The sequence below is a fragment of the Cervus canadensis genome, chromosome 1 (assembly GCF_019320065.1).
Source record: "Cervus canadensis isolate Bull #8, Minnesota chromosome 1, ASM1932006v1, whole genome shotgun sequence".
Classification (NCBI taxonomy): domain Eukaryota; kingdom Metazoa; phylum Chordata; class Mammalia; order Artiodactyla; family Cervidae; genus Cervus; species Cervus canadensis.
Genome location: NC_057386.1, coordinates 9,599,238 through 9,654,673, shown reverse-complemented (window position 1 = coordinate 9,654,673; position 55,436 = coordinate 9,599,238). Strand labels below are relative to the sequence as shown.

At 53.9% G+C, this 55,436-nt stretch overlaps 2 protein-coding genes across 10 annotated transcripts; one reads left to right on the top strand and one right to left on the bottom strand.

Moving 5' to 3' along the window:
- Positions 1–2,405: 2,405 nt before the first annotated feature.
- C1QTNF1 (C1q and TNF related 1) lies at positions 2,406–26,150 on the bottom strand. Of its 6 annotated transcripts, none has more exons than XM_043462392.1 (5): positions 25,742–26,150; positions 9,966–10,077; positions 8,859–9,024; positions 5,203–5,342; positions 2,406–4,621 (listed from the first exon to the last, which is right to left on the bottom strand). In XM_043462392.1, the coding sequence occupies exons 3-5, from the start codon at positions 9,005–9,007 to the stop codon at positions 4,071–4,073; spliced, it is 840 nt and encodes a 279-aa protein (XP_043318327.1). In that variant the 5' UTR covers positions 9,008–9,024; positions 9,966–10,077; positions 25,742–26,150; the 3' UTR covers positions 2,406–4,070. The 6 variants fall into 6 exon arrangements, with proteins under 6 accessions (XP_043318327.1, XP_043318334.1, XP_043318316.1 ...); XM_043462399.1 differs by having other exon boundaries at positions 8,859–9,021; XM_043462381.1 differs by lacking the exon at positions 9,966–10,077.
- Positions 26,151–33,738: 7,588 nt separating this feature from the next.
- Positions 33,739–50,215, top strand: CANT1 (calcium activated nucleotidase 1). Of its 4 annotated transcripts, XR_006268407.1 has the most exons (5): positions 35,104–35,321; positions 44,559–45,211; positions 46,965–47,168; positions 47,914–48,398; positions 48,429–50,215. XR_006268407.1 is itself a non-coding variant. In XM_043462357.1 (4 exons), the coding sequence occupies exons 2-4, from the start codon at positions 44,581–44,583 to the stop codon at positions 48,282–48,284; spliced, it is 1,206 nt and encodes a 401-aa protein (XP_043318292.1). In that variant the 5' UTR covers positions 33,739–33,856; positions 44,559–44,580; the 3' UTR covers positions 48,285–50,215. The 4 variants fall into 4 exon arrangements, 3 of the variants coding, with proteins under 3 accessions (XP_043318292.1, XP_043318296.1, XP_043318290.1); XM_043462357.1 differs by lacking the exon at positions 35,104–35,321 and adding an exon at positions 33,739–33,856 and having other exon boundaries at positions 47,914–50,215; XM_043462355.1 differs by having other exon boundaries at positions 47,914–50,215.
- Positions 50,216–55,436: the final 5,221 nt, after the last annotated feature.

Below are 55,436 nucleotides of genomic sequence, written 5' to 3'. Positions count from 1 at the left end.
TTTTATTTTGTTTCATTTTGTATTATTTTATTTGACAGCACGGCATGTAAGATCCTAGTTCATTAACCAGGGGTTGAACCCACGCCCCCTGATGTGGAAGCACAGAGTCTTAACCACTGGACCACCAGGGAAGTCCCTAATTCATAGAATTTTAAATTTTGATGATATCTAATTTATCTATTTTTCTTTGTGTTACTTGTGTTTTTGGTGTCACAGGAAATTATTGCCTAATACAGGTCATGATGATTAACACCTAGGTTTGTTTTTTTTCCCTAAGAATCTCATACTTTTAGTTCTTATATTTAGGTCACTGATCCATTTTGAGTTAATCTTTGTATATTGTATGAGGTTGACAGACAACTCTACTGTTTTGCATATGGAGGTATCTTGTTTTATTATTTTCTGTAACCTGCTGCTTTTTTCATGATTTGGGCAAGAAAAAATCATATTATCCCAGTCTTATTACTATGGCCAACTAACTTTCCATCATACCATTGTCTTCCCATAGTGAACTCCACTGAAAATTATCCTTGAGTGTGCACACGCACACACACGCACACTCTCTCTCTCTCTAAATCCCCATAGGATTGGGTGTGCCCTCCTCACTTCCCCCATCCCTGGCTACAAAGACTCCTGAAAGCCCTAACACAAGCAGTTCTTTCCTCTGGCTGAGTCATCAGCTATTTCTAAGTCCTTTTGGGAAAACACTAATATTTGCATTGCAACTGAGTTTATCAGACCTTTTCCAGGGAAGGTTAGCCAGTTTCTCAGTAGCCAGAGTCAAGACGTGGGGAAAGGAGCCCCTGCAAGGTAGACTGCACGGGATGGGAGTCAGGCGAGGTCGGTAACTAGGTGCCACGCATGCTGCTCTTCTGAGAAGGTGGCATCCATGTCACACTGCAGTTAAAGTCCTAGAAGAGTCCTCTAGAAGCAAGTACCGTGTCTTGTTTGTCACCACGCCCCAGCACTTGGCACCTGAGCTAGCACAGAGCAGGAGCAGGAGATATATCTGGAGAGAGAACAAGCAGAGTGGGAATGCCAGCAGGAATGGGCTGGAAGATAGGGTGTGGAAGAGCTTAAAGAGTGAGGGACAGTGAAAGGGGATCGGGTGGGCTCCAGAGCAAAGCCTGCCTCCTCTCCCATATTGGCGTGGCCGGCCGTGGAACAGGCATTACATGCTCCACGCAACTGTCCCTAGAGAGAGGGCGGGCAGTGGGCACCTGCCTCAAGCTGACTTGTTCTTTCCACTTGCACCCCTGGGAAATGCGCTCAGCCCCTGCTCCCAGCTGCATCCTCTGTCCAGTGGCCTCAGCTGTGTGGAGGTGGGGCCCGCTCTTTGTCCTGCAGGGAGCAAGATTGCAGTGTCTGCCTGCTCCGGTCTGGCCCCAGCCCAAGGCTGAGTACGGCCACACAGGCCAGCTCCAAAACCAGGCAGAGGGAGGACAGCAGCTGTTTGCCAGCCTGCTGGCACCAGCGGGACCAAGGCAGCTTCAGCACTGCCTGCTGGCAGTCTGATAAGGGCACTGGCCGCTAACCCAGTTGGCAAGCAGTGGAGAGAGAAGAAGAAACGTCTGCTCTTCACTGCTCAGGCATAAAAGGTGCTGTCAGTGGGTGTATTCAAGCCTGCAAGCAGCTGCAGTAGGTTGCATTGCGTCCTTCCAAAAGATGGATCCAGGTCCTGACCCCCAATACCTGTGAGCGTGACCTTATTGGAAATAGGATCTTTGCAGATGTAATCAAGGCAAGGATCTCAAGAAGAAGGAGATGGTCCTGGATTTAGGCTGGGCCCTAATTCCAACAACTGGGAGAGAAGGGAGGGGGAGATTGAAGAGATCCGGGAAAGAAGGCCATGTGAAGACAGAGGTAGGCAGGAACTGGAGCAAGGTGGCCACAAACCAAGGAACACCTGGGGCCACTGGAAGCAGGAAAAAGCAAGGAAAGCAGCTTCCCTACCGGCTGTCCAATGGGGCCTCGTCCAGCTGTGAAATGCGTTCATATGAGAAATGAGGCAGTTCATGGCCCAGCCTATGGCCACTGGCTACTCATGTTCCCACGTTCCAAGCTAAAGGCTCCCAGGCCACCAATGGACAGTAGGCGGGGTTCCAGCGGGGGAAGAGAGAGGATAGAAAAGAGGAGGACTTGGGACTTCCTTCATGGTCCAATGGTTAAGAATCTGCCTTGTAATTCAGGGGATGTCAGTTCCATCCCTGGTCAGGGAACTGGGACCCCACATCTTGCAGAGCAACTAGGCCAGTGCTACAACTAGAGAGTCTGTACGCTGCAACACAGGATCCCATGTGTCCAACTAAGAGCTGATGCAGCCAAATAACTAATTTTTTGTTTCAAAAAGAAAGAAAGAAAGAAAGGAGCAGGATTTGGCTCAAGGACCAAAAACTACGCGGGTGTGATGCTGAAACACACAATTCCGAGTTTAATGTTTTCTGGAAGAGCACCAAGGCAGCACAAAGCAGCAGGTGGGCACCCTGCTCACCAGCAGGAACAGAAACACAGTTTTCAAAGTCTGACCAGCAGAGGGAGGGGTGTGGGGACCCCAGACCCCACAGCCAGGCCCGGCGAGGGCAGAGGGATCGGTCAAGATCGGGCATTACCAGCTCGTGAGCAGGAAGCCTCCTGTCGGGCCTAGGGCCCAAGCAGGCAGGGAGACCCCGGCCCTGGGGGTTGATGTAGGGAAGTGGGGGAGGGCTGCCTGGCCAAAGTCAGCCAAGAACTAGAGCACCGATCCAGGCAGCGCCCCCACACCCCGCTCAGAGCTCTGACACCGGCAGTGGGGATATGCCCTCTTTCAGAAGCTAAGCTGTGCCAGGGCTCCGGAGACAGGCAGGGGGGAGCCTTTCAGTCCCTTCCAGCTCTCCCCTGCTCTGAGGCCCAGGAAAGCCCCCTGTTGCATGGTATTGGGCTGATGGTCAAACAGGTCCCAGGGGAGGGTCCTGGTGGGCTGACTGCTGAACCCTCTGGGGTGCAGGACTCTGAGATGGTGTATGAGCAGGTTTTATTGAAAATATTGTGCAATCATGACAGCTGCTACAAAATCAAAGGCCCCTGAGCCTTCCTTAGCTGACCCGTTGGAGAAGAGGGGCAGAAAGCCCATGCCAGGGTGACAGGCATGAAAGCCCTGCCCAGGATGCCAGGGTGGGGTGTGGTGGGGGGGGTGCCGGTGAACAGAGCCACGCAAGGAGGCATGGCTTGTCTGGGCTGTACTGAGCTTTGCTCCTCAGAGACCCACCTGCTACCAGGAGCCCACGGGTTCCACTGAGCAAACTGTCCCCCCAACCAGAGGCTGAAGCCGAGGACGTGGCTGTCCCTCTGAGGAGCTGACACTTGCTGCCCAGTTCGAACCCCCTCACCGTTGTGGCTCAGAAAGACCAGCTGAGCCCCTGGGCAAGGCCACAGGAATGTCCACGGGACGTGGACCTCAGTCCAGCTGTCCTCCAAGAAGGTTTGTATGTGGCCTAAAAGTACTAAGCCAGTGGTTTCCTCTTTAGTGGATACCCATTGGCATCCACTTTAGATCTTATCTTACCAGGAGCCTTCTGCCGCCTGAAGCGGAGACGGCCCTCCTGGGAGCCAGCGGGGCTGGCCGAAAGACAAAAATAACAACTGCCTCCCTCTCTTTTCATGGCTTACTTTGCTCCTTTCACAACCTTTAGAACTGGCTTAATTATTCCCAGTAACGGGAGCAAGGGTGGCTTGCTCTGGGACACTCTGGTGCATCGTTGTCGTGGGGCACGTCTGGGGGGGGTCTCACTCAAGGACGTGTACACAGAGGGGGACTCCCGCAGGCACACCCACCTGGTGACTGCACGTGCAGACACAGTAAGGCTTGGGATCACCCCGCCGACGTTGCTTCCCGCTCCTGTGAGGGGCGTCATGTCGAATGCCAAAGCAGGGGGGCGTGAGGGGCCTGGGAAACCCGGATGCAGGAGGGGCTGACCAGGAGTGGGTGAGGGAGGTTCCAGATGGGGGGGTGGGGGTGGGGAAGGTCCAGCGGAGCAGGGCGGGGCACGGGGAGAAGGGGAGGTGAGCCTGTGGCGACGGAGGCTGGCAGATGGCTAGGGCTCGTTGGCCGGCTTGACCAGGTAGCCGCTGAAGGTGATGTAGGTGTCAAACTCGTCGCTGAAGATGGCGTTCTCCCGCTCGCCCTTGAAGAGGCGCACCCACACCTCATCCTGGTCCCGCAGCTCCAGCATCAGGCTCTGACTCTGCATGATACTGCGGTCGCTCACCTGGGCATACAGGATCACCACCTCCTCCGCGTTCTTCATGATGTGCAGGTACGTCTCCTTCTGGTTCCAGGTGTGCACGTTGAGGCTGAAGAAATAGATGCCAGGCACGTAGCAGTAGAATTTCCCCGTGAACATGTTGAAGTGGCTGTAGAGGTTCACGAACTCCGTGTCGAAGATCACCGTCTGGTAGTAGTCGTTGCTGTGCAGGGGCTTCTTCCGGCCCACGGAGAAGGCAGCGTAGTGGTTCTTGCAGCGGTCCCCGGGGGCCCCCATGGACCCTTTCTGCCCTTTGGGTCCCGTGTGGCCCCTGGCACCCACAGACCCTGTTTTGCCGTATTTGCCTTGCAGGCCCCGGTCTCCCCGGTCGCCCTTCTCACCTAAACAGGACAGGAAAACACACGGTATCAAGCAATCTCAAGGATTATTCTGTTTTCATCCAGAAGCAATCAAAAAAATTTTTTTTTCTTCCTTCTGGAAAATCCTGGCAAAGTAAAGCGTTTATCCAAAAGCAACGGGAGCAGCAGCCAGGCCCACGGCTCCCTTGGAGCAGATGAATTGCAGACACAGGGCCCCGGGGATGTAGGACCCGGGCCGCTTTGCTTCCCGGTTCCGTTGTGCTGGGCTGTGCAAGCTGATGTGCTGCTCGCAGGACCGTGACCCTGAGGCTCGCGGTACAAATGCAGGTGGGGTGAGACCCAGAGCTGCCCTGAGGCTCCTTCTCCCGTGGTCCTGTCCCCAACCTCTCCTCTTGGAAGGGGGCCAGAGCCTCAGAAACGAAATTCCCTCCTCCCCCCTAGATGACAGCATGCCTCAGCTTGGTGCCCCAAGGGAGCCATCTGCCCCTGCCCCCTCCTCCTCCTCCCTAACTCCATCTTCTGCCCCGCCCTCCGATCAGGACAGGGCAGCGCCCCCTCCGCTCCCCAGGGGAAGGTGCCCTCGGCTGGTCTCTGTGCCTGACCTTTCAGGATGGTGATGTTGATCTGCGGCACCGGGATGGCCTGGTACACGGGAGTACCAGGGTCACAGCAGCGGAGGCACCGAGAAGCAGGGCCTTCCTCGTCCTGCCTGGGGCCGTATTTTTCATGCTCTTCTTCATCCCTAAGGGAGTAAAGACATTACCGTGAAAGCCAGGAGCTCTCAGAGCCAGGAACTCCTCTCGTCTTCAGCTAGAGGGTCTGGGCTACCTGACGCGCCTGCTCTCACTCAGATGTGCTCCTCTCTTGCTGTGCTCTGGGATCAGTCGTGTCTGACTCTTTACAGCCCCATGGACTGTAGCCTGCCAGGATCCTCTGTCCATGAAACTCCCCAGGCAAGAATACTAGAATGGGTTGCCATTTCCTTCTCCAGGGCATCTTCCAGATGCAGGGATTGAACCTGTGTCTCTTCTGTCTCCTGCATTGGCAGGTGGACTCTTCACCACTAGCGCCACCTGGGAAGCCACATCTCTCTCCCAGATGTGCTGCCCTGGCTCTTGGTGAACTCTGAGATCCTCAATGAAGTGTCAGAAAGAGCCCCTGCCCTCCGTTAACTGCAGTGACCGTCATGGAAATAACGATGACAAAAACAGCAATAATTTGAGGGCCTGGCAAGATGGAGGCTGCATGGGAGAAATCTGGCACCTCTAGGAGGGGTCTCTGGATGACAGCCCTTGAATGAACGTCGCCTTCATGTATCTAGGGCTTCCCTGGTAGCTCGGACTGTACAGAATCCACCTGCAATGCGGGAGACCTGGGTTCGATCCCTGAGTTGGGAAGATCCCCTGGAGAAGGGAAAGGCCACCCACTCCAGTATTCTGGCCTGGAGAATTCCATGAACTGTATAGTCCATGGGGTCGCAAAGGGTTGGACACAACTGAGCGACTTTCACTTCATTTCACTTCACTCAATTGGGAACTCTGACCTCCAGGATTCTAGAAGACACTATGTTAAGCTGACTCATTTGCAAATGAGAGGGCTCAGCCAGACGTGTGGGATTCCTAGGAGCTGCAGTAGCTGGAGACTCTGCTGTCCTGTTCACAACCTGACTTGGAAACGGGCTCCTGAGGATCCCGGGGAGAGCGTGGGGAGGGGGGGAGCAACTGCTCCATGCTGCCACCTCCCGGCGTCACGCTGCACTGCACCGTGCTCTCTGCGGCTGTTTGGTTTTGACAGCACCGTCTTGGAGGTGGCACAGTCCTCTCATCAAGCGGTCAGCCCCTTGTTTTACTCTGCTCCTATTTTCAAACCACAGACAATCCAGGAAAAGGATCTCCATGCCCTAAATTCAGCCACCTACAAGCTCTAGGGGCTTCCCTCGTGGCTCAGTGGTAAATAATCCACCCGCCAATGCAGAAGACTCAGGTTCCATCTCTGAGTGAGGAAGCGCCCTGGAGTACGAAATAGCAACCCACTCCTATGGTATTCAATACCGAAAAATGGTATTCTTGCCTGGGAAATCCCATGGACAGAGGAGCCTGGCGGGCTTCAGTCCATGTAGGGGCGCAAAAGAGTCGGACACGACTTAGCAACTAAACAACAAGTCCTAGACTCTCAGAGGAAACCCTGCCCCCCACCTCCCAGCAGAAGTCTCCACAAAATTTCCATGAGTCGCATTCATGAGAAGTGTCCCAAGCTGACGGACCTTCACTGCTGCTCAGCCCTGGAGTCTTCTCTTTCCAAACCCTGTCTCCAGCAGCGGCAGCAGCATGACCACTCATCCAGAATGGGACCCTGAGCCTCATTACAGATGCTTCTCTGGCCTTGCCGCTCCATTCTGAGAATCATGCAGTCCTGAGGGGTCAGCCCAGTCCACCATCAAAGTACCTCCAGGAGCTGGGCCCTTGGCTCTCCCCACTTCTGGGACCACTGGCATTTTGAATGCTCCCCTGGAATTCATCTCTCCCTTGCCAGTTCATCCCCTGCTCTGCCACCCTCCAGAATTCTTTCTAGAACACCATGAAATGCAAATCGCTGCACAACTCCCCTATAGATGAAGCTCCAGAAAGATCCTTCCTCACCAGGCTCATTCCATCCTCCCATCCTCCACCCTCCAACACTGGCTCCCACTACTCAAAGGACCCGCCAGCCTTACACAATCAGACACTGGAACGGCTGCCCTTCACACATGTTGTCCTGGCTGCCAGGCAGCTTCCCCTTCTTCTGTGCCTGGGATGCTCCCCCAGTGACCTTCAAGACCCAGTCACTTCTCCACCTAACTTTCCCCAACCCACCCACCCCCACCCACCACATCCATTTTGTGGACACACTTGTACTGCAGAGCCAACCTCACTGAAGTGGGTCGTCCGTGTCTGTGCCCCCACAGCCTTGGAGTTCCTGCAGCCCAGAGACTGTGTTGTCATTCATGTGTGTGTCCAGTGCCTAGCGGATGGCCACATCAGTAGCAGCACTTGATTTGTTTGTTGATTTGTTTGTTGAATGAAAAGAAGGAGGAAGATGAGAAGAAAAGACAAAGGTCAAGAATGCTGTTGTGTGTGTGAAAGGGTGAGTCACTCAGTCATGTCCAACCCTGCAACCCCATGGACTGTAGTCTGCCTCTGTCCGTGGAATTCTACAGCAAGAATACTGGAGTGGGGGGCCATTCCCTTCTCTAGGGGATCTTCCCAACCCATGGATGGAACCTGGGTCTCCTGCATTGCAGGCAGAGTCTTTATAGTCTGAGCCAGCAGAAAGGCCCAGGAATGATGTTCCTTTGCCCCAAACCTATGCAAGTCCAATATATTCCAAGTCAGCCCAAAGCTGACTAGCGAAAAGTGCTGAATGAAACTCAAAGCCAGCACTGGGCGTCTAGGACCTCTTGTTTGATGAATGACATTTCCATCAGTAATCCTAAGTGTTTTATGTATCACTACAAAATATCCCAAAGATCCTAGAGTCTGTGTATCACTGAAGGCATATGTATATGAAGTGAAGTGAAGTGAAAGTCGCTCAGTCGTGTCCAACTCTTTGCGACCCCATGGACTATACAGTCCACGGAATTCTCCAGGCCAGAATACTGGAGTGGGTAGCCTTTTCCGTCTCCAGGGGATCTTCCCAACCCAGGGATCGAACCCAGGTCTCCTGCATTGCAGGCGGATTCTTTACCAACTGAGCTATCAGGTATATGAAGACAATGCCATGAGGAAGAAATTCATAACTTTTCAAGGAAAGCCACCACTTCCCGTGTCAGTCTTCACGCATTGTCTCCACCTGGCAATGTGATCAGACAGCAGGGTGGTGGAGACCACTCTCGGGCTAGCAGTGTCCCTGCCTTCTACTTCCAGGTGGTGCTTAGAACTCTAATAGATACACTCAAAGGACAGGCAAGAATGCAAAGAAACCAAAGCCTGGGGTGGGGGGTTGGCATGTCCTTTTTTTAAGGATGTGACTGCAGAACCTCAGGCAGACCCACATTCCTCTGGGGTTGGAATGAGGCTGGGTTACTATCCGCAGTTGCAGATAACACGCCCGGGTCACTGAAAGGAGAAATGCTGCCTCCGTCCCCCAGCTCCTCAGCCTCAGCCTCTGCCCCTTCTCCTCTGGCCGTCAACAAGCACTCGGGGGTGGGGGGGCGGCCCGGACTTGGCCCTTATCCCCATCACTGAGCCGGAGCTCTGGGACCCACGCCCCGCGGCCTCACCTCTCAGCATGGTCCATCGGCGGCTCCCTGGTCCCCTCCTGCTCCTGCTGCTCCTGCTGCCCACGGGGCACTCGGCCCAGCACCAGACCGCAGGCGAAGGCCAGCAGCAGGCAGCACGCCAGCGCGAGTCCCAGCCCGCGGGAGCCCATCTTCCCGCCGAGCCCTGCTGGGGAGACACACGGAGGGTGTGCGTTGGAAGAGCCCCACCGGGAAGAACAAGCCCATGGAGCTCGCCCCAGCCACCACGCCGGGAGGTGCTTCGCTGCCGCTCCTCCTGGGAGGGTGATCACACACTCACACACTCAACACATTCACATACCTCGCTACACACTCCCACATGTACACACAAACCCCAGTGCACATTCGTGCACATACACACATACTCACACCCTCTCTCACACAGACAACACACACTCATACACAAATACACTCCACACACACTCAAGACACTCAGCACACTTGAAACACACTCAAATCCATACTCTTGTGTTCACACTTGCACACTCGACACACTCGTGAATACTCCCATGCACTCACATGTGTGCACACTCAGGCACACATGCATGCCCATCCCCAACATGCACACTCTCAGCACACTCACAAACTTAATACGCACAGACTCGCACATTCCACCCTGGAGCACCCGGCTGCCTGTGGCTGTTGAGCCTGGCTCTGCCCAGCGCCCCCATGCCTCCCAGGAAGGAGACCCCTCAACCCTGAGCTCTGCAGATGATTGTGTCTTGGCCATGTTAGGACAATGAGCAAAATCCCGAATGAATTTGGGGGTCCACTGTGCAGCGACCCTGGCCCAGCCGGCATCGTGGGGGCCGGCGTGCAGGAAGGTGTCAAGTTGCCCTCTGGCCACCAGGTGGCCCACCAGTGAGTGTCCTTGAGCATCTGATGTGGGGGTGGGGGGTGAGTCCGCCCAGCCCCAGAGTGCACTTATCATCATCGAAGCCAGCTCCATGTCTCTCCAAAAAGCTCTGGACAGGACCCTCTTCGTCCAGGATTGAGATAGTCCTTCTAGAAAGAGCTGACCACTGGGGAGTTTCCCAGTGATCCCACTAGGGGGCACTGCTTGGGCTTAAAACAGACACAATATCCCACCTGTTTCTCAGTCCGCGTTACCACCCTGGCCACCCCGGGCCAGCCGTGGGGTTTACACGCGTGTGGAGACAGGAGTCACGTGCGCCTCGGCTATTTCTGGCGGCTGGAAAACCTCCCATCATGGAAGGGAAGACAGTGGTCAATCCCAACCCATTTTGTTCACCAAAACATACAATTTAACATGGAAAGGGCTGACGAGGACACTAAATTGGACCCTCTGGACTGCGCAGTGAAAGGGTTGAAGCTGGGAGAATAAGAACGCCCACCCCCCTTCTCAGCCAGGCTGGGGCTGGGAAACAGGCCTCATGAGGAGCAAAGCATCAGAGCAAGGAAACGGAATCAGAAGGGCCTGTCTGATTCTCTGATCCTTCTTTAATTCCTCTTTTCATGTCTAAGGGGAACGAAAATAATGAGAGCAAGTTCTGTTTTTCTTGGTAATCGTCTATCCAGGTGAATGTTCCTTTCACACGTCTTGGGCCTCCGTGGACGTACTTCACCTCCCCTGGTTCAGAGACCTCGCAGCCCGGGAGGGCACGAGCCTCTCGTTGTGCCGACTCTCAGCTTTGTTCTTCTGTGTGTTAGTGGGCTCGCTGCTTTAGTGCTGAGGACAGAATGCTCTGGCCACCCTCCCTGCTGGAGCCCCATGCCAAGTCAGGAAAACGTGGGGGAGGCAGAGGACCAGGACCCAGAGCCAAGGGAGCTGAGGCTCTCCCAACGGGTCCTCAGAAATACGATGAGATTGAGCCAGGAAGGCTGGCTTCCGCAGGAACCCCACCCCAAGCCCCCAACCCACACTTCTACCACCTCTTTAATTCTCTGCACACCCCCTCCACGTTCTCTACCTGCCAAGAGTCAGAGCCCAGAGACCTTCCCAATGACCTAGAGACTGGTTGGAACCAGGCCCCACCACTCAAAATGTTCACTACCTCACCTCCACTTCACAAAGAAAGTTTGTACTTATAAGTGTAATTCGTAAAACACATATTAAAAGGATCTCTCCTGGACTTTCCTGGTTCCCCAGCGGTGAAGAATCCACCTGCCAATGCAGGGGACACAGGTTCAATCCCTGGTCCGGGAAGATTCCCCTCGCGGCAGGGCAACGAAGCCCATGCGCCACAACACTGAGCCCGTACGCTGCAACTACTGAAGCCCACACACCTTAGAGCCCGCACTCCACCGACAGCCGCCCCAGGCCCGGTGCTGGGGATCGCGACAGCATTTCCCTTCATCAGTACAACCCTATAGGTTAGGGTTCCTGCTGAGATTACTTCCTCATTAATAGGTTTTACCCCATCAAAGGCCTCAGATGGACCTGCAGTGAAGCCTTTAAGGAGACAATATTCATTCATTATTATACCAAATTTACCACTGAAGAAGGGCTTCCCTGGTGGCTCAGATGGTAAAGAATTCGCCTGCCATGCGGGAGACCTGGGTTCGAACCCTGAGTTGGGAAGATCCCCTGGAGAAGGGCATGGCAACCCACTCCAGTATTCTAGCCTGGAGAATCCCCATGGACAGAGGAGCCTGGCGGGCTACAGTCCATGGGGTCACCAAGACTCGGACACAACTGAGTGACTAAGCACCAGTGAGGAAAAAATGACATCGAAAAGTCGATCAGCCTAAGGCTGCCCAATTTTTAAGCTGTGGGGGCTGGATTTGAATTCAACAGGCTGCCTTCTGATCACATCAAAATCCTACCCAAGACCCAACCAGGTGCTTCATATTCCTCCTGAAGGTCTCCCAGACCCTGGTGCATGACTGTGTGCTAAGTCACTTCAGTTGTGTCTGACCGTGAGACCCCATGGACTGTAGTCCCCCAGGCTCCTCTGTCCATGGGGATTCTCCAAGCAAGAATATTGAAGCGGGTTGCCATGCCCTCCTCCAGGGGATTTTCCCAACCCAGGAATCGAACCCACGTCTCTTATGTTTCCTGCATTGGTAGGTGGGTTCTTTACCGCTAGTGCCACCAGGAAAGCCCCCCAGACCCTCAGCTGCAACCAACTCCCCCTGCTCTTTGTTGTGTTTCTCATATTGTCTCATCCTGCAAAGAGTTTTTCTTGGCCGGGAAGTTTCTGCACTGCAGACCCGTGACCTCCTCTGGGCCTGGGACATGGTCTTGTTCATCTTGGACCCGCCAAGCATCCTGCAGCACCCTCTACTTGACAAATATTTGTCAGATTGAATTCTCCAAATTTGTTTATTGCCCTATTTCTGTATTTCCTCTGTTTTTCCTTGGCGCCTTTATAATTACTCTTGTTTTCCTCTTCAATGCCAAACTTGCATCACTTGAAAGGAAAAGAGGTTTTCCTTTCTTTAAACATCTTATCCCCCCTGAATTCAAAGTAATATATAATTCATTTGGGAAAAGTTGGAAAATAACAGCAAAAGGAAGGAAAGTGTTATCTTGGATTCCTTTGCCCCCAGGGTCCCTCAGCCTCGGCACCAGGGATGTCTGGGGCTGGACCAGCCTTTGTCGTGGGGCGGAGGGAGGGGGAGGGGCTGTCGTGTGCACTGCAGGATGTTTAGCAGCATCCCTAGACTCCACCCACTCGCTGCCATCAGCGCAGCCCCACCCCCAGTTGTGACAGCCGAAAACCTTCTCCAGACTTTGCCACGTGTCCCCCGGAAGGCAGGAATCCTCCCAGTTGAGAACCAGTCCTCCACCCCCGATGGAAGCACCCTTCTGCACGTTGGTATGTCTCTTTCGAAGTCTAGAAAGGGAATTTTTCTGTACCTGGGTCAGAAGAGATGGAGACCAGGATGCAGCTGGGGAAGGGGTGGTGATATCGGCAGGGGTGGAGCCGCGATGGCCCGGCAGGGTCGGAGGCGCCAGGCGGACTGACAGAGGGCAACAGAGGTTGGAGGTTCTCCTCAAGGACCTCCTCTTTGGAGCCAAGGCAAACCCAGATTGAAACCTTTCTCTCTTTGCAACTATCTTCAGAACAAATTCCCCAAGTCCCACAGCAAAGTCAGCATCATGACTATGATCATTTTACTCACTTTGGGGCAAAAAACAGTGTTGCCCAACTTCCAAAGAAACTTGGCTCTGGCCCACTTTAGTGATTTCCAGTGAAACAAAGTCCCCTGCAATGGAGGGGGCGTGGACCCCAGAAAGGTGACTCAGGAGAACATGCTGTGCTTAGCGAGGCACAGGAAGGACCTGCTATGCAGGTCCAGGAAGCGGCCCCCTGGACACCTCGGCCAAGGGTGTGTAAGCCTTCTGAATCTGGTCCTGCACGGTCCAGTCTCCTGGCTGCCTTGCGGTCAAGGCGTCTGAGGTCGTTTCCAACATGACTCAAGTTCTGGACTTGCCCATCCCAAACCCTGCAAGACACTCAGTTGCCAGATTCCATGGCAATTCCATGAACATCTTTTTCTACCACTCACTCCCTTCAGGACCTGCGGCTCCTCTTCTCCTCTCCCTCAACACTCCCCAATCCCCCTGCAGCTTAACCTCCTCCCATCTTCCAACAGTAGGTGGGAGGGGAAAAGGAGGAATTGGGTCCATGGCAGGGTCTGGAGGAAGGCAGGCAGGGTGAGAACACTTCCTGGTTAATTATTTTTATCTTCCAGAGCCCCGGAATGGATGTGTGGGGAATCCTTTAAGGAGAGAATTTTCATATACAAGTTCAAGTTTCTTTATATCTGTTTAAAAATCTTCCCATCACTTTGGGGGGCCCGCCCACTTCCAGGGTGTCAGCCAATGTTCTGACAGTGAACTCCCAGCCCTCAGGCTCCACATGTTTGCCTCCGTTCCTTGTGGTCACACCCAGCTCAGTGCCCTTTGACAAAAGCATTTTATAACCATGGTTTTCCCTCTTCCCTGATCATCATCAGGTAACCAGCTGCTCTGAGAGGCGAGAGAAGCCCGGGATCTCCCTGGATTAGAAGGAATTTAGAAGACAAGTCCAAACGGCCTGTGTAGCTCAGGAATTGCCTCTCAGCAGAAAACTGGACACAGCCACGGTTTCCTGGACGCCCGTGATGTGCACAGCATCAGGCAAGAGCTTGGGGGGCAGGGATACCACCGCACACTATAAACACCCCATAACCTCAAGGCCATTACCAGCCAGTGAAGAAGACAGATACGTGCCCAATCGCAGCTCAAGGCAGAACAGCAGATGTTGACTCAAAACGAGACATTCTAGAGGCTTCCTGGGTGGCTCAGTGGTAAAGAATCCACCTGCCAATGTAGGAGACACGGGTTCAATCCCTGATCCAGGAAGACCCCACGAGCCGCAGGGCAGCGAAGCCCGTGCACCACAACTATTGAGCCATGTGCCGCAGCTACTGAAGCCCGCGGGCCCTAGAGCCGGCGCTCCACTACAACAGGGGCCGGGCAATGAGAAGACCACGCACCACAACTACAGACTAGCTGCCATTCTCCCCAACTAGAGAAAAGCCTGCTCAGCAACGGAGACCCAGCACAACCAAAATGAAACAAACTAAAAATAAAAAAAGATACTCATCTACAAAAAAAGAGAGAGAGAGACATTCTAGGCCCATGCTGTGTGCACTGCAGTGGCCACTAACCACCTATGGCTATTTCATTTTAAACCAATTAAAATTAAAGAACATTCTAAGGACTTCCCTGGCAGTCCAGTGGTGAAGACTCCACACTTCCATAGCAGGAGGCAGGGATTTGATATCTGCTTGGGGAACTAAGACCCCGCATGCCGCATGGCATGGCCAAAAAGATAAAATAAATGAAAGATCATTCTAAATTCTGTTCCCAGTCACGCTAGCTGCGTTCCAGGGTCTCGGTGGCTACGGGGAGCTGGGAGCTACCATACTGGAGGGCACAGAACAGAACATTTAAATCACCGCGGAAAGCTCCATTGGGCAGCTCAGTCCTATTAACATGAAGTTGGGGGGGGGGGGGGCGGCGGTGGGGAGTAGGAAGAATGAGCAAACAGCAGGCCAGAAATCTGGGAGTCATTTAGATGCCTTCCTCTCACATGTCCGCCACACCGGATCAGTCACCAACCCTCTTTAATATCTCCTGAAGGTCTCTGCTCCTCTGTACCAGCTGACATTTTCCAGGAGCTCTGGCCGGGTCCCAGACCTCAATTCACACCCAAGACAAATATCTTCGTCTGGCTTTCCTAGGGCCTGGATGTCAACCCCCAAATTTCACACACATCTCCTGAGAAAGCTGGGCCTAAGATAGGATGTCTTCCCACACCTAATGTCTTCTAGGTAAGAAGATGACTTGGCTCAGCATCCAATCAGAGCCTGTCTCAACGCAGCATCAACCATCCCTCAGCCCAGCAACCAGCACATCTGCTCCTGCGCCACCCCCACGCCGGCATCTCCTCTCCACCAGAAAGGAAGCCCTGGGGCTGCCCCTCTCTGCTTCGACATCTGGCGGAAATTCTCCACTTGAGATGCTCAGAGCTCTCCAGCTGCTGCAAGAAGTCCTCTGGACTCAGATCCTGAGGTGCCCAGAAAGGAGAAAGCCCCATGTTGGGGTGTCCCCTCTGGCCCCGATGACCATCAGGATTGTCTAACACATGGCGTCTGCTTTCCTTCCCCAGAAGCCATTCATCACACTCAATTTCCATTTACCAGGCTCCTCCAGTGATGGGCAGGAGGGAGGCAGAGTGACTTCCCCTTGATAAATGACGTTTGCTCACCAATCCCAGGAACCCAATTCATGTCTAATTTTCCCTTCTTTAATGGGGCAGCCCCAGCTGGTCTTGGGCCCTCTCTGGCTTCCTCCCAACACGCTAGAGGAAGCAGCAGTGGGGGATAGGCATCCTTTATTAAAGGAACTCCAGTCAGGTAAAGAATTTGCCTGCAAAGCAGGAACTGCAGGAGACGCAGGTTCGATCCCTGGGTTAGGAAGATAACCTGGAGGAGGGCATGGCAACCCACTCAGTATTCTTTTTGTGCGTGTGTGTGTTTTCCTTTTTTAAAAAAGTTATTTATTTATTTAATTGGAGGCTAATTACTTTACCATATTGTGGTGGTTTTTGCCATACGTTGACATGAATCAGCCACATGTGTACACATGTCCCCCGTTCCCGAACCCCCCACCCACCTCCTTCCCCACCCCATCCCTCTGAGTTGTCCCAGAGCACCGGCTTTGACCCACTCAGTATCCTTGCCTGGAGAATCCCATGGACAGAAGAGCCCGGCGGGCTACGGTCCATGAGGCAAAAAAGAGCCAGACGCAACTGAATCAACTGAGCACACATGCACGCACACGCTGGTCAACTGGGGGTGAGCTGAGCCTTTCCCAAAAGATGGAGGCATTCTGGCACTCATCTCCCTCACCGAATCTCCCTCTTTTCCTTTTTCTAAGAAGCTGTTCTCTGGCTTAGAGGAAGAGGGTTTGGGGGTTTATTTGGTTCCCTCCAAAGCCCCAGGCCAGAAATGTCATTGGAGTCTTCCAGGGCTACTTGCTGATGAACAAGCAAGGGCTTCCTTTGCACTGACTTGGGACCAAACAGCCAAGGAAAGAGGGGCCAGGCTTCCTCCCCATCCTGAAACATCTCCATCCTCTCCTGGGGCAACTCACTGTGCCTAGACCAGAAAGAGCTCACCTGGAGCTGAGAGCAGATACTGCCTACATCTCTGCCCAGGCCCTGCAAACCAGGAGACCACGTGGGATGCAGGCGGCGGGCCTTCGGGGGCACCTGGCCAGCCCAGCCTCCCCAGTGCAAACAAAGATTTCCTTGACTAGAGCCCTGTCCTTAGATCACCTCCCAGCTGTGAGGCCTCGGGCGGCAGGCTTGCCCCCGCTTTGAGAACCGTGCGAGAGAGAAGAGCCACTGACAGCTCGTGCCTCGCCGGAGCCCGCGCTGCAGGTGGCCTGGCCCCCGGCCCACTGCCCCGCAGCGGTGACACCCTCGGAGGGCTGACCGCCCCCAAGACGGAGGGTGGAAGTAGCTGGGAATTCCACAACCACCGCACCATCCCTTTTACAAGCAGCACAACCGTTTTCAATTTTCTGGGACCTGAAAATCACTGCCGTGTTTTACAGCCATCTCCAGGGGTGGGGCGGGGCGGGGGGAGCTTGGCAAAAGGTAGAACGTTGTCCCACATCTAGTGGCTTCTAAGTCAAGGGTGTAATTTAGCTCAGCATCCAACAGTCCCGCCGCCTCCTGATCCAGCCCAGACAGCTCTGGCGTGCGCTGGGGAGCGCCTGCCGGCGATGACCACCCGCCTCTCTGCCCCCACTCTGGCCCACCCTGTCTCCCCGTGTTTACCCTGCGTGACCTCCCCTTTAGAGACAGGTGTTTTCCAGACTGTGTCCTCAGCCCTCAGCCCCTCTCACTCCAAACGCTTTCTGCCCGTCTTTTCCTGTACGATGGCTTCAGCAAACGGCTCCTCAATCCTTGTCCCCAGCAGGCGTCCCTGACCACCAAGCTCTGGGCCTGCTCTCTCCAGAACAGTGGCCTCTGGCCCCTGGGGCCAGATACATGAATGACAACTAAACAAAGTGAAAATTTCCATTCTCCGTCACTCAAGCACGTCTTACACGGCTACCCTCTTGGACAGCACAGCTGGGAGGACACATCCATGGTCGCAAAGTCCTATTGGACAGGGCTGGTCTGGACCCAGGTGTCCAGCTGTCTTCAGACCAGGTCTCCTCACTCTGTTGAATGCTCGAGCCCCTGGTTAGTTCACTGTCTTCTCCCTTGGCCCCCACCAGCCCTGCTCCTACTCCTGCACGTACAACTGTTCACACAGGGGCCCCAGGCTGGCACCTGGGAGACCCCTAGACCCCTGCTTCTCCTGCACCATCACCAGGCCTCCTGAAGGTCTTCTCTCCCCATCTAGGTTGCCATCACCGCTTTTCTCTCAGTCCTGCACTTGTATCGCCTCTCCTCTGCCTTCCAAACTGCTTGCCAGAGGCCACTTTCAAACCTGCACATCTGAATGCCACCCTTGGCCCCAAAGGCTTCCCATGAAAATAAAGGAAATGTTTAAACTCTTGAGTTTCACCATCTAGCTCCCGTCTCATCTCTGGCCCCTTCATCCCCATCCCTGCACCTGTATCCTTCACGCCAGCCACCTAGAGCCACCGGGAGTCCCAACACAAGTCACACCACGTCTCATTCTCCATCTCTTTCTCCTGCCACCTTCCCCGTCGCCGTGTCCTTCAGAGCCCAGCCCGATGCCACCTCCTCCAGGAAGTCTCCTCCCCTAGCATCTGGCACAGAGTGGCTTCCTTGTCTGGTCCGCTCACAGGCCAGGAGGTCCTCACACACAGGAGATGCATCTCATTTCACACGCGTCCCAGGTCTGACTGAATTCCACGCTCCATTTCAGGCCTTCTCAAGTAACAGAGCCATCGTCCAAAGAGGACTCAAGCCAGTGTGTTCAGATCTCTAATTCGGAACTTGGGTGGTCTGTGGTGGGGGGGAAGGGAAGTGGGGAGAGTGACCAAGGACACACTAATACGTGTCGTCAGAATGCTGAATCCTGGTGTGACCAGGTAGCCATCTTTGCCTCAAATGCTCCTCTTATCAGCACTCAGAAAGCCTTTTGCTTCAAAAAAAAGAGTTACGGGCTTCCCTGGTGGTCCAGCGGTTAAGAATCTGCCTGCCAATGTAGGAGACACAGGTTCCATCCCTGGTCCGGGAAGACCCCATGTGCCACGGGGCAACTAAGCCCATGTGCCATGACTGAGCCCGCGTGCTGTAGCTACTGAAGCCACATTCCTGGAGCCTGTGCACGATGAGAGGAGCCACCACGAGGAGAAGCCCATGGACCCCAATGAAGAGTAGCCCCTACTCACCACAACTAGGGAGAGCCCAAGAGCAGCTACAAAGATCCAAAAAGAAAAAAAATTAAAAAGAAGAATAAGAGTTGCAACCCACTGCCTCCATCAACCAAAGTTACAAGCCACCTCAAGATCCTGCAAAAGCCGTCTAATCAAATGATGGTACGTCCACACAATGGAAAACTGAAAACAAGGTGGTTGGTCAGGGCGGCAAACTCAAGTGCCTTTAGCCATCGACCGTGGTCTTGGGTATAATGTCATAGGAAGGGGTGGAGATTGCGACAAACCAGGAAACACATGCTCCCTTTAAAGGCATTTAAATAAACAAATAAATGATGCTGGGAGGTGGGCAACTTCAGCCAGCAGCACCAAGGACTGACCTCTGTCAACAGATGAGTATTTACGGGCATGAAAAGATGTTCATAAAATGCTGATGAGTTTAAAATGCAGGTTGAAAACAAACGTATGTAAAAACACATCCACACACGCACACAGTAACTGCAGAGATCCGAAGGCCACCCACCTGGCTGCTAACAGCAATTATCTCCGTGTGATGAAAATATGGATGTTTGCCATTTTCTTATTTTAGTGTCTCTGGGGTTTTCCCCTATAATAGTCACATATTTTTTTCACATTAAGTACACATTATTTTCCACTTAGAAAAATGACAAATAAGCCCCACCCCGGGGATTGAGAGAGCATTTTGTTTATTCTGAGGAATGTGAGTCTATGCGAGGGAAAGGAGAATGGGGGAGGGGCTTGGGGACGCCGTGGCAAGTTTGGGGCTCAAGCCAGACTGTGTGGAATATAAATTGTCGTCGTGCTGAAGTCCCATGTTCTTTCACAAGTGTGTGCTGAGTGTCTGCTGAGCACTGGGAAGAGGGCTGGGTTCTAGCAATGTGATGGAGAAAGAAGAAGACACAGCACTCCGATCAGGCAGCAGAACCCTGGAGCTACCGTGGATACCGGTTATGCAGGAAGGAGAAGGCACCGGAGCGGGGCTAGAATCAGGCCAGCCAAAGAGAACATGTTCTCCAGGAGCAGGGGATTTGTTCTGCCTTTCACACACCAGTCACTGGTGATTCGCTCCTGAAGGAGGCTGCCTGCAGCCATCAAACAGGAGGAAATGGAGAAGAACCCGTGAGCCCATCGTCAGGCATGGTCAGGCGTGTTAGTGGGCCCGTGAGCAGCCCTGTCAATTACCAGAGATTGCTTCTAAAAAGCTCTCCCGCAACCACTGGTTAGGCACCTGCTGTGTGCTGGGCTCTGGGCACACGCCTTACGGAGGCTACTGCCCTTGACCCCTACAGCCACTTCGATTTCTCCAAGGAACCAATGGGCTCAAAGTCAGGGAGTCACCCACTCAGGCCCTGCTGTGGCAGATGCTACAACTCAGGTGAGACCCGGGTGTGTCTGACAGCAGAGCTCCTGCCGCTGTGCCTCAAGGGGGACAGGTAGGATGCCAGGTAGGATGAGCTGGTTCTACCAAACCACGATCCAGGGGCACCGCCCCCCCACCCGCCACCGCTGCCCCTGCTGGGCAGGCATCTACTTGCTTAGTTCACTCGGTTACTGCGGGAACAGCAGCAGCGGCCCCAGGCCCTGCGGAAACTATCCACCAGCTGAACCCTTGTGTCCATCCCTCCAGCAGTGCTGAGGGCCTGTCCCAGGCCCAGCACCATGCGGGGAACCAGGGCATCCCTGATAATTGTCTCATCAAAGTGATATGCTAAGATCTCCTGGGGCCGCGTCTTGATGCCCACTGCTGAAGCTGAACTCCTTTGGGTTTAGACACAGAATCACCAGGAACCCCCCCCCCTCACTGAATGGAAGGGCGTGGGGGCTGTGGCCCATGAATGTAGATGTTGAGGGCACTGTTCTTGCAGGTTAGAGAGCTAACGGTGCATGGGTGAGGTCTGGAGGGGAGGGAAGGAGGAAGCACACAACTCCTGGGGATGGTGAACGTCCCACCCCGATCCCCATGCCCTCTGATGCTCAGAAGCAACGGGGTCTGAGGCTGAGTGCAGCTAGCAGCGGGGAATGGTGTTAGAGAATCGACGTTGGGGGACTTCCCTGGAAGTCCAGGGGCTAAGACTCTGTGCTGCTAATGCAGGGGGTACAGGTTCGATCCCTAGTCAGGGAGCTAGGATCCTGCATGCTGCATGGAGCGGCCAAAAAAATAATAATAATAATCGACATTGGGGATGGACTGAGTGTGCCCTGTGTCTGCCTATCCCTCAGAGGTTGCCTGGGGTCAGGTGTGGGGGCCCCAGAGGAGAGGTCCCTGCAGAGAGGGAACCAGGAGAAGAATACAGTATCAGGAGGGAACAGAAGTGGAAAGGACAAGCATCGAACTCCAGCACAGCTCCCCAGCTTCCCAGGCCTGGCTCTGCTTGCTCCATGGGGGACATTCTCAGGGTCTCTTCCTCATGGGTCTACCCAGATTACAGAACCATGGGTCTTGTTCTCACGTGAAAGTGTGAGTCGCTTAGTCGTGTCTGACTGTTTGCAACCCCATGGACTGTAGCCCACCAGGCTACTCTGTCCATGGGATTCTCCAGGCAAGAATACTGGAGTGGGTAGCCAGATCCTTCTCCAGGGGATCTTCCCGACCCAGGGATGGAACCCAGGTCTCTCACATTGCAGGCAGATTCTACCACGTGAGCCACCAAGGAAGCCCCTTGTTCTCATAACTATGTCTTAAATAGAGGGAGGAAGGGAACTTCCCTGGTGCTCCAATGGTTAAGACTGTGCTCTTCCACTGCAAAGGGCACGGGTTTGATCCCTGGTCAGGGAACTAAGATCCTGCATGATGCACTGTGCAGCCAAAAAAAAAAAGGCAGTGGGGAGAAGTGGAAGGTGGGGGATAGATGTCCTGAATGCTGGAAAACCTGAGAGCCAGGGCCACTCCGAACCCCACCCAGATCCACCCATCTCTCACCAGAACTCACTTCAGACTCTTCACAAGCAGAAAGAGTCCAAGTGTTTCCGAGCATACCCCAGTCACCCACCCTGACCACCAGCCTCAGAACCTGCAGGCAGAGGGGCAGAGCCCAGCCCAGCCAACGTCTGGCTTGCACCCGCCCGCAGCTCCACCAGGGCTGGCAGTCTTCCCAGGCGAGGCCCTTTTCCTGTGCTGGTCCCCAGGGCAGAGGGCGGCTGGTAACCAGATGTCCCCACTTGCGGAGGGGGTGCAAGGGAGGCAAAGGGTTTGGGGCCTTCCCCCAAGTGGGATCCTCCAGTGGCCAACAGCAACATCAGGCCCAGCACAAGGCAGCACGAACCTGGTGTCCACAGGCTCCCCACAGCCCCACGGCCTGGCCCGCCTGTCTGCCTCCCTTCCCATCCTGCGGCCCTGTCCCTAGCCTCCTGCCCTACTCCGTCTCATTTCAAGGAAAATTTCTACACAAGCCAGGGTGGTGGTCAGGCAGGGAAGTGGTCAGACATGGAGGAGCAGGCAGGCCCAAAGCGCTCCTGATGGCCATCCTGAATGGGACAGGAAGCCGGGACAGGACTGCCTGTGCTGTCCACAGCTGGAGAGGGGTTCACTCCAAAGCCCCCTGGGCAGGCCAGGGACAGCTGGGTGGGCAGTGGGGGCCTCCCACACCCATTCCGCTTTGAGCTCAGTCCTGGGAAGCAAGCGTGGGCAAGGACGAGGGGCTTCACAGGGTCTGAGAGTTGCTTCTGCCTCCAACTGCTCAGGCACTGCTCGGTTGCAGCCTTGACGAGGACCCAGGGATAAAGATGCCCCCAAAAGTCTCAAGAGCTCCCACGCCTGCTCACGGCACCAAGCCACTCTCCAAGAGGCAGGAAGATGAAGGTCAGAGGTCACAGGCCGCAGTGGCAAAAGTTTCACCATGGGCTTGGGGAGGAGGGGAAGAGCCAGTGTGCCCGCTTCTGCATGTCTGTAGTTAAGTGCAGAGCTGGTCCTGCCAGGCCGGGGATGCCCAGGCGGGGCCCCAGGGATCCTGAATCCTGGGAACCAGGGGACCGGCTCCTTGGGCTACCCCGAGAGCACGGAAGGAAGCACCTGTTCAGGCTCTGATGGTCCTTTTCCAAATCCTTCTCTATGTGAGCAGGTGGTCCCTCGCACTGTGGGAGAGGTCAGTTCAAGGAGATGTCGAGAGTCCCATCCAGGAAGCTGCCCTGTCTCATTTGACTTTATGAGAAGGCAGACTTCAGCAGGTAAAAACGGGAAGAAAATAATTAGCCTTAGCACACGTGGTAGTTAAACCACCAAGATGAAGTGTCCTGGGATGCCATCGCCCCCACTGAAGGTCGCTGGGCTCTCAGAGCGGGGGGACAAGGTTGCTTCCAAAACAACCATTTCTCTCTCTAGTGGCTGAGCAGGCAGAGTTACCTTAAGTTGTCAGCAGAATGTGGGGACCATAATAGAAGGGAAACTTTCTATTCTTCCTCTACTTTGCAAACTACCACCTCTCGCCCACGATCCTGGAGCCTCAGCCACCCCCAGCTCCGGGAACAGGGGCCCACACAAGGGTCCGGCCCGGGAAGACAAAAACCCAATGACAAGCTCACATCCAGTGAGGGCGCCCAGCAGCACGACTGTATCTATGAAATTCTTTTCATCTTTGTTTTGATGGGTAAAGTTCAATGCCAGAATACTTGGTTTATGAGTCATGCTAATTACAGCTGGGGCGGGGGGGGGGGGGGGGGGGGGGGGGGGGGGGGGGGGGGGGGGGGGGGGGGGGGGGGGGGGGCGGTGGGTGGAGGGAAGGGAGAGAGGCACCAGGAAGAACAACAGAAAGAAGCATGTTCCAAAAGAATTATGCTGTGCTGGTTGCCCTGAATAGGGAGGTTACATCTCAGGAATGAGGCGGGAGTTGCCTGCAGGCTTCCCGGGGCCATGTCGGCTTTCTCAGCTCCCACCTGCGAGCGTGCCCCTCGCTGGCTGGCTGCACCTGCCCCAGATGGGCAGTGGTGTCCTCTGGCTGAAAGACAGTCCATCTAAGGCCTCTAGCACCTGCATTTCTCTGTCCCCCTGACCCGCTGCTCACTTTGGCATCCCAAGAGACTCAAGGTGAGAGAAGGAAGGGGGAGCAAGAGATCCAGAGGAGAGGGCCAGAGTCCCTGGGAAGCAGAACCTGGCTGTCCTGGCCCCAAGGAACTTTCTCTGTGGGCAGCTGGGAAATGGAAATCTGCAAACTTGAGAAGCTTAGGTTTTCCAGCCTCCGTTTGGAAAGATGCACATCCTTGAGCAAGTCATATCCCTCTTCTGGGCACAGAGATGCAGGCCTCGGGTCCTCCACCTACTGCCTCTGGGCAAGCCACGGTCTCTCTGAGCTTATCAGGGATGACAGTGCCATTGGTAGGATTGTTGAGAATCAGCATTTGCTCATTGCTTACTGTGTGGGAAACACATACACACACGCGTGCGCTATCATCATTTATACTGCTACTATTATTGTTGGGTCATCCCTAAGCTCCTCTTAGCGCTCAGGTTAAGGAGAGTAGAGAAGGGTGGAAGAGGACAGCTCAACCCTCTGGTTCCCCATCTCCCTTTCATCTGTATGTTTCAGTCCCCCATCTCCCTTTCACCTGTATGTTTCAGTCCCCCATCTCCCCTTCACCTGTATATTTCAGTCCCCCTGTGTGAACACAGTTCACCTGTGTGTTTCCAGCCTCTCTGGTCAGCAGGGACAGTGAGCAGGCCTCGTGGAGCATGTACTTCTTCCCCGGCCTCTCCCGGCAGCACACACAGTCAAGTGCCTCTATGTGTGACCTTGCACGTGGGGCTGTCCGCGTGCTTCCCTGAACTATAAAAAGCAAAGGCCCAGCAGCCTCTGAGGACCTCACATCCTCCCCCCGGGGACCCAGGATGTAGCTGGCGGTTGAGAAAACTCAGTTTCTCAGGACACTCCCCATTTTCAAAGCTTGGAAGGAGGAAACTCCTAGTGTGCCAAACTGCCTCCGTTCTTAGAAACCAAATGAAAGAGAGAAGAGACAGGAACAAGTCACAGAGCAGTCCTCCCTCCCGAGGGGGTCAGCCTGAAGCACGCTGGGGTCCCAGGGAAGACACGGCAGCCGTGTGCGGCGGGGCCCAGGCTCACATGACATGCGTGCCCTGGACAGGTGGGCTCACACCGGTGCTACGGAGATGCCTGGCACTTGGTGCTGCACCGAGAGGCATGTGCCGTCCGGAGGCTTAAGGGCAGCTCAGCAACTCCAGCCCCAACCAGGGCCACCTTCGTGGTGCCGGCAGACCAGAGGGTCCCCGGGAAAGCGACGTTATTTTTTCCTGTCCAGACTGGATCCCTTCCAGGAACACCAAAGCCATTAGATGCAGGGGCCAAAGTCAGCATTCCCTGTTCTGTATGGGGTCCAAGTTGCCCACAGGCAAGGCTGGCTCTCATGTGAGCCAGGAGCTATTGGGGCAGGGGCTCCCCACCAGGAGTAGGGGGGACTTGGGTATCATTCCTTTCCTTTTCACACCCCGAGAAGAGTGAAGCAATGTAAACATGCCACAAAAATCAAGGGAGGTCCAATCATTCCCTGGGGCTTCCCAGGTGGCTCAGTGGTAAAGAATCCGCCTGCCAATGCAAGACACACGGGTTCCATACGTGAGTCTCGAAGATCCCCTGGAGGCGGAAATGGCAACCCACTCCAGTATTCTTGCCTGGGAAATCCAATGGACAGAGGAGCTTGGCAGGCTACAGTCCATGGGGTCGCAAAGAGTCAGACACCACTTAGGGACTAAAACAAACAAACAAAACCAGTCATTCCCAACAGCATCTGCCACGGAGCCTCCTGCTTCCTGGTCACAGAGGGAGACCACAGCCACGGCTCTCCGTGGCATCTCCACCAAGGCAGGCAGCAGCAGGAACCCGCACCGGACCCTTCCTGCAACTTGTCTTTCTGCCTCTTGGCGACAAGTGCCCCCGACCCCTCCCACCACGCTCCTCGCCCGCTGCCAGCCCCAGTCAAGGTACCGGTTCTCTGAGTATGCTGAAGCCAGAAAAAGGAGCTCTGGGCCCCACTACCCTCGCCCCCGCACACACACCCCGCCCACCAGGCCACCTACCGCCAACCACCGGCGTCCGGGAGCGAGCGGGGCGCCCGCGTTCTCCCCGCGGCCTCTCTTACAGCATCTCCCAGCGGCGGAGCCTCCTCCCAGCCAGGTCGAGGGAAGACCAGACTTGTCGAAGGAGAGAGCAAGCAGGAAGGAAAAAAAAAAAGAGTCCTCCGGAACAGAGGGCCCCGAAAGTTTGCGGGGGAGAGGGGTGGGAGCGGAGGTGGTGCAGGCAACAGCCGACCCCTTCCCAGCACCTGGATCGCCTGGACTCCGAGGTCTCTTTGACCAGAAGCGGAAACGCGGTTTCTCGAAAGTAGAGGAAGAGCCGAAGAAAGCGGGACAGACGTGTAAGGAGCAAATCCCGGCCAGATGTGAGCGGCCGCGGAGCCTCGAACGCTCCCAGCGCATTTTATCCAAACAGCAGCCGCCGAGGATTAACTGTGTGTGTGCCCGGGGGGAGCGCCCGCGCTGCCCTCCTCCTGGCCACCCTGGGAGCCGGAGGGCTGGGAACTGGCCAGTGCGGGTGGGGCTCTGAGGGTCTGGATGTCCCTCCTGGTGTGGGGGTGGCCGGGGGTCCAGGACAAGGAGGGTTGGGAACTCCCAGAGTTGCTGGGTGGCAGGGGGCTGGGCTCCAAGGTTCTCAAGGGACACTTGCAGCCACACCACCCCCATCGGTTCCCAGGTGGTGGCAGACCCGAGACATCCAGCTGGGGTCCAGGGGCCACCGACAGGTTTGAGGGAATCTGTGAACCCCCAAACAGAATGCAAAATGGCACATGTGCCCGCGAGTGTGCACACACAGGTGTTATTGGACGCTGACGGTCTAATACTTTGATCAGATTCTTAGAGGAGGCTGTGATCCAAAGGTTAAGAACCCCGGCTGGGGGTGCAGACTTTCTGGGTGACATGTGAGCCAGGGTGGGGCCAGCAGGGATGTCAGCGTTTCTCAGTCTCTATCGGGCCTTTCATTCCTTGATATGAAAAACAGACATTTTCTCCATCTTATACAAAAGTTCTTTTGCAACAGCGTCCTTTGCCCCCCCTCCCCCTTCCCTGCATCCTGACAACTGCCCTAGGCTTCTCAAGAGCTGCCCCTGGTCAAGCCGGTCTCCATCCCCAAAGTCTGAGATAGTTCTAGCATCTTATCATATCAAGAGAAGTGAAACAATCTGTCTTGAGAAACACAACTCTGTTGTGATGATAAAATTGTGGGGGGAGGAGTTTCTCCCCGTCTCCCACGGTCTCTCCAATCTGTTTGGATGTCCTCCCTGCACTTTTTGTTTTGTGATCACTCCTCCCAGGACCTCTCCCACTGGCTCTACTCAGTCAGGAGATGTAGAAGCAAGGATGCTGGATTGGGGTGCTCGGGGCAAAGCAGAGAGACTGAGTCTCACTCTTCCTCGCCTTGGAATTTCTTCTCCACCTCTGTGCTCCACATGTCTGCCTGGAAAGCTAAGATATCAAAACGAGAGGAGGAGGGGAGTGCATTTCTGACATGCACCCAGCACACCTTCTCACCAGGGCGAGCTGAGAATGGTGGCGATGGAAGAAGACAGAGAGGATCTGGGTGGTGGAGAGACCCCGGCCATCAACTCGCTTCTGTGGGAGCAAAGGCACGAGTGACCCTGATCCTCCGTAGCCTTGGAGAACTTCAAGGACACCATGGAAAGATTAAGTAAATGCTTTTCCCCTGGAGATATGGTTTTATTTCAGCTGGCGTTAGAAGACTCAGAACTGCTCACGATCTTTGGCATGTGTCTGAGACTTGGCAAACCCTACATCCCTGGTAGCTTATCCACACAGGAAAACCCAGAGATAAGCTCGTCTTCATTCCGTGCATAACCCGAGGACACTTCCCGGTCAACAAGACCCCAGGCCAGCACACCCACTGACCTTCCTCTAGTTGTTCTGTCCTCGAATAACCTTCAAAGCAGGGAGATGGCAGTAATTGAAGAGGCCAGTAGGCTACATCTTCATGCAGCCCCTGTGGGTTCTTCCTGGACATTAGAGGATTCAGGTCTTTCTCAGAACTCCTGTGAACTGGGAACCCCCTGAGTGCAATGGGAAAGCCCTCCTTTGTCCTGCCTAGGAGACTCAGATCTGGGAAAGTCCTGGACCAATACCAGAATTCAATGTGCATGAAGTTGGGCATACAGCTTGAAAGAGAAACAGACGTGGAGATGGAAGGTTTGTTCCCTTCTTGCCTCCATGCAAGATGGCTTTGGTGTCGAAGAACTAAAAGACAGTTACCTCTAAGATCATTCCAAGACATGAGTTCAGAGGCCCAATATAGAGCAGAGCTCTAGAAATACAACCAAAGAGGGACCGTCCCTTTCAGCAGCAGTTGGCTTGTCCTAACAGGAGGCTTCGAGTCTGCAACCAGGGGATGCTGCCCTACCTCGGTGGGTCTTAGTCTACAAAGCAGAGCCAGGTCCAGGGTCTCTTCCTGGAACCTGTGAAGACAGATGTGTCCAGAGTACAATGCAACTGTCACAAGCATCCTACCCAGTGGGCTTTGGGTGGGGCCCCTTCATCAGACACTTGTGTCGTCTTTAGTGGGATAAAGGAAAGACATGCATAGTCTCACAACACTTTAAATCACATTGTTCTTTCAAATTTTTTTCATGCCAAATTGAGGGGAACACTGTGTTTTCAGAATGTTTTGTATTGCGGGGGATTTGGGGTCAAGTGTGAGAATATTCATGATAACTATCATTACAAGAATGATCTTCTTCCCTCTTTCCTGTTGGTTTGAGCCCCCAAATCTCCCAAGAGTTAGAAAGAGATTACTCTTCTTTTTTTTTTTTGAGGCAGAAACTGGGGGGTGGGTGTGTTGATATTAAATGTGGCAACAAAAGCCTGGGGTTTCCCAAGATATTCATGAGAAGCAGAAGACTCTGAGGCGTGGGAAATTCCAGAGAACAGGAACTGAAGTCTGAGTACACGTTGGGTAGTGCCATCGGGGCCCACAACCCAAGCCAACAGACAACTGGGCAAAGATTCGAAAGTCTACGCGCCCAGAGAAAGCAAAGTCTGCCCTTAAGCAAAGAAATATTATGTCACGCAAATACGGAGCTGGCTGGGGCCTTCATGCCCTTTGTCAGGTATTTCCTCAAAGTGGTAAGTAGTAAAGATTTTGGCGATGTTTGATTCTCTCCATCGTGGCTATAGCTTGCCTCCCCCAGCCCACCCCAACCCCACCCAGAGCAACCAGGGCAGAATGTTCTCAGTTCAGCAAATATCTTCCCCTAGGACAGTCTGGGCCAGGGCTAGGACAAGAGTGATAGTTAAAAAAAAAAAAGCTAACAAATCAGAACTCAAAGCCAGCAGTCATGCCTGGGGCAGAGTTCATCAACCCTGTAATGGGTCAGAGGCCAAGGCTAACCAGAATGATGACCCTCCACCCCACGGGATCGAGGTCTCTTAGGTTCCCAGAGGAGCCATAGACCACGCCCATCCTGGAATTCCCTAGGAGCCCGCACCTCCTACACAAGGATGTCTGGGCCAAACTCCTCAAGTTTTCCTGAACATTCCCACATTCTCAGACACGGGTTGCTCATGGGATGTAAAACCCAGCGGCTCACGGTCGGGGGAGGGGAGCACACTGCCCGGAATCTCTGCCCAAAGGCAGCACATTCTGTGCACTCCCTGGTTTGGCAATTCCTTCTCTCTTCCCGGGCACGTCACGATGCTCACTGTTTTCTCCTTCTTGGAAAAAACTACGTGACCTCAGTTAACGTCTGCAAGACGCGCAGCTCTAGATAGGCAAAGCCTGTTATTAGCAGCTCTGTGATTTTTTTTTCCCACTGAGGCCTCTCCCAGCTATTTTTGGGCCAGGTTGCCCAGCCATCCCAGTCTCAAGGGCAGAGATCGGTATTGCAAACTTTTGAATTCTGTTCCAAAGGGTAACGAAAGGCAGGCAGGCTCCGGTGGTGGTGTCCCTCGGCCAAGGGAGGGGGGTGGGAGAGATTCCATGGAGATCTGGAGAAGGAGCTGAGATGGAAACTTGGCAGCCAGACCCAGCTTCCCTGGCTGCTGGCCCACCCTCATTGCTCCTGGATGGCACTGCCCGTGTTCTGGAAGGCTCCGGGGCAGGTGGGAGTCGGACTGATAGCTGCCAGGATGGAACAGGCTAATCTGTGAGTGATCTTCAGGCCTGGGGAAGACACGCCCACTCAAAGGAGGAGTCCCCTCAGAACTCCACGCCAAGTTGGGCAGTAGGGGATAGAAAAATACAGTCGCCGTCTTTCTTTTGCCTTTTATATGCCTCCTGACTCTAATCAAGCCACTTAATGCCCCATGCCTCAGTTTCTCCATCTCTCAATGCTTACTCCCGTTTCCTAGCACTTTCAGTTACCAAGAGAGAGTCCTAGACAGACCAGTTAGGTAAGACTACTTTACTTGATGCGCAAAATAGGAGGCCCTCTGGTGGACGGCACAATTCTATGCCTTTCACCATGAGTGAATGAGTAAGTAGACACATGAATGAACAATTAAAGTGAAGAATTTTTTAGTCTTTCATGCAGAGCCACAGAAATCAAAGGATGAGAGAATTTCCAGGAGAAGGTCGTGGTTAAGTCTCCTATGATGCACAAAAGACAAGGACAATGAAAATTAAAGAAAAACCTGGTTGTACATGATTGCTGACTGGGAGGAGGGCAATTTCATGCCACAGCCTTCTGGGAAGGTAGTGTCTATTCACCAGAAGATGCAAATCCCCTTTGACCTAGTCATCTTTCTTCCAGGAATTTATCCTGCAGATATACTTACAATTGGGCTCCAATAAGTAAGTTCTGGGATATGCCCCCAAAGCATTGCTGTAATGCAGAAAGATCATAGATACCTAAAATGACATCATTAGGGGCCTGGTAAAGTAAATTACAGAACATCCATACAGCAGATAGCACGTGTCTCCTTAGAGAATGAAGCTGCTCTCTATGTAATGATATAGAACAGGCATTCATGTGAGGTGAAAAATTACAAACTTTATTGAAAAACATTAAAGAAGACCTCAGTAAATGGAAAGGCAAACCATGTTCTTGGGTAAAAGACTCATCACCATAAAAATTTCAGTTCTCTCCCAATTAATCTACATATTCAAAGCAATTCCATTCAAAATCCTAAAAAGCTGGGGTGGGCTGGATGTTGTGGGAGGGACGGGGGAATTGTCCTACAACATATAAATGCTTATTAAAAAGAGGCAATAATGAGGACAGTGGTATTGGAGCTACTATGAAAAATTACACCAGTGCAACCTAATAGAAAGCCCCCCAAACAGACCCACGTATATATGGAAACTTGATCTATGACCAAACAGGCAGTATGATATGCATACATATCAATGGGAAAAGGATTATTTTCTGAAAAACACCAATGAGATATCTCATTGGGGCATCTGTAGAAGAAGAAACAGAAGTGACGAAAATACATGATACACAACCTCTCAGTACTCAGACACTATCCCAGAGAAGATATTTAATGCCATAGTTGGCAAAATTAATAACCTGATAATATCTCTGGAGTGACTTGATCTCTCATCCACTGCATAGTTTTATTTCTTGTTGTAAAAGTTATAAAAGTTATAATAGGCATATATATTGTTCAGGGATACATTGTGAAAGTGAAAGTCACTCAGTGGTGCCCGACTCTTTGCGACCCAGGCCTGAATACTGAAGTGGGTAGCCATTCCCTTCGCCAGGGGATCTTCCCAACCCAGGAATTGAAACCAGGTCTCCCGCATTGCAGATGGTTTCTTCACTGTCTGAGCCACAAGGGAAGTCCATGAGTACTGCAGTGGGGAGCCTATCCCTTCTGCAGTGGATCTTCCCAACTCGGGAATCGAACCAGGGTCTCCTGCATTGCAGGCAGATTCTTCACCAGCTGAGCCACAGGGAAGCCCCAGAATACTGGAGTGGGTAGCCAATCCCTTCTCCAGGGGATCTTCCCAACCCAGGAATTGAACTGGGGTCCCCTGCATTGCAGGTGGATTCTTTACCAACTGAGCTATCAGGAAAGCCCCATATATATGTAGATATCTTAATAAATAAAAGATTTGAAGAATTTAAAGTAATAATAATATATATGATATATATGGTGCTGGAGAAGACTTTTGAGAGTCCTTTGGACAGTAAGGAGATCAAACCATTCAATTCTAAAGGAAATCAACCTTGAATATTCATTGGAAGGATTGATGCTGAGGCTGAAGCTCCAATACTTTGGCCACCTGAGGTGAAGAGCCAACTCACTGGAAAAGACCCTGATGCTGGGAAAGATTGAGGACAGGAGGAGAAGTGGGTGACAGGGAATGAGATGGTTGGATCGCATCACTGAATCAATGGACATGAGTTTAAGCAAACTCTGGGAGATAGTGAGGGGCTTCCCAGGTGGCTCAGTGGTAAAGAATCTGCCTGCCAATGCAGGAGACTCAAGAGACGCAGGTTCGATCCCTGAGTCAGGAAGATCCCCTGGAGCAGGAAATGGCAACCCACTTCAATATTCTTGCCTGGAAAATACCATGGACAGAGGAGTCTGGTGGGCTGCAGCCCATGGGGTCGCAAAGACTCGAACACAGCTGAGCATGGCCCAGTCAGTCCAGGAGACAGTGAAGGACAGGGAGGCCTGGCGTGCTGCAGTCCTCAGCGGGAGCTGAGTTAGACACAACTTAGCGACTGAACAAACACAAATATGGTGTATGGCCAGGATTCAGTTTAGCATGATAGGAAACAAATGAATTCAAGAAGGGTGCCCCCACCCTAAGAAAAGGCAGAACCATGTTTAGCACATTTGCATTTTTTAAAAGGTAATTTAATGTATGTGTTTATGATTAGTCTGTGCGTCATAAAAAAGCTCCACAAAAAACTAGTAATAGTGATTGCCTCTGGGCAGGGAATGCCAAACAGGGTAGTGGGGGGTGGGGATTGTTTTTCACTGTGCACCATTAATATAATTTGAATTTTTCCCTTGTGCATCTGTAAGCTCTGGAGAGACCCAGGGGTGTTTGCAGGCACCAAAAGACTGAATCAGGTGCAGATAGAGCGCTGAGACACCCTCCTAGCCCAGCTCTTGGTGAAGCGCCACTGCTATCAGGCTTTTTTCAGGATTTCTAAAACAGGCACATTGCAGGACTTGGGAATGTAGGGCCAGGATCCCTTTTAACACTTTCAAGAAAACAGTCTGGGGGTTGGGAAGGAGACTGGCAAAAACAGGATGAAATCAGAGACCCTCATTTGGGAGAGGGTTCGTTGATTGCAAATCAGTGGCAGGGAAACCTCCACCTCATTCCCAGAACACTTCTGCCTGTAGCCCTGTGTCCGAACCTTTTCTTTGTAAACGATGAACATTCCGATGTGGCCGATTAGAACAGCCAAGGAGAGGGGTTCTCGGAAACTGAAAGTGTTAGTTGCTCAGTCCTGTCCCACTCTTTGCGACCGCACGGACTGTGGCCCGCCGGACTTCTCTGTCCATGGGATTCTCCAGGCAAGAATACTGGAGTGGGTTGCCATGCCCGCCTCCAAGGGATCTTCCCGACCCAGGGATCGGACGTGCATCTCCTAGGTCTTGTGCACTGGCAAGCAGGTTCTTCACCACTAGCGCCACCTGGGAAGCCCTAAAGAATAAGGAGTGGGGCGCGGGGGGGGGGGGGGGGGGGAAGAATACTGGAGTGGGTTGCTATTTCCTTCTCCAGGGATCGATACAGGCGGATAGGGTTGCAGAAAGGGGCCCAAGCTTCCCTGCCTCCAGGCGAGGGATTCTACAATCTCAGCTGGAGGAATGATAACTCCTTTCTCAAAACCTTCATTCCATCCCCCCAACTTCCATTTAGGCCAAAGTTCCAGAATTACTGGCCGAAAAGGGCCTGCGGGTGGAGCACACCAGCCTCGGGCCCCCTTCCAGCGAGCGGCTCCTCCCCCTTGACCTGCTCGCTGAGCAGCAAAAAAAAAACACCACAACTCCCAGAAGCCCGCCGTGGGCGTCGGCGCGCAGCCGCAGAGCGGGGGCTGCCGGGAGCGTGTTGCCCGGAGGCGGGGCGAGCGCGCCGGGCGGAAGTTGGCCGCCCGCTGGGTCCCCGGCGCTACCCGCAGCGAGGCCCCGCCGCCCGCGGGCCCCGGAGCCAGACCGCACCGGGTGAGTGACGGCCTGCCGGCGGCTCGCCGGCGCCTGCTGCCCGCTCCGACCCCGCCGCGTCCCTCCTCCGACCCTGCAGGCTCCATCCCCCTTCTCCCTGAACGGCGCCCCCGCCCCCCTTGACTCGCTGACTAGGGTGGGACGCCTCCCTCTCCTCTGACTTGTAAGATTCTTACCTCCTCTGACCTACGGGACACCTCCCCCCTCCGACTTAGGAGATACCTCCCTCGTGTGACTGCAGGACGACCCCCTCTGACCTGGGGGACTCGTCCCACCTTCTGACTGGCGCGGTCCACCACCCCCTCTTACTGCAGGACTCCTGGTCCCTCGGACTAGGCTGGGACATCACTCCCTCTGAACCTGGAGGATGCATTCCTTTCCTGAGGCTTAACTACCCTTGAGGACAACCCTCTCCTGCCCGCTGTGATTTCATTACCAGCCTCTCTGACCTCTGCAGGGCTTCTCCTGACCAGTTAGGGAACCCCTCCCATCTCTGACTGGCACTTTGTCACACCTGCAGCAGGTCAGCGTCCCCCACCCCAGCAGGCCTTCCTCTCCTTCCCCTCTTTGCTTCTGCACCCAGACTGTCTGCCCTGCCCCCTCTTCCCCCTCCCCTCCCCACCTTCTGGTCAGGATGGGCACCATTCCTAGGACAGGCGCTTTGCCCATCCCTGTGGCTTGTCGTGACCCTTGCCCTCGCGTCCCTAGGCTTGGCAGGCCCCCTTCCGTTTGCCGGACACGTCTTTTTCCCAGGCACCTGAGGGTCCCCCAGGAGACGGGTGCCTTTTAGCACTCCAGCTCTGTTTCCTTTGCCTGCCTCAGGGTATGTGCTTGACATCTTTTCCTACCCAATTCTGAACAAATTGTAGATGTGGGAGCCCGCATCTGCTGAGGTCGAGTGAATCTTGCTGGCCCTTCTGTCTAAGGACCAAACCTTAACAAAAGCACGGGGTCTCCAGCGGTCCATGAAAAGAAAGCAGGTGCTGCAGCCCTTCAGGAGCCCTAGGGTCTCTGCAGCCTCACCCTCCTCTCCCTTTGAGGAGCTTAATTGAGAAAACTCTTCCTGGGCTGGGCTGTGGGCCTTCCTCCAGCCCCCAGCCTCACCCTACAGGCCTGCCAGTGGAACAGCCCAGCCTGAGCCTGTGGGCTCGGTGGGGCTCCTCCCAGAACTGCCAGCAAGCAGCCTGCCCCTGGGGCGCCTCCCTGCTGGTCTCAATGAGCCCTCTATTCGGCCTGAGAGGCACACTGACCAGCCAGCCACTCCCTCTGCACTTGGTAGGGGTGTTCTGTCCTGAGAGCGTCTTTGGGAGAGGACTCAGGGGAGAGGCGTTGGTCAGGCGCTGTCACGCGGCCTCTGCAGTGGTCTGGGGCCAGGATTCTCTGTCTTCTCACCTTTCTCGTCCCAGTTAACCTGATCTCCCAAGGCACTGTGACGTCACAGGGTGGTGGAGGAAATCCCCTCCAGGCAAGTATGCTTTGTGCAGCTCTGTGATCTGATCGTTCCATTCCTTCTGTTAGCTGAGGGTCTGCTTTCTTCCCCCTAAAGATGTTACCCAAATGTAGTTCACCCCTTATTTTCATAGCCCACAGCAGTGATGTGTTTAAGCTGTCGATACTTGAGGGATTTCTTACCTGCCAGTCTGAATGCACCCTGCGGGTGTGCCCAGCCTCCCTGAGCCGCAGAGGTGGGGAGGCGGGACCCAGGGTGCAGGAGGAGCGGCTGTGTCCGCCCCACTCCCTGAATGTGGCCTTTGAGGTGAGCACTGCGGGCTCCCACACACACGCCCCTTTCATCTGAGTCTCGGGACTTCCCAGCAGCAACGTGGCGGTCCTCGTGGCAGCTGTGGAGGGTAGGTGGACACATGCTCTAGTGTGTTCTCCTTCAGAAACAGAGTACCTCAGATCTGGAAATGTGGTCTGGAGTCCTGAAATGGGTCTACACTGTGATAAGTCATTTCTCTATCGTTCAGATGATTGTGGAATGGTACCTAGGACATTGCGGGGGAAAAAGGTAGTGATGTTACTTTTCCCTCCAGTAACACTCTGGACTGTGGAGATTCCTGAAAAGATGTTTTTAAATGTCAACATTAGGGGAATCGAAAACTTGCATATTGATCTTTAACGACCTCTGTGTTGATTTCCCGTTTCACTAGACCAAGATGATCAATTAGAAAAAAATAATCCTGATGCTAGAGAAAATCTGTTTGGGAAGGTGTTCAGTTTTCTCACTTCCTTTGCTTTTTTTTTTTCTTTTTATCCTACTTGTTTACCTCTAGTAGGTCCAGTCATTAAGTGGAACTCACAGCTTCAGGTTCAGAAGCAGAGCCCGACTTCCATTCGTGTTCAGCTGGGGAAACAGTCCATAGGGAATGAGGCAGGAGTAGGGCTCCACACAGCAGTGTGCAGAGGGGCCAGACCAGATACAGTTATGGTTACTGACGGTGTGGGGGTGAGGGTGAGGTTGGAGCCCCCACAGAAGGGCTCCAAGGGTTGAGTGAGTGCCAGATTGATACCTGCTACTGAGAAAAGTGCGGGGAGGAGATGTGCTCTCACACGTGCAGCTCCGCTGCCTGGGAGTAAGCCCTGATTCAGGTGGATCATGGGATGATTATGTCTCGTATTTGTGGGCTCTCTGGGAAAACAGCCCCAGTGATGTGTGGTTTTGTGTGTGGCACCTCACTTTCAACTGGAAAGATCACTTTTTGCTAAAAATCCTCCAAGTATAGCTTTAATGATACAACTGAAGCACATGCAGCCCTCCCATGATGGCAATAACTACAAACTGTGAATGATCCTGACACCCTGTGCCCACCCTGGAGACCCAGCCGTGTGTGAACGGCCCTGCCCCTTGGGAAAAGCCGGAGGTTCTTTCTCTGTCTCCCTCTTTGTGGTTGGCAGAATAATGCCCCCCGCCAAAGATGTCCACATCCTGACCCCCAGAATCTACAGATATATCACGTAGCAAGGGGGTATTAAGGATTCCCTGGTGGCTCAGATGTAAAGAGTGCCTACAATGCGGGAGACCTGGGTTTGATCTTGTGGTCAGGAAGATCGCCTGGAGAAGGAGATGGCAACCCACTCCAGTATTCTTGCTTGGAGAATCCCATGGATGGAGGAGCCTGGCGGGCTACAGTCCATGGGGTCGCAAAGAGTCAGACACGACTGAGCTACTTTACTTTCACAAGGGGATATTAAGGTAGCAGATGGAATTAAGGTTGTTAACCCAAGACCTTAAAATAGGGAAACCATTCTGGGTTATCGAGCAATCACAGAGTCTTTAAACACAGAAAAGGGAGAGAGAACTTCAGAGGGAAGTGACGGCAGAAAGGCAGGGCGAGACAGCGTTGTTGCTGGCTTTGAAGGTGGAGGAAGGGGCCGCAAGCCAAGAAACGTGGGCAGCCGCGAGAAAGTGGGAAAGGCCAGCTCCTCGGGAAGGGACTCAGCCCTTGATTTTAGCCCGGTGAGACCCATGTCAGACTTCCGTCCTCCGAGACCGTAAAGCGACTTTGTGGTGTGTAAGCTGCCGAGTCTGCGGTAATTTGTTAATAGCAGCAACAGAAAACAAACTCACTCCTCTTGGGTAGTAAAGCAAGCCAGAGGGCTGAAAAATAGGTTACCTCGAGCTGTATGTAACCGGATTCAGCACACAGTTGTGAATGCCTGTATACAAAGTAAGAGGAGCTGGGGAAGGTGCAGACTCAGGCAGGGCCCAGAGTTTCAGCCCTGACCTCAGTATTCATTGGAAGCACTGGTGTTGAAGCTGAACCTCCAATACTTTGGCCACCTGATGCGAAGAGCTGACTCATTTGAAAAGACCCTGATGCCGGGAAAGATTGAAGGCAGGAGGAGAAAGGGACAACAGAGGGTGAGGTGGTTGGATGGCATCACCGACTTAATGGACATGAGTTTGAGTAAACTCCAGGAGCTGGTGATGGACAGGGAGGCCTGGCGTGCTGCAGTCCAAGGAGTCGCAAAGAGACGGACATGACTGAGCAACTGAACTGAAAAGGACATACTGGACTGCTGTGGACCTTTCCCTTCCTTCCTGGTTTCCTTCCACTGTCCACCCTGTCCACATTCAAAATGGCCTAAAATAGTACAAAGTAATAAGCCTTGGCAAGTCCAAAACAGAAGAATGCCTTGGATCAGGTCATATTTTCCAGAAGCTGAGACACACCGTCTGCATTCTTTGAGATGCTGTCTTGCTGTGGCTGTGAAACCCTTGGCGTCTAGTGATGTCAATGGGATGAGCTCTTGACTTTCTAACCAGGAAGTGCCCTTTGGCAGTGAGCAGAGCGGGAACTCGGAGGCCAGCCTGCCGTCTGGACAGGGCTCTCTAGGAGCGAGGCGGGGCCGGGAAAGCAGTTGCTCCCCAGGGAGGACAGTGGCTGCCCCCAGGGCGGCAGGGAGCAGGGAGGGGCCTCCTATCGCCACGCTGTGCTTCCTGCCTCCCAGATCCTGAAGGGGGCTGGGGGGTGGGTAGCCTTGGCAGCTGTCGTCGAACCTGTTTGCCCTGCCACCTGTCACACCCCTGTCCTGAAGGAATCTGCAGAAAAAGGCTCCTGGCGGTGTCGGGTGTCACCACCCACTTTCGTCTAAGCCTTGGTAGAGTCTGGTGATGAAAGGCCTGTGGAAGTAGGGTTATCAGAGCCTGTCCTCCTCCTTGACCATAACCAGACCCCGGAGGGGTTGCTGCTCCTGGGGTGGGGAGGCAGCGTCCCCCTGGGTGTACAGCAAGAGGTTGGTGCCGCCTCCTTTGGATCTGGAGTCCATTGGCCAGTGGATAGTCACCAGCACCACACCTGGCTGTTGCCGGCCTGTCTTCTAAGGAAGTGCTGGTTCGACAGAAAGCAGAAAAGCATGAGTGTCAACGAGCCATTCTTGACACCCGCCCCAAAGAGAGGGGACCCAGAAGGAAATTAGGACTCGAAACTCCTGGGTGGTTGTTGCCCCTTGACACCCGGGGACGTCTTTCCAGAGGTGTTGCAGTGGGACTGGCACAGGAGCAAGGAAGCCACCAGGGGTGTGGTCCCCTGAGGTTTCTGAACAAGAGCGAATGCAGGCATGCCCCCTGAACAGGTGAGCCTGGCCGGCCAAAGAGCTTGTGACTTTGAGTGTAGCAACTTGATTCCAATTTCCTGGTTATATAAAATCAGCCTGGGACCTCCCTTGTGGTCCAGTGACTAAGGCCACGCGCTCCCAATGCAGGGGGCTCGGAGTCAATCCCTGATCCGGGAGCTAGCTCCCACGTGCTGCAACTAAGACCCAGTGCAGTCAAATGAATAAAAATAATTTTTTAAAAAAATCGACCCATTACCATAGCAGGTAAAGAATCCACCTACGATGCAGGAGAGGAGATGTGGGTTTGATTCCTGGGTCAGGAAGATCCCCCGGAGAAGGAAATGGCAACCCACTCCAGTATTCTTTCCTGGAGAATCCCATGGACAGAGGAGCCTGGGGGGCTACAGTCCTTGGGGCCGCAAGAGTCAGACACGACTGAGCGTGAGCTGCACATGGTGGGGTTGACAGACGTCTTGTCACAGTAGGAGCAGACGTTTAACCTGCCTGGTGTTAGGAGGTGCGTGGGCAGGGGGCAGGCCCTTCTGGGAGTGGCTTTGTCTATTCCACCTCTCACCTGCGCTGGCTTGTCTCTTGGTTTTCGTGGATGGCAGGGTTTTGTTTTTGTTCCGTTTTTTGTTTTTGTTTTTAATGAAAATGCAAGGTCTCAGAGCCAGACCTCCAGCAACAAGAGACTTCAGGCAGCTCACCATCAGTTTTAGATGATAAGCCAGCGGGTCATGGCACGGCACAAAAACGAGTCTGATCGAAAACTTTCTTTTTCTACAAAATAAAAATAATCCCTCGGGATGCCAAAGGAGGGATGGACACCAAGGTTGGGCTTTGATCCAGTGGTGAAGCTGAAGGGGTTTTCTGGAAGGCAGCCCTAGTTCTCCGGTCACCGAAAGCAATCGAATGAGTGTTTATTTAACAAAACGTGATCGGAGCCCAGGCCTCCTTTGGTCTTGGGAGCCAACCTGACTGAGCAGAACCCCTGGGCTCCTGGGGCTCAGACAGTGGGGAGGCTGAGACCAGGTTGCACCTGGAGAAATGGCAGAGCCCCGGCCCTGCAGGTGGCATCAGGTGCGTTGGTTTCTAGGCCTGGCCTCACGCATGTTACCACAAACTTCTTGGCTGAAAACAGCACATGTGCCCTCAATGTTCCGGAGGCCAGAAGCCAGGTGTCATTTCACTGGGCTGAAATGGTGTGGGCAGGGCCACGCTCCCGCCGAAGGCACCAGGGGACAGTGCGTCCTCACCTCTTCCAGCTCCTCGGGGTCCCGTGCATTTCTCGGCCGTGGTCACGTGGTCTTCTCCTCAGCCATCACATCCCCTGCCGCCTCCCTCCTGTGAGGACACGATCACACTTAGGGCGCACCTGGGTAATCTCGCCATCGCAAGGCCCTTGACTTGCTCTCATCTGCACAGTCCCTGTTGCCATAGAAAGGGACAGTCCCAGGTCCTGGGATCCGGCCAGGCTGCCTTTGTGACCAGTGTCAGCCCCTCACAGGAGGGAGGCTTACTGGAGGCGAGACACGTCACATAGACGCAGGGCAGGAGGGGGACAGGACAGCTAGGAACTGCTAGGTGGGTCTATGTGGCCCGCTGGAGAAAGCATCCTGTGCAAGTGTTTGGCACACAGATCGTGGGGTCACAGACAATGCGGTGCTGAGCGTGGGGAGCGTGTGTGAGGATGCGAGGCTTCGCCTGCAGGCTGAGGAGCTTGTCCTTTGCCAGGGGCTGGTAAAGATTCACTTTTCAGGAAAGTCTCTGTCAGCTGTGTGGAGGATGGATTGGGAGGGTCTGTTTCTCTCGGGGAGCAGAGCGTGGGTATTCTCAGCTTTGTGGGCCGTCCAGTGCCTGCCTCTGGCCATGCCCGGCGCTCACAGGAGTGGACCGGCCCCTGCACCAGCTTCGCCCGAAGAGCTGGGCCCCCCAGGCCCGAGCACAGGCGCTCGTAATGTGAGGAGGGAAGCGCTGGACGGCAGCGGGTGGTCAGGGCCAAGTCCCACAGCGTCTGACCCGGCGGCTGCGGCCCTGGGTCACGTGCACAGTTTACCTGTGGGGAGATGGAGACCCGGAGGAGCGAGGTCACTTGTTTGAGGTCACGCGGCTGGTAACGGGCAGAGCTCAGGTTGGCCCCAGAGGTCTTGGTCATCAGGAGGCCACGGTGAGACAAGAGCAGGGCAGAGGCTGTGTCGGGGCGGTGGGGGGGCGGGGGGCGGTGCGGAATCAGGAGCTGGGGTGCGGACAGGTGAGGGGGCCTGGCACCTGCCAGGATGTGAGGGTATGAGCGATTTGGCTGCTGCCCAGGCTGGCGCCTGAGGGCTGGGAGCGCCCCTGGCCAGCAGTGCCTTCCTGCCGGGAACCTGCTGCAGGCGCGGGAGGCTCAGCAGCTGGGCTCCTGGCCTGGACTCCAGGGAGACATTCGGGCTGGGAGGGTGTGCGTTCAGAAGGAGAAGTGGTGGCGAGGAAGGAGCCCGCCTTGGGGGCCGAGAAGAGAGACAGGGAGGAAGACCGCAAGCAGGTCACCACTGGCGTCCCCGTTGCTGCTGGCAGGACTCCCTGTGGGCTGGGGTCTCAGGCTGGACCCCAGGAGCAGGCCTGTCTGTGGGTGGGGCGTCTCTGGGGCCAGGGGTGGACCCTAGCTTGGACGGGAGAGTGAGCACTCCTCCAGGATGGGGAGGGTGGGCTCTGCATTCATTCATAGAGGCACAGTGTCACCCTTTCACGTACTGCTTGCTACTAGTGTACCTGAGGGTGTACCCCGGAGCTGGAACAGTGACTCGGATGGGAGATTTGGACAAGTGCAGACTGAGAAGGAACCAGTAGAGCAGGCGTGGCTGACCTGACCCCGAGCAAGCAGGACATCCTCCCCTGGACCGGGGCCGGGGGGCTGGGCGGGCTCCACTGGGCCCTAGCTGCTGGTGGCATCCTCAGAATCTGCTGGGAGTGAGTGAGGGGGGGACACCGGGACAGCGACCCAGGGATGAAGAGTCCATCAGGGGCCGTGAAGACACACATCACCGTGGAGACACGTCTACACTGGCAGGCACTCTGCCCACTGCACCTGCAGCCCTGTGACAGCAGGCAGCTCGACCGGCCGGCCAGCTCCAGGGCCGGGGGTTTGCGTGTACCTAAGGTGGGGCCCAGGGGCAAGGAGCCTCAGCTGCTCAAGAAGTGGGTATCCTTCTCATTCCTTTGGCGCGGTGTGCTGTGGGGTAGAGGGTGGGCAGGGAGGCCCTTCTGAGGAGTGCGAGCAAGACCGTCAGGAGCCAGGGCAGCCCTGTCTGGAGGACTCAGGGTAGAAGGGTGGTCGGTCAGCAGGCAGAGGAGCTAGCTTGCCGGGGACGGGTCGTGGTTGGCAGGGATTGTGTAATTAGTGAGGGTTTGCTCCCAAAGCAGGGAATGACACGGCCAGAGGGACTGGCTCGAATGGCAGGTGTCGGTGGCCACGGGGCACCAGTGGGTGTCAGGGTGGGGGGTGGCAGCAGGAGGGTGCCTGCGTGGTTCCTGTGAGAAGGGGCCGTGGGAGCCGATGTAGAGGAGGCAGGCGGCCGGGTTGCTGGGGCTGACGGGGCAGACGCTGCAGACAGGGGGATTGGGGCCACACCTGGGCTTTTCAAGGTGGCAGTGGCTCGTAACTTTCGGTTGAAGTGTATTCACAGAGAAGGTTTTGTCTCCCAGGGTTTCGATAGAAGTTTTGACCAGGGCAGCTGCGACGATGGCCATCCGCCATCGCTGCCTCGATTCCTGGGGGAAGAATTGCAGGCGAATGTGTGTCAGAAATCCAGGCAGAATTTTGACCAGGAGGTGAGATGCGGGAACGGAGAGCTCAGTGCCAGCAGTAGGCTGGACGTGGACAGTGGGCAGCTTTGGCCTGGCCGTGCTTGTGAAGCCGTGTTTGGCGAGACCAGAGGAGGGGCCAGGACTCCTGCTTACCCCGTGAGGTCCCCAGCGACCAGCTTGCGTCTCCGTGGCAAACTGGGGGACTGATTCCTGGAGGCAGAGGGAGCCCTCTCCCAGGAGGGGAGTCGGGGGCTCATGCCCAGGGGAGGAGAAGAGGACTCTGAGGCCATTCCGCGGGGCCCCGCATGTCTTACCTGCTCCTTAGAAGTCCCTTTTCTGTACTTGACACTGTGGCCAAAACCTAAGAATCTGTCCAATAAACAAGGGGATGAGAGGCCTGTTTCCCGTGTGGGCCTGTTGCCTTGATTTTCCGTCTCAGAAGCCAGACCACATGGTCTGCATTGTGGGGGGGTGGTTCACAGAAGTGCCAAGGCCCCGTGTGAGTCCCCACGCCCCTCCCAGCTGCCACCTGGCGGATCGAGGAACATCTACACACAGGGTCAACCGTTAGTTGTTTTGAGGCCAAGGCAGATATCCTCCGTGGCCCAAGGGACGTTTCTCAGGCTGAGACATGCCAAGTTACAGCTGAAGGTCAAGACTGAGAGCGGTCTTGTGTTCTACGGGCCGGTGTTCTGCTGCTTCTGCCCCTGTTGCTGCTGTGACCTGTGAGCTGCCGTGATCTGTGCTGGGGACGAGAGCCACTGTTCCTGGCCGCCACCACCAGCCCCGGAGCTCGGCCTCCAGCTGCACCCGGGGACCAGGCCAGGCTGAGCCACGCTGTCCTTGGAGCTGATGGGCTGACAGGCAGGGCTCCAGGGATGAGGACGCATCAGCCTCTGGACCCTCAGTCTTTTGCATTACAGAAAGGCTCCAGGGGACGGATGTTGCCAAAACCTGCACTGTTTCTGTCTGGCTTGATTGTGTTCCATACTTGATTTGAATGGGTTTCCCCGATGGCTCAGAGTGTAAAGGATCTCTCTGCAATTCAGGAGACACAGGAGGTGCAGGTTCAATCCCTGGGTCGGGAATATCACCTGGAGGAGGAAAGGGTGTCCCAGTCCAGTATTCTTGCCTGAAAAGTCCCATGGACAGAGGAGCCTGACAGGCTCCACGGGGTCACAGAAAGTCAGACATGACTGAGCAGCTAAGCACAGCACGTTTCTGTTAGGCTGATTGTGTTTTATGCTTTATTTGAATATCACAGGAACGTAACCCAGGAGGAAGTAAAAACTCCCTCACTGAGCATGCGTCTGTTCTGTGCACTGTTCCAGTAGCTGGGGGCACAAATTAATAAACCGTAACATGAGGTCCGGTGGGGACAGGTGCCAAGGGAGGGGCTGGAGGCCGCCAGTGGGAGCAGAGCCATCAGAGAGGGCTTCCTGGCTTAGGTGACCTTTGCTTAAAGTGTGGACCTGTACTGTCTCTGATAGTTTGTCCTGCCCAACACCCTCCCCCTCACAGCTCCTCCCCACCTCCCCGCCTGCCACGTGCCCTCTTTCCCAAGATTGCAAAGCACCAGCTTACGCAGAACTTTCTCTCACTGAGCTTTCTGTCTTGCCAGCTGGGACAGAGGACATGGAATGATTTTGCTTTGGAAAGACTTTTCTTCCTGCTGAATAAGAGTAAACAAAGATACTGCTAGAGTCAGGGTTTACTTAAGCCAAGGGAGCAGTCACGGCAGAGTCGTGGTCACGCCGGTCACCCTGGACGAGGCCGCCTTGGGCCATGCGCCCGCCCGTACGTGGGGCGCTGTGCCCAGCAGGTCGTGACCGCTCTCCTCTGCCCTGCGCTGCAGGTCCCGCCCGCCCTTCAGTCTGATGCCCGTCCAGCTCTCCAGCCCCCCGGAATGGAATGAGTCTATGCACTCTCTCCGGATCAGCGTGGGGGGCCTTCCCGTGCTGGCGTCCATGACCAAGGCCGCGGATCCCCGCTTCCGCCCCCGCTGGAGGGTGATCCTGCCGTCCTTCGTGGGCGCCGCCGTCCTCTGGCTGCTCTACGCCCACCGCCCTCCTCCTGGCCGGCCCCCCCTGCCCAACGCCCACAACTGGAAGCTCGGCCAGCTGCCTGCTGCCCGGTACAATGACACCTACCCACTGTCTGTCCCCCAGAGGACGCCGGGCGGGACGCGATACCGGATCGCTGTTATCGCCGACCTGGACACAAAGTCCAGGGCCCCGGAGGAGAACACCTGGGTCAGTTACCTGAAGAAGGGTCACCTGACCCTGTCAGACAGCGGGGACCGGGTGGCCGTGGAGTGGGACCAAGGCCATGAGGTCTTGGAGTCCCACCTGGCGGAAAAGGGGCGGGGCATGGAGCTGTCGGATCTGATCGTCTTCAACGGGAAGCTCTACTCCGTGGACGACCGGACGGGCGTGGTCTACCAGATTGACGGCTCCAGGGCCGTGCCCTGGGTCATCCTGTCAGATGGTGATGGCACCGTGGGGAAAGGTAGGTCGGCCGTCTGTCCCCGGGCTCGCTGCGGTGCTGGAGGACAGGCCATCCGGCTGGTTCTCAACCTGTGCGCAGTGAAGCAGTCACAGGTCCAGAGGGAGGGGACATCGGGGAGATCTCGTCTCCCCCACCTCTGACCTGCGGCCCCCACAGCCTGAGCAGAGTCTTGGAGACCTGGACTCTGCCGTGTCCAGGAGTGTGAGCTTCTGCTGGGGGCTGGCGGGGAAGCGGGGCCTCTCCCAGAGGAGCGCTGGGCTCTGACCTGGGGAACAGCCCATTTCTGTGTTCTCAACCGTATCAGTGTCTGGAGTGCATGCTGGGACTGCGCCCTCCACGTGCCTCAGCTTTAAAGCCGGGGCATCAGGTTTGCTCTTTCTGAACTGAGTCTTTGTTAAAAAGCAGGCTGCTCCTTTCTGAAAACCCAGCAGGGGGAGGGTCTGAGTGTGAGCAGCTGTGCCCCCAACCCCGACCTGGAGTGGAATCCGACCTCTGGCATCGGCTGTGCCCCACGCCAGCAGGCGGGTAGCAGAGCTGTGGGAGGGAGCCTGCGTGCCCAGACTTTCACTTGGGGCAGCAGGAGAGTTGACAGCAGCTTTCGTGCGTGTGGCTGGATCTGAACCTGCTGGAAAGCCAGGCTCCACTGAGGCACCTGGGGTCGAAGGAGGAATCGCATTAACTCACTGGGCCCTGGGCTGGCTGCCAGGCCCCCCTTCCCTCAAAGTGATAAAAATCTGTCCCGACTTTGCCCGCGGCTGGGCAGGTTGGCAGGACTCTGTCTCAGCCACCGTTCTATTGAAAACTTCGATTGCCCGCTTCCTGCCTCAGGCCGGCCGCGTGTGTCCGGCACCATCCAGCAGTTCTGCTTGCCCCTTGGATCTGGAGGATAGCAGGATAGAGGGAGCTCGGGGTTGCCCGGTGGTCGGTCACCTGGAGGGAACCACAGGAAGTCAGTGGGGCCCCCAGAGCCACCTGCAGAGAAGCTTCCCGGGGCGAGGGTTGTGGCCACAGCTCCTTGGGCCAGCCGGAAGTTTGCAAAACATTTGGGAACAAGCACAGATGAGAACATGGTGTAGGAACAGGTGAGAATACGCTAGAACAAAGTGCCCACACAGCCTTCAAAACTAGGCTCATGGTAAGTAAATCCATCTAAGAAAATAAACACACTGATTGGCGTGGCTATGAGCATCTGTGCTGAGCCCCACTCAGCTCTGGCCGCTGGCACATAAATCCCTCGGGGGTATGGCTGTGTGATCTGCACTTTCTGCACTTTCCCAGGGTCGGGCGTAGTCTGAGGTGGGGCTGACACGACAGCTGGAGAAACGGGGAGGTCGGGGTCTGCAGACGCTGAGTGGAGGGTCACTTTTCTGGCCAGGGGGAGGACTAGGCCGCTCCACTGGCGGGTTCACATGAGTTACAGCAGGGTTCCTGGGGTGAGTTTGGGAGGAAGATGCTGGAGGGCAGGGAGAGAGGAGACAGAAGGCAGAGGTGGTGCCCGTCTGCCCCACGTGAATGCCATGGTATCTGCTCTGAGGAGAGGGGCCCAACCGACCACCCTCGGGTGGAGCTGCAAGCCAGCTGGTCCATCCCCTGTTCTCTTGTCATCGCCCCAAGTTGAGTCCAACATGAGTGACCTCTGCCACCTAAAGCTGCCAGGCCCAGAGGGCTCTCTGCTCTGGCCTGACGGCCCACAGGCCAGGCCAGCAGAGGGCTGGCCCTTGCCTCAGCCCCGCCCCTGTCTCCCTGTCCCCAGGCTTCAAAGCCGAGTGGCTGGCCGTGAAGGACGAGCATCTGTATGTGGGCGGCCTGGGCAAGGAGTGGACCACCGCCACGGGGGAGGTGCTGAATGAGAACCCGGAGTGGGTGAAAGTGGTGGGCTGCAGAGGCAGCGTGGACCACGAGAACTGGGTGTCCAGCTACAACGCCCTGCGGGCCGCTGCTGGGATCCGGCCACCAGGTGAGAGCCAGGCCCATGGATGGGTACTGCGAGCTTGCCTGTTAGACCATTCGACTGTCTCTGACGGTTGCTCCCACCAGGCCTCTAGGTTCTGGGGCCAGTGAGCCATTTTTGCTTTCACCCAGGCTCACTCGGCAGGCTCAGACAGTAGCCCCGTCCGCAGTGTCCTCCTGGGGGCCGCCCCGAGGCCGGGCCTCGCCCCTGACCTGGTGGTGGGAGCAGGTACACACTTTGCTTCTTTGCCCTCATTTCTGGAAGTTATGGTTTGTGGTAGGGAGGGGCGGTACTTGGAGCGGGCTTGGACACGTGACTGAGGTCACAGCTTCACCTCCTGATAGGCGGGCTTCCCATCCTTTTCGGCTTGCAAGGCAGCCTCTCGTACCCACCCTGATCCGCCTTCTCAGATCAGACCTGGTGTTACTTGTGCTACTTGCAGAAGCTCTCTCCTCTGCGCCCTGAGAGGAGCACCAAGGAGGTGAAATACAGACAGACCTTGTGGGCATGGCTACTCAGCAGTGCTGGGGGAGCCGGCAGGGGAGGGCGGCCAGAGAGGCGGCCCAGCAGAGGCTCGTGCGGCCCCGTGGGCTCTGTCCTGCTGGGTTCAGCCACTCTGGACAGATAGACAGCTAAAGAAAAGACGGACAGCAGTGCTGCTCGGGCTCCGGGCCGCTCGTGGGTCTGCATGCGGGGCAAGGCCGCCCTGGGCCCAGGTCAGGCGGGCTGTGACCAGTCTGTGTGTCCCCAGGCTACCTCATCCACGAGTCTGCCTGCTGGAGCGACACACTGCAGCGCTGGTTCTTCCTGCCGCGCCGCGCCAGCCACGAGCGCTACAGCGAGAAGGACGACGAGCGTCGGGGCACCAACCTGCTGCTGAGCGCCGCCCAGGACTTTGGGGACATCACCGTCCGGCACGTGGGAGCGGTGGTCCCCACCCACGGCTTCTCCTCCTTCAAGTTCATCCCCAACACCGACGACCAGATCATCGTGGCCCTCAAGTCCGAGGAAGACGGCGGCCAGATCGCCACCTACATCATGGCCTTCACGCTGGACGGACGCTTCCTCCTGCCCGAGACCAAGATCGGGAGTGTGAAGTATGAGGGCATAGAGTTCATTTGAACTGAGAAAAGTCAAGATGACGAGCAAGGCCGAGGGGTGGACAGTTTTAAGCTACGTCAGGACTCAAGTTTTATAAAAAACCCAAGGACTGCACTTTCATGTGATTAGTTTATCTTTTTATCTTTTTTTTTCTTTCTTTTTTTTTTTTTTTTTTTTTGAACTCTTGAGGTGTGTGCCTGGTTTAGAAATTTCCAGAATTGGGAGCTCAGTCCCAGCCTGAGATGTGGCTTCTCAGAGGGGAACGGAAGTGGCGGGGTGGTGGGGTATCCCAGAACTACAGGCTGGACATTTCCCTGCGCTGCCGCCTGGTGGTTGAAGCTAGTCATTGCAGGCATCTTGATTCAGCCCTTTCTTCCATCTGACCTCCTTTTCTTTTTTCTCCATTTCTACTTCTGTTCAATAAATATTTCTTGAGCTCCTACTGTGTGTCCAGCACTGTGCCCTCTCTGGGAACCCAGCAGTGAGTCTGAAGTGGGGCTGACAGCTTGGTGCTCCTGGGCCACCCCTCATCTCTTCCTTGTGAACCTCAGGCATTAAATTCACCCCTCCAGGCCCCTGGAAAAGAACCTGTTTACACTGCAGGGCCTCACAGGGCTGTGAGAGCAAGGGCAGGCCTCTGGGAAGACGTCTGCTCAAAGTGCCGCAAGGGGGGACACAGGCCCACCGTCTGCCCCCACGTCAAACTTCTCCATTCAAGGGACTGGCCCTGTATTCTGTCTTCAGGGAAATTCTATGCCTGTGTAGCACTTTGAAGTTTTAATTATTAGCTTATATATTAATTAGTTTCCTTTCTTATAAAATGGAATCGGCAAATCTTATCAAGAGCAAAGTCCGGTACTTAAGAAATTCATTCCCAGCAGTAAAGAAAATGGTAATTAAGAAGTTACAGTTGGTAAGGCAAGTTTTCAATCATTTCTAAGTCCTTGGCCAAAGGATACAATGATAAGGATACAATACCTTTTTCTAGCAATTATCAGAAATTGCCATTCCTTGAAAGACTTCCGTGAATGACTTGAATGTGTAATTCCTGAGGCAAGAGGGGCCCTAGGTTCTGGCAAGCCTGCACCTGGCCCCCGACGCTGGGGCTCCCTTACCCTGGAGTTTGTGGACAAGGCCTGCCTGGTCCAGCAGTTTCTGCCCTGGCCTTTTATTTCTTCACTTCCCTGTGGGAGTTCTGCAGCCTTTTCTTTCTAGAAACTTCACAGAAACTTTGGCATGCCTTAGTCCCTGTGGTCTCTTCTCCATACCCCAGGGTAAAGGTAGAGAGTTTGGGACACAGGTCAGCCAGAACCACAGCCTAGAAGGGCCATCACCATCAGCCCATGGTCCCCCTCGCCCAGAAGCTACCTCACCTCTCAGGAGAATGTAGGTTTTGTGATGGCCGGGAAGCGCCCTGTTTTAGGCTCTGGCTGTTGCCTTGTGAACCCCCGTCTCATAGACTTTTCCCACTTTGGAATTTTAATACGAATGCTTGGAGGGGACCCAGGAAGGATCCCTCATTCCTGCGCTGGTTGTTTCTTCCACTATAAAATAAATAGCAGAAGAACAGAAAACAGGGTTTTGAACAGACATGTCTCTCTAGAACTCAGCTCCCACTGTACACAGTCTGAAGGCCCAAGTCTTTTCTGACTTTGCTTACCTGGGCTTCCTGACCCACCTCCTTGATAAATATCCACGACATTCAGGGCTGTGTGATATTAAAAATACCAGAGATGAAATTAGGAAGGTTGGAGGACTAGGGATAGTCACTGGGTTGAGATCTAAGACCCAGGTGCTCAGGAGCTCCATTTTCACACAGTCAGTGATTTTCAAGTATTTTAAAGCTAGACTTTACCCCCACCCCCACCCCATTCGCTGCTGTAAGCATAATGATTGTGTTCCTTCCTACTGGAGCCATTGTTTTGTAAACAATAAAGTGAATTCTCTTTGTCTCCTGGTCTGTGATGGCTTTTGGCACTGCCCCAGGGGATATGAGAGCCAGTTCACACAGTGGCTCAGAGAAGGGTGCGCTTCCTGTGGGGATGAAGAGGGATCCTGGCAAGGAAGGAGCCAGAAGCATTCTTGATGCAGGATGTCCGGGGTGCCATGGGAGCTCGTGGGATTGGGACCGTGGACCTTTGTGGACTAGAAGCCTTTATGGAAACCAGATCAGCCAGTCCAGCTTGTCCCTAAGCCTGAAGACGCTGTTTTGGTCAGACTGATAAAGAATATAGGTTCTGGTTCCACTCCAGGTTCCAGTCTAGCTCTGACACTTTTCAACTGTGTGACCGTGGTTGGATCAGCTAACCTCTCTGCTGCTATTTCCTCGCCCGTGAAAGGACAGCGATAATGGAGCTACTTCACAGAGCTGTCATGAACAGTAAATGAGTTCATACACAGATTAGCATCTACTTATCCATTTTCTTGGAGGCTACTAGAAGATTGGTACTGAGGTGGGCTCCAGCAAGAGGTCTCGACTGGTCCAGATGTCATTAGGTGTCTGATGAGCCTGCAGGAACCAACTGGATCATTCTGGAGGACACGGGGGCCCTGAAAGGAAGCCTCAGGAACCTGGAAGGAGGCAGGTGTGGGTCAGGGTGCCCGTCCTCCTTCATCCCTTCCCCATCCTTGGCCTCCCCAGAGGCTGACCCAAGTGAGTCTCTGCGCCTCATCAGCACACTCTGGGACTGACCCCCGGCCAGCAGGAAGCAGTGGGGCAAGCTGGGAGGCCCTGACTCCCTCCCCAGGGCTGCCTGCCTCCTGCACCATCTCCCGGAGCTACTTCCTGCCTTTGTCACTTCTGGCCTGGGAGTGGCCAGAGCTCCAGATACCAGCTGCACCTGCTCACTCACACCTTGTAAATAGCTCCCCCCGTCTTTAACGCTTCCTTAGAGTATCCCAATCGGGGGCCACCTGCTGCAAGCCTGACCAGGACAGCCAGGGAGGAGAGTCAACCATCAAAACCCTGCAGGCGTCAAGTAAGGAGGTCGAGTGTTTCCAGGGGCCCAGCAATGAGGACGCGATCCTCACGAGAACAGTCCCAGGATGGGAGGTGGGGAGCCACAGCACATCGAGCAAGGAGGGGGACAGGGTGAGCAACTGCACATGGAGGAGGAAGGCACAGAAAATCGGCTCTTGACTGTGTCTTAAGCAGCTGCGATACTCTGGGCTCCAAGTGACTTGCGCCTGCCTGGCACTCATGCTTGCAACTCATTAGTGTTAGTTGCTCAGTCGCGTCCGACTCTTTGTGACCCCATGGACTATAGCCCACCAGATTCCTCTGTCCATGGGATTCTCCAGGCAAGAATACTGGAGTGGGTTGCCATTTCCTTCTCCAATTCATTAGCAAAAAAGAAATTCCGAAAAGTCATCTCAGAACTAGGTGAAAGAAAATGAGATTAATTTCTTTCCAAATGTTAATCTTGTCTTCTTTGTGCACTTCAAACTGGTAAATTATACCTTAATAAAACCATTAATAGATTTGGGTAAAGCAAAAATAAAATACCTTCACACAAAGAAAATTCGAAGGCCAAATGACTTTATTGGTAAATTGTGTCTAAGACATTCAAGGAAGAAGTCATAAGGAGCCAACACAAAATCTTCCATAATTTTGGGAACTGGGAACACCCTCAATTCATTCTGTGAGGGCATCACTGCCCTGATACCAAAACCAGACAAATACAAGAGAAGAAAAATACAAACCCTCATGAACATAGAAGCAAAAATCCTTGACAAAAATTTAGCCAGTTGAATACAATGTCATGTAAAATGGACAATACTTCATGACAAACTGTGATTTACTCCAGCAACACAGGGTTGGCTTAATATTCTGAAATCCACATAATCCACCATATTTGACAGATGAAGAAGGTAAAACCGTATGATAATCTCAAAAGACCGAGGAAAAAAAATCTGATGGAATCCAGTACACACTGATGATTTAAAAGCAGAGAGAGACTTCCTTGGTGGTCCAGTGGTTGACTCCAGGCTTCTACTACAGGGACATGGGTTCAATCCCTGGTTTCAGAACTCAGATCTGGCGTGGTGCGTGGCCCAAACAAAAGTATTTGTTAAACACTAAGAATATATTTTCTGAACATTTGTAATAATAAAAATGAATTTGCTTAATAATTTAAATATTTTTTAAATAATAAATACAAGTGGGGAAAAAAAAAACCTTTGCAAACTAGAAATAAAAGGAACTTCTTTAAGCTGGTAAAGGGTGTCTGTGAAAAAAACCTTTAGCTAACATAATACTTCACGGTAAAAGACTTTCCTTTGAAGGCTGGGAACAAGGCAAGGATGTCAGCATTCACCACTTTTTTTCCCCTACCACTTAACTTTTTATTTTGAAATCATTTTAAGCCACAAAGAAGTTGCCAAACTAGAATTAGTGTTGCTGTGTTCCCTTCATTCTGTTACACAACCACAGCTCCGTGATCAAACTAGGAAACTGGCAATATGCTCGTCACTTTCCTTCACCCACCATCCTATACGAGGTCCCAGACAGTGCAATTAGGCAAGAAAAAGGAGAATCTTTAGATTGGGAAAGAAAGGGTAAAACTATCTTTTTTCGCCAAGGACAAGTTCAACTAGATAGGAAAACCCTAAGGACTCTTCAAAAATTACCTAATAGCTGAGTTTAGCAGAGCTGAAGGATACACAGTTCACATACGGAAATTAGTTTTATTTCTGTGCAGTGAACAACTGGAGATTTTTTGAGACAGCAGCATTTATAATAGCACCCCAACACATGAATCAGATAAAAGTCTAACAAAATATGTATAAGATCTATATTCTGAGAATATAAAATCCTGACAACTGACAATACCAAGTATTGGTGAGCATTTAACGCCACTGAAACAGTAATAGGAATCGCCAGTAGGGACGCAAAAATGGGTTCAGCCACATTGGAAATTTGACAGTTTCTTAAGAAGTTAAACATACACCGACCATAGGACCCAGTAATCCTGTCCCTCCACAAAAGAAATAAAAACTGATGTTCACACAAAGACTTGTCTCCAAATGTCCTTAACAGTTTTATGTGTAATACAGTATCCCCCTGACCCCTGTATCTACAGAAGATACTTTCCAAGACTCCACTGGATGCCTGAAACTGTTCAGTTCAGTTCAGTTCAGTCGCTCAGCGGTGTCCGACTCTTTGTGACCCCGTGAACCGCAGCACACCAGGCCTCCCTGTCCATCACCAGCTCCTGAAGTCCACCCAAGCCCATGTCCTTCGAGTTGGTGATGCCATCCAACCATCTCATCCTCTGTCATTCCCTTCTCCTCCTGCCCTCAATCTTTCCCAGCATCAGGGTCTTTTCAAAGGAGTCAGCTCTCCGCATCAGGTGGCCAAAGTATTGGAGTTTCAGCTTCAGCATCAGTCCCTCCAATGAACTGCCAGGACTGATCTCCTTTAGGATGGACTGGTTGGATCTCCTTGCAGTCCAAGAGACTCTCAAGAGTCTTCTCTACCACCACAGTTCAAAGGCATCAATTCTTCGGCACTCAGCTTTCTTTATAGTCCAACTCTCACATCCATACATGACCACTGGAAAAACCATAGCCTTGACTAGATGGACCTTTGTTGACAAAGTAATGTCTCTGCTTTTTAATGTGCTGTCTAGGTTGTTCCTAACTTTCCTTCCAAGGAGCAAGTGTCTTTTAATTTCACGGCTGCAATCACCATCTGCAGTGAGTTTGGAGCCCAGAAAAATAAAGTCAGCCACTGTTTCCACTGCTTCCCCATCTATTTGCCATGAAGTGGTGGGACCGGATGCCATGATCTTGGTTTTCTGAATGTTGAGCTTTAAGCCAACTTTTTTATTCTCCTCTTTCACTTTCATCAAGAGGCTCTTTAGTTCTTCTTCACTTTCTGCCATAAGGATGGTGTCATCTGCATATCTGAGGTTATTGATATTTCTCCCGGCAATCTTGATGCCAGCTTGTGCTTCCTCCAGCCCAGCGTTTCTCATGATGTACTCTGCATATAAGTTAAATAAGCAGGGTGACAATATACAGCCTTGACGTACTCCTTTTCCTATTTGGAGCCAGTCTGCTGTCCCATGTCCAGTTCTAACTGTTGCTTCCTGACCTGTATACAGGTTTCTCAAGAGGCAGGTCAGGTGGTCTGGTATTCCCATCTCTTTCAGAATTTTCCACAGTTTATTGTGATCCACACAGTAAGAGTAAGCAGATCACCAGTTGCCAGGGTTGGGGGCTGGTAGAGGAGATTGTCAGCAAAGGGCCTAAGAGAACATTGAGGGATGATAAGAATGTTCTCTATGTTACGGTTGTCATGGTTACCATCTGTATACATTTGCCAAAGCTCATTAAATTGATGCACTTTATGTAAATCATCAGATCTCAAGTCAGTTTTTTGAAAAAGTGGTTGACATGCCAACAGTCCCCCTTCTTGGCTGTGTAACTAGGTGGGTTTCCCCTCTCTGCACCTGTGTTTTCTCATCTATTAAAGAGTTAATAAGAGGACTTCCCTGGTGGTCCAGTGGTTAAGAATCTGCCTGCCAATTCAGGGAACACGGGTTCGATCCCTGGTCTGGGAAGATTCCACATGCCTCGGGGCGACTGAGCCTGTGTGCCTAGAGCCTGCGCTCTTCAGCAAGAGAAGCCAGCACCCTGAGAAGCCCATGAGGACCACTAGCGAGGAGCCCCTGCTCCCTGCAGTTAGAGAAAGCAACGAGAAAGCAACGAAGACCCAATGCAGCAAAAGTAATAAAGAAAATTTTTAAAAAAGAGTTAATAAGAGTTCCTTGGAAGAAAAGCCATGACAGCATTTTAAAACCTAGACAGCAGAGACATCATTTTGCCGACAAAGGTCCACATAGTCAAAGCTATTGTTTTTCCAGTAGTTATGTATGGATGTGGGAGTTGGACCATAAGGCTGAGTGCAAAGAATCAATGCTTTCTAACTGAGGTGCTAGGAAGACTCTTGAGAGTCCCTTGAACGGCAAGGAGACTGAATCAGTCAGTCCTAAAGGAAATCAACCCTGAATATTCATTGGAAGTACTGATGCTGAAGCTGAAGCTCCCAACACTTTGAACACCTGATGCAAAGAGCCGACTCATTGGAAAAGACCCTGATTCTGGGAAAGATTGAAGGCAGGAGGAGAAGGGGGTGGCAGAGGATGAGATGGTTGGATGGCATCACCG

What these genes read in the sequence shown, in the direction of transcription:
- C1QTNF1 (XM_043462392.1), bottom strand. Translation starts at nt 9,007, where the DNA reads ATGGGCTCCCGCGGGCTGGGACTCGCGCTGGCGTGCTGCCTGCTGCTG. An exon ending in CCGATGGACCATGCTGAGAG is followed by an intron (nt 5,343 to 8,858) that starts GTGAGGCCGCGG and finishes TTACTCCCTTAG; the next exon opens with GGATGAAGAAGAGCATGAAA. An exon ending in CAACATCACCATCCTGAAAG is followed by an intron (nt 4,622 to 5,202) that starts GTCAGGCACAGA and finishes TGTCCTGTTTAG; the next exon opens with GTGAGAAGGGCGACCGGGGA.
- CANT1 (XM_043462357.1), top strand. Translation starts at nt 44,581, where the DNA reads ATGCCCGTCCAGCTCTCCAGCCCCCCGGAATGGAATGAGTCTATGCAC. An exon ending in TGATGGCACCGTGGGGAAAG is followed by an intron (nt 45,212 to 46,964) that starts GTAGGTCGGCCG and finishes CCCTGTCCCCAG; the next exon opens with GCTTCAAAGCCGAGTGGCTG. An exon ending in TGCTGGGATCCGGCCACCAG is followed by an intron (nt 47,169 to 47,913) that starts GTGAGAGCCAGG and finishes GTGTGTCCCCAG; the next exon opens with GCTACCTCATCCACGAGTCT.